At 30.9% G+C, this 72089-nt stretch overlaps 2 protein-coding genes and 1 long non-coding RNA gene across 4 annotated transcripts; 2 read left to right on the top strand and 1 right to left on the bottom strand.

The window, feature by feature from the left end:
• Positions 1 to 22960: 22960 nt before the first annotated feature.
• LOC7462562 (auxin-responsive protein SAUR71) lies at positions 22961 to 23906 on the top strand. Its single transcript, XM_002310058.3, has one exon. The coding sequence runs from the start codon at positions 23158 to 23160 to the stop codon at positions 23572 to 23574; it is 417 nt and encodes a 138-aa protein (XP_002310094.1). The 5' UTR covers positions 22961 to 23157; the 3' UTR covers positions 23575 to 23906.
• A 22669-nt stretch (positions 23907 to 46575) lies between these two features.
• LOC7456332 (uncharacterized) lies at positions 46576 to 54575 on the bottom strand. 2 transcript variants are annotated; one of them, XM_024605517.2, is made up of 16 exons: positions 54059 to 54575; positions 53683 to 53988; positions 53503 to 53592; positions 52423 to 52899; positions 52156 to 52263; positions 51722 to 51852; positions 51499 to 51628; positions 51051 to 51405; positions 50429 to 50952; positions 50132 to 50311; positions 49889 to 50047; positions 49557 to 49631; positions 49292 to 49475; positions 48557 to 48726; positions 47588 to 47803; positions 46576 to 47292 (listed from the first exon to the last, which is right to left on the bottom strand). In XM_024605517.2, exons 1-16 carry the CDS (start codon positions 54461 to 54463, stop codon positions 46642 to 46644), a joined length of 4161 nt encoding a protein of 1386 aa, XP_024461285.2. In that variant the 5' UTR covers positions 54464 to 54575; the 3' UTR covers positions 46576 to 46641. The 2 variants fall into 2 exon arrangements, with proteins under 2 accessions (XP_024461285.2, XP_052310490.1); XM_052454530.1 differs by having other exon boundaries at positions 48557 to 48708; positions 54059 to 54574.
• Positions 54576 to 70084: 15509 nt separating this feature from the next.
• LOC112328211 (uncharacterized) lies at positions 70085 to 71252 on the top strand. The gene is made up of 3 exons (XR_002982906.2): positions 70085 to 70320; positions 70522 to 70593; positions 70704 to 71252. It is a non-coding gene; the product is annotated as an uncharacterized LOC112328211 (long non-coding RNA).
• Positions 71253 to 72089: the final 837 nt, after the last annotated feature.

The raw sequence follows: 72089 nt of genomic DNA, 5'->3' as shown, positions 1-72089 counted from the left end.
ATATGTCTCCAGATTCTTTATATTTTACCTCTGTGTCCCCTTCGTCATCCATTCCTGTTATGAAAGTTGATGGCACCCTCATGCCTTTAGCAGGTGTTGGTTCTGTTGTCACACCTCACTTGTCTCTCCCTAATGTTTATCTTATTCTATAACTCAAATTAAATCTTACTTCTGTTGGTCAAATATGTGATTCTAGTGATTATCTAGTCATGTTTTCTGGCTTTTTTTTTAGTGTACAAGATCTGCAGTCTCAGAAGCTTATTGGGATAGGTCATAGGGAGAATAAACTATATATTTTGGATGAGTTAAAAGTGTCTCTTGTTGTCGCTGTTACTGCTACTACTATTGATTTGTCTTCCTTTCGTTTGAGTCCTTCATCTTCTAGTTTTTATTTATGGTATTCTCGTTTAGGTCATGTTTCATCTTCTTATTTAAGATTTTTGACATCCATAGGAGCTTTAGATAATTTAAAAACTTGTGATATTTCTGATTGTAGTGGATGTAAACTGGCAAAATTTTCCGTTTTACCTTTTAATCAAAGTATTTCTATTTGTTTTTCACCATTCGATTGATTCATTCTAATGTATGATGACCTTTTTCTATTGCCATAAAAGGAGGGTCTCGATATTATGTTTTATTTATTGATGATCATACTCGTTATTGTTTGGTTTATTTAATGAAACATCGTTCTAAATTCTATGAGATATATACAGTCTTTCGAGCTCTTGTGAAAACTTAACATTCTACTGTAATCAAATGCTTTAGGTGTGATTTGGGTAGAGAATACACTTCTAATAATTTTTTTCAGTTGCTTGCCTTAGATGGAACCATTCACCAAACTCCATGTACAGATACTCCTGAGCAAAATGGTGGTGCTGAAAGAAAACATAGGCACATTATCGAAATTGCTCGTTCTATCTTATTGTCTGCTTCTGTTCCTAGTGAGTTTTGGGGAGAAGTTGTCTTTACTGCTGTAAGTTTGATTAATACAATCTCATCTTCTCATAATTCAGGTTTGTATCCTTTTGAAAAGTTTTATGGGCATGTCCCTGATTATTCATCCTTTAGAGTTTTTGGTTATACTTGTTTTGTTCTTTGTTCTTATATGGAATGCAGTAATTTGTCCTCTCATTATGTTGTTTCTGTCTTTCTGGGTTATGTGAAGGTAAAAAGGGGTATCATTGTTTTCATCCAATAACTCAAAAACTTTATGTATATCATCATGTTTTCTTTCTCGAGCATATACCTTTCTTTTCTATTCCATCCACTACTCATAACTTGACTAAACCTGATATTATTCGTATAAATCTCTTTTTTGAGGATTCTAATAATATATCATCACATGTTCCTAGTACCTCGGATACCCTTTTCCCATGTTCGACCAATTTGTACTCATTATCCTGCAGGGACTGACACTTTACTCTCTAGCACACCTGAAGCTCCATTCTCATCTATAGCCCCCCAAGCTTCATCTGAGATTGTGGGTCCACCTTTACGTCGATCCATACGCATTCGTAAGTCCACAAAACTACCATATTTTGCTTATTCTTGTTATTCTACATCATTTACTTCCTTTTTAGCTTCTATTCATTGTTTCTCTAAGCCCTCTTCCTATAAAGAGGCAATTCTTGATTCTCTTTGGCAGTAAGCTATGGATGAGGAACTTTCTGCTTCACATAAGACAGATACTTGAGACTTGGTTCCTCTACCTCATGGTAAGAGTGTTGTTGGTTGTCGTTAAGTGTATAAGATCAATACTAATTCTAATGGGTCTATTGAGCGATACAAAACTAGGTTAGTTGCAAAAGGATACTCTCAATAGTATGGTATGAATTATGAGGGAGACATTTACCCCTATTGCAAAAATAACTACTATTACTCTTATTGCAGTAGCTTCGGTTCGTCAATGACATATCTCACAACTTGATGTTAAAAATGCCTTCTTGAATGGAGATCTTCAAGAAGAAGTTTATATTGCGCCTCCTCCTGGTGTTTCACATGACTCTGGTTATGTTTGTAAGCTCAAGAAAGCGTTATATGGTCTCAAACAAGCACCTCGTGCTTGGTTTGAGAAATTTTCTGTTGTAATCTCATCCCTTTGATTTGTTTCTAGTAATCATGATTCTGCTTTTTTTATTAAAAGCACTAGTGCAGGTCGTATCATTTTGTACTTATATGTTGATGACATGATTATTACTAGTGATGACATTGATGGTATCTCAGTTTTAAAGACAAAGCTGGCTAGATACTTTGAAATGAAAGATTTGGGTTCTCTTTGATATTTCTTGGGTATTGAGGTAGCTTACTCACCTAGAGGTTATCTTCTTTCTCAATCAAAATATGTTGCAGATATTCTTGAGCAGGCTAGACTTACTGATCACAAGATTGTAGACACTCCCATTGAAGTTAACGCAAGGTATTCTTCTTCTAATGGTTTGCCTTTGACAGATCCTACTTTATATTGTACTATTATTGGGAGCTTGATATATCTCACAATTACTCGTTCAGATATTGCATATGCTATTCATGTTGTTAGTCAGTTTGTTTCTTCTCCTACTACTGTTCACTAGGCAGCTGTTCTTTATATTTTACGATATTTCAGGGTACAATCTTTTAGAGTCTCTTACTTTCATCCACCTCTTTCTTGGAGCTGTGTGTATACTTTGATGCTGATCATGGCAGTTATCCCACAGATCATAAATCGGTTACTGATTTCTGTATCTTTTTATGTGATTCTTTTATTTCTTGGAAGAGCAAGAAATAATCTATTGTTTCTCAATCCTCAACCGAAGCACATTGAGAGTTTGGTTACGTTGGTTACTTGCGGATATGAGAGTTTCACTTTCTCATCCTACTCTTATGTATTGTGACAACTAAAATCTATTCATATTGCTCACAACTCAGTTTTTCATGAACGAACTAAGCACATTGAGATCGATTGTCATCTTACTCGTCATCATCTCAAGCATGACACTATTACTTTGCCTTTTGTTTCTTCTTCCTTGCAGATTCTCGTTTTCGTTTTCTAGTTGGCAAATTCTCGATGCTTGTAGCTGCCGCATCGTGAGTTTGAGGAGAGATGTTAAATAATATATTTATGTTGTTTTATCTATTAAGGGTAGAATAATATTTTTAACTTAACCTATATATAAGCTCTTTGTATTTAGGTTAAAGGAAGAACGGTTTTAGACAAATCAATTGAGGAGACTTCTAGCCTCCTTCTCTTTCATGGTCGTATTTATTTTTATGTTAATTGAATTGCTTTAACACAAATATCATCGAAGGATGGATTTACCGAGGAAAATGTTTCATTCACTAGTGTCTTATTAGGGGATTTTAGATTAGTATCGGTGATAAAATTAATCAATGATTTAAAATCCAACAACAGATAAAATATTAGTATCGATGATAAAAATAGGTCACAATTAATTTCTGTCGGTTTATCCGTCAGTAAATATTGCCAACAGACTACCATCAGATAAATTGTTAGTCATATATCATATATAAATGAAAGATTCATAGACAATCATGTTATGTCGGTAAACCCGTCGATTTATATCAAAATAATTAATAACTCTTTGTAATTCTTTTAGGAAAATTGGTCTGTTGTAACAACGGACACACCAACAAAATTTTTATGTTCGTCAATGATTCCATTGATGTTTTAATAGTTTGCTTTTTTATAAAATTCCATCAAACAATTTGACACTATACAACACTAAACAAAAAAAAATGAAGAACACATTTAATATTATTAATTTAACTGTAAAAATCAATTACAAATATTTATATATATTAAAAAGAAGCTGCAGATGGAGGTGGAGGGGAAGGGGAAGGAAAATCTCATGGAGGTTGGTAAGGGGAAGGATAATAATAGGACAAATATGTCATAATCTCCTCGCATGGCTTCCTACTTTATTCTTCATACTTTGCCTCCATTTTGGCCTTTAGAGCATTGATTTATTATTCAAGCAACTCCTCAATGACTAATGATGGTTGTCTGAGACCAGATTATAGGGTGCCTACAATCTAAACACTATAACCCGACCTCGTATCTCGAGTTGTAGTCATAAAGATACCATGAACCTGATTTTGATCGGGTTCACTGGTTGCTTTAACCACCAACCACAACTCTGGATCGTGTTCCAGGTGGGTTGAAGGGTCCTCTCCGTGTTTGACACACATGTTGATGTTATATTGTTCCTATACAAAACAAAAGTCAAAGATACGGATAAAAAAACATTAGTCCAAAGAATATACAAAAAGTTTCAAAGTTTACTTACAATAAATGTCTTAGTTCGGTTGTCTATAAACTATTGCACCCTTTTTAATCTATCCCTCCTTCGTATATGTGTTTCATTGTATAACTCCATCAAAGTTGGCTCGCGCCCAAACTGTGTAGTCTGCAAAATAAATTAGTTAAACGTTATCACAAATAATAACTACCAGTTTTAGAAAAATTCTTAAAAATAAAATAGGCTCTTACCAAGTGTTTTGCGTGGTTAGTAAAATGAAGCGACTCATCAGCATGCTTGCTAATGAAACTATGAGTCTTCTTATTTCTGTTCAAGGACCCACTCCATGACCGCCTCTTAAAACCCTCCAACGTCAAGAACTCTTGATATCTCTTCCAATTATTTTTAGTGATGTCGGGAGATCTAAAATTCATCCATACCTCAAAAGTCATCTGATTGGACTCTTCTCTTAGCATAGGTATACGCATCATACCAGAAATCACGCATTTTGTTTTAGAAATTCATTACACTAAAAAAAAATAACAATAAAAAAATAACAATTTTACCAAGAATTATAAACTTAACACATTAAAACTCACCTAATTGTATTATGATTATTCCATACTCGCTTGGCAACCCTAGAGTTTGCAACATCCCACCAAAATTTTTCCTTGCAATCATTTGAATAAAATAATTAGTTTATAAATTTGTTTTACAAATATATATTAACTAAAAGTATAGATTATATAAGTACTAACATTAAACTTCCCCCTGTTAAGCCTCAACTATAGGCATTTACAACTATGTCATCGTTTATCATTATTACCATCCTCATTGTCAATATTATTGCTATCACAATTATTAAACTCACAACTTTCTCCATTTTATTGTTATCATTTACAACCATTGATAAAAAAAAAAACTAATGATCTATATTTCTAAAAAAAAATAACTAGTTTTTCAACAATCTCTTTTTTTTCTCAAAAAAATTACTAGTGTTTTATTTAATCCATGGGAAAGGTGAGAGATAAATCCAATAACGATTACTTGGAAATAAAGGCAAATAACATTTCAAAGTCAATTAGTTTTCATTGTACAAAAAAAACACAATTAAGAACAATTCTCCCAACATAATTCTATCTTTTCTATTAGTAAAAGATATATCTCCTAACATCCATATCTAGCATATTACCTACAAGTTCTCGTAGCATAGATGAACTTTATAAGTTCCCTTAGCATAGGTGAACTTGCTTCTCTCTTCATGGTCTAATATTAAAAATTATATTCATAACCCACTAACAAAAAAATTTATTGATATAAATGTAACCCATCCGTTATTACATGGTATGTTTTTTACAAAAATATTTTGTCGCTATTATCATTATAAAGTACTAATGAAAAATATTTTATCAGTATTTCCGTTGCTATTTGACAATTTTTTAACGCCGAAATAGCCGGAAGCTATAATCTTTCCTCCCTTTCATTGATTTCATTATTTTTTTAACCCAAGGAAAGAAGATTTAATTACGTGATTAAATTAAGTTGGCTGAAATAAATTATGTGATAATTAATTAACTATCAAATATTGCAGCTAGCTCATAAGTAAAACTGAAGTTTGAGCCTACGAATCTTCTTGTTATTTTCCTTAGGGACTGTTTGGAAACGCGGTCCAACCCAAGTTTCTGGACCGTGTTTTCAAAAAATTCAATTTTATTTTTGCTAAAAATGATTTTTTTTTATGTTTTTAGATCATTTTGATGTGCTGATCTCAAAAATAATTTTTAAAAATAAAAAAATATATCATTTTGATGTATTTCTAAGTGAAAAACACTTTGGACCGCAACCACAACCACAATCCCAAATAAGCTAGCATGTTCTCTTAGCTATTTTCTTCTCTTGTCTTTAGAAACCAATTTATCATTACTTTTTTTTATTAGTAATAATAATAATAATAATAATAATAATAATAATAAAAGAACAATACTTCGAGAAGGAGTACGAAAGTCGGGTTGGCCAAGTCTAGAGAAGTAAGTCATGACATGCATATAAAGCCAAGCAAAAGCTTGATTAGAAGCAGACTTTTATCGAGTTAATTTGCTGGCAAAAACTCAATTGTCAAAGCCACCGCAACTTGGTAGTGATGTTCGACCAAAAAGACTAATTAAGGAATTCTTATATGAAATTCAAACAATATTACGTTCTCAGTAAATAATCTATAGACTATGGCAGAGAGGATACGAAACATTACATGCCCATGAATTACATGGTGTGCTGTCATTCTTAAACAAATTCAATGCTTGGATACCAGACAAATCATGTCACATTAATTAAACATTTGCTAAAAAAAAAAAAAAAACCTTCCAATTATATATATATATATTAGTAACATAAGAACCTAGAACCTGGTGTTTCACTAAAATCTACACTAGGTTCTTATGTTACTAATTTATTTTATTTTAAAAAACACTAAAGAGTATATTAATAAAATTTCCAACATAACCTTGCCCACATTAAAAATAAAATATGCCCTAAATTACTACTAGAAAATTTTCAAATATAAACAGAAATATTGACAGAAAAATACTTTCGGTAAATTACGGTGACATTTACCCGCGGAACATAACGTCGTTGTTTTCATCGACGAATATTGAGAGAATTACAAGTGGAAAATAAGGAATGAAAAAAATAGACAGGTATTCTCTCGTTATTTCCATCAAAAATATGATGTGTCAATATTACAGATAAAATTACTGAATAAAATATAATCATTGCTAATATTTATCGTTGTATCTGTTGATAATATTTAAGTTATAATATGTTAGATCCCCTCTTCCCCTCCTCCATTTCTTCTTCCTCTTTTTTATTTTTCTAGAGAAAACAACACCCCCCTTATTTTGTTACAAATCAAACTCTTATCATCACAAATTCAGCCACCTTTAACACTTAGTTTGTCAATATCCATATTCTGGTTCAATTTTGTTTTTGAAGATGTGCCACATCAAGTAAGCAAACCTATCCATTTTTTTATTGTAACCCATTCTTTATTTTAATTTCTTGGCATTTTTATGTTGTTTGTTTGTGTGTTTACCTGTTTTATAGCTTTTTCTTATAGAAATTTATTGTATGAATGTATGATTTGTACATGTTACAGTTTATTTGAGATTTTGAAAAATTATATTTGTTTGTTATTTAATGAAATTGAGTTTTATTTTGTAACTTATGTGTTTTATAATTAAATAAATAATAGGTTATTTAACGGGTACTTTTCATATTATATCAATTTTATTGTCAAGTTGAAAATTTAGATAAATTTGGAGGAATTTGAATTTTTTGAAGAAAATTGATAATCATTAGAAGGTACTATTAAAATAGATTAAATAAATTTGAGTTAAATCAGTGTTAACTAATTTATTTAGTTCACATAATTAATTAATAAATGTTATCATCAATATTCTATATAGGTTTGATATAAGTAATGGATGATTGTTCTTAGATGTATTAAGTTTCACCCGAAGGATTGTGCATGATGGATTATTTAATGGGGTTGAGGATTTTATTAGTTACACACTATCTAATCCGAAATATATTAGTGGAGATGGTATTAGATGTACATCTAAGAGGTGTAAAAATAAATGTTTTTCGATCCAGATATTGTTACGATACATCTTACATCTTCTATAAAAAAAGGTTCATGGAAAAATACTTGTGTTGGTTTGCACTTAGAGAACCTTATGTTCCTTACAAGACCTTGGTAGAAATGATGTTTGGGTCAACGTCTAGTTTTAGCAACGTGTATGGAGTTGTAGATTATAATAGTAATCGTTGTAGAAGTATGGTTATAGATGCAATGAGAATGAATCAGGGTTATACAGGTAAATGTTTAATTGTAGATGAAGAACCAAATGCAGACACAACTAGGTTCTTTTAACTTTTGAAATATTATGACAAAGCATTATATGATGGGTACACAAATCATAGTAAATTATCAGTCTTTGTATAAGTGTTCACCATCAAGTCAAATCATAGGCTAAGTGAGGTTAGTAATGATAAAATTATTGAATATACGAGAAGCATTTTATCTTAAGGGAATAGGTTGAAAGAGAACTTCTATGTTGCTAAATCCTTGATGAAACTCCTTAGCCTAGGATACCAAAAACTTAACATGTGTCCAAACTTTTACATGTTGTACTACCTAAAAATATAGATTTGACCAATTATAGAACTTTTAGGCATGTTTGGTATAAACCAAGAACTGGTAAAGAATGAACTCTTGTTGCATATAGAAAACTGAGATTCTTTCTAATCATTACTAGACTGCAAAACTTATTCATGTCTCTAAAGACTTTTGAGTATATGACATGATATCATTCACATGATGTGATGGATGGAGTCCTGATACACCCTTTCAATGGTGAAGCTTAGAAGCAATTTAATAAGGTGCATCCTTAGTTTTTAATAGAACCACAAAACATTCATGTTAGGTTATGTATATATGGATTCAATCCATTTGGGTCATTTGTTGCACCATATTCTTATTGGTTAGTGACACTCATGTTCTTATATACGGCCATACCTGGTCCTAATAGTCTAGGTAGAAATATAAATGTTTGTCTTTGACCATTTAATGATGAGTTGAATCAATTATGGTCATTCGGGATTTTGATGTATAATGTCTCAAGAAAACAGAATTATTAAATGAAGACAACTTTGATGTGGACTGCCAATGATTTTTTTACTTATGAGATAGTTTCTTATAGGAGAACGCATGAAAAAATTAACATGTTCATACTATATGGAGAATAATAAAGCCTTTACCTTAATAAATAGTGGTCAAACATCTTTTTTTTTATTGCCACAATAGGTTCTTACCAACCAATCACAAGTACAGAAAAAGCAAAAGGGACTTCTTTGTAGATAGAGTTGAAAGGGATGTTGTACCTCTAGTACTGTCAGGTGAAGAATTATATGATGTAGTATCACAGTACGAAGGCATTGTGTTTGATTTTCAATCCGTCATCAAATTTTTTCTAGTTTAGATGGGACCCATAATTAGGTAAAATGAAGTATTTTTTAGGAGTTTCCTTATTGGAAGACTAATCTCCTCCGTCATAATTTGGATGCCACGCATATCAAAACAAATATGTTTGAAAACATTTTTAACATGACGATGGATGTGAAAGGGAAGACAAAGGACAATATAAATTCTAGAATAAATATACCTTTGTTTTGTCACTTTAAGAATATGAAGTTGGTTTATGATGGGTCACGGGTGGTAAAGCCCAAAGCCAGTTTCGCCTTAGATAAGAATCCACAGTTACTTGTTTACCAATGGCTTAAGAGTATGTGTTTCCCTAATTGATATGATTAGAACATATCTAGATTGGTGAATTTGAAGAATGACAGATTGTATAGAATGAAGAGTCATGATTGCCATGTGTTTATACAAACACTCATCCCACTTGCTTACCGGGATTTATAACCAAAAGGGATATAGGCATTCACAAAGATCAGTCAATTGTTTTAGAGATAAATACTTCAACAAGTTTCATACCCAATATATGTAGAAGCTTGAAACGAATATCGTCAAGACAATCTACATACTTTAGATGATATTCCTTCCATCCTTCTTCGACTCAATTAAATATTTACCTTTATATTTATAGTTTGAGGGAAAGTTTAAAGGCCTTGTCCAATACAGATAAGTGTATCCATTTAAGATATTAGGGATTATACATGCATCCTAATTAAATTTCTATTATCTTAATTTTTTTTAATTTAAGGCATTCATTTAATTCCAAGTAAATATATACTTGTTCAACTTTAAGAAAAAAAAATTAAAAACACGACATATATTGAGGCTTTAATATGCGAGGTTTATATTATTAAAGAGATCTCAATATTTATCTCGTACTATTTTGAGCCTCACTTGAGAACAAGAATCAACCACGTTCCAAGACATGATAATGATGAGGAAGTGCTTTCGAGTAGGAATTTGTCAATATTTTCCCATCTTTGATGACTTTTATAAAAAAAAATACAGTGAGAGAAAGATACTTAACAAAAATCAAATTTATACATGCACATAATTATGTGTTATTTAACTATGATGAATTGAGGCATTTTATTTGGTATGTACAATATTAACATGCTATTTTTAAATAATTTTTCTCTTACACTAACATAAATTAATAGATTGAATAATTTCTCGTAGACAACATCGTTAACTTTTACTATCTTAAAATTAACATCTGACTTAATCTTAAATTTCCAAATACAAGATGAGCAATTTCCACGTGATTCAGAACATATGTAAGCAGTACTTAATAATTCTTAACTCTCATAATACTTAATTTCATCTATGAGCCGAGCCCAAAAACCAAAGAGACGTTGGTTTGGCGACCTATCAGACCCAACATCTTTGGGTTCAGCTACGTGCAAAACCTACACAGACGTGGGTAAGGCGAGTTGTCGACCCAACACCCTTGGGATCAGCTACGTGTAGAGGCTAGATAGATGTTGTTTTGCTCGAGCTTCCATACCCAATGCTCGTGGGTTTAGCTATGCGGTGAGCCCAAATACACGTGGATCTGGCAAGATGTTAGACCTAAAGTCTTAGGGTTCAACTACGCGATGAGCCCTAACATACATGAGTCTGGTGAGCTGTTAAACTCAATGTCTGTGGGTATAGCTATACGCTGAGCCCAAAAAGACACGGGTTTGACGAACTACCAAACCTAACCTTCCTTGGTTAAGTTATATGCTGAGCCCAAACAAACATGGGTCTAGCGAGCTACCATATCCAACATCTCTGGATTAGTTACGCATTGAGTCCAAATAAGCATGGGTCTGATAAATTGTCAAACCCATCACCCGTGAGCTTGACATCGTGCCAAATCAAAGTGGGTATGGGCCTGAGATCATTATGGCCCCCATGTTGGATCACAAGGCTTTGTTCGTTTATTCTTAACTTTTAACTTAAAATATTAATGTCAAGAATAATCATCTATCTACACCACCAAGTGTATAAAAGTCTTATAAAGGCCTACCATATTTCCATCAACATTAATATTGTGTAAGAGATCTTTATTCCTCATTAATACTATCATGAGAAAATGACACTTCAACCCTTCCATTCAAGCAACATGACAAGGTTCAAGGGTTATATATACCCCCTGAATCACCTAGGCAAAGGGTTTATAATTTTTATTCTCTAAGAATTTGTATTTTAATTCTCAAAGCATTTATCATACAAAAACAAGAACAAACACTCTTGTTTTTAGAATTTAAAACTTGTTCTTTCATTATTACAATCACTTACTAAAAGTCACTAACTTTATCATTGGAGGGTCCCTAAACCCCACCAAAAGGGATTGTTGTGCTGGTCTTAGACCTTCTACCACCAATCATCTAATTTATAAACTCTCGAGAAGGGAATGTTGACATGAATGTATAATTACCCACTGTCCAAACACTCAAAAACCTCATCTCTAAACATATTGGATTTTGGAACATTATCAATTAACATCATCTATGAAAACCTGATAAAAAAAAACCATCAATTGTTCTTCCAAAGTTGGTTTTTAACCTTTTAAATCACTATTAATGGTAGACAATCAAGATACCTTTAGGATGGGACGTGTTATAGACCTCCCTACAGTTACTGGCACATCTACTCCATTAGAGTTTCAACAACTCATCAACCAAGTGCAAGCCCTTGCTCGAGTCATGTTGGCAACCCAAGGGCAATATTAGACCTTACCACACCAGATAGTCTTGGCTTATTATGTAACACCCTTAGTCCTAGCTTGTCAATCATAAGTTATCCCCTCAGTCAATATATAATTGTATTATCCAGAGTAGGCTAGGAAAAATGCTTGAAGAGCTTTCCACCCTAGTGATCTCCTAGTCCCTCTAGAGGTTGTTCTCATCAACATGAAGCTCTTCCCATAAGTGGTCACTCTATACATGATCCTTCTAACCATCATAGGATAGAAGTTAGTTATCAATCATGTCGTTCCACGCTAGAATTCTCTAGCCTTTCAAAGCCTATTAGACAACAATCTAAGAGAAGTTTGGCTGGTAAATACATATAAGATGAGGTCTACAAACCTCATTAGATGAAGTGATCACCTTTATCTTGACAAGCCTTGAACACCTTTATCCTTAAGTAGTATATATCCCTGAAGATGACTTTGGACAACAACAATGGTCTGGTAGATCCACGAGAACATGTCCAAAATATACATATCAACTTGGAGTGTTAGTCATCCAAAACAGTGATACTATGTGTAAGATGTTTCCTACAACTTTCACGGGTCAGCATGAGCCTAATATAACAACCTGGAGCTAGGCTTTATCATGAGTTTTAATGGCATTTGTTCTCCTTTAGAAACCTCATCTCCTTTTGAAGGCTTTATCATAAACTTTAAGTGGATACTAGAATGGTAGAAAGCTTTTAAAGAGCTCAAAGCTTATCTCTTATCTCCTAAAATCTTGTCACAACTAAGGGAAAATAAGAGTTTGTTTCTCTATCTTAGGATTTCTAATCAAGTAGTTAGTGTAGCATTAGTTAGGAAAGAAAACGGTGTACAATGCTCAGTCTACTATTATAATTGAAGTCTCCATGATGTTGAGATAATATATTTAAAAGTGGAAAAGATGGCCTTAATTAGCTCTAGTGAGCACCTAGAGCTAGTGAAATGGGCATTTGAGTTAAGAGAATATGGACACCTATACCAACCAGTACCAACTATTAAAAGGTAAGCTTTAGTAGACTTCATAGCAAAAAGTTCTTTTGAGAATGGCATCTAGGACAAACCTATGCTAATGGCTGAGTAGTTGATCCTTTCGAGTGGAGTTGAAATCTCATCAAAATCCATACAATTGATCTCTCCTCGATAATTATATATCAGTAGATCTTCCAATTTAGAAGGAAATGGTGTTGAGGTAGTGCTTGTAAGTCCTCATGGGCAGGTCTTTGAGTATGGGATTTTATTTGAATTTTTAGCCACCAATAATATGTCAGGGTATGAAACTCTCCTAGCAAGTTTGGGCCTGACAGAAGCTTTGGAGGTTTTCCCTCTGTATATCCACAGTGACTTCTAGTTGATAGTAGGATAGTGTCAAGGGACATATAAAATGAGAAACCCCACTTTGATGAAGTACTTGTAGAAAGTCCAAGTACAACTTTCTTGGATAGATACAGGCAGAGAAATTTCAAATGATCATATTCCAAAGGAAGAGAATGGCATGGTAGATCTCTTGTTGAAATTGGCAAGCTCCAATTTAGTCGAACTTCCTATGAAGGTATGAATTGAAATCTTAGAGAAATCAAGTATAAAATGGGGGTAAGTGGCTGCCCCAGTTAATACAGAGAATGATTAGAGAACTCCCATCCAAGATTATTTGCTTACTAGGGAGTAGCCCTTGGATAGAAATGGGGCTATTCATCTAATTAGACGAGTAGTAGGGTGTTTTCTAGTTGACATGGTCAATTCAGTCGAACTTCTTACCTCCCTTGTTAAAGTGTTTGTCTCTTGAAGAAAGCATTTATGTTTTGAGGGAAACCCATAGAGAAATCAGTGGTTTATACACCGGTTCTAGAGCTTTGGCAGATATCACCACCAACAAGATCATTTTTTTCTTGTGAAAGAACATCATTTACAGATTTCAAATTCCCAAAAACTAGATCACTAACAATAGGATTCAGTTTGATAGCCACAAGATGAAGAAGCAATGTCAAAGGCTTGAAAAGAAGATAGCAGGGTTCAAAATTTATCCTTAATGTATAAGGGATATTTATACTTCATTAATGCTATCAAGAGAAAAATGACACTCTAACATTTACATTCAAGCAACATGACAAGGTTTAGGTGTTATATATACCCCTTGAATCATCCAGGTAAAGGATTTTCAATTTCTATTCTCTAAACATTCGTACTTTAATTATCAGAGTATTTATCATATAAAAACAAAAATAAACACTCTTGTTCTTAGAATTTAAAGCTCGTTCTTTCATTTATTACAACCCTTTACTAAAAATTATTGACTTTATTATCAGAGGGTCTCAAAATCCTACCAAAATGGATTATTTTGCAGGTATTAGGGTTTCCGCCACCAACCATCTACTTTGTGAGCTTTCGAGAAGGGAATATTAACGTGAACGCATGATTACCCACTATCCAAACATTAATAAACATCATCCCTAAACATATTGGATTTTGAAACATCATCAACTAACAACCATGTTTTTTTCCCTTCAAAATTCCCTCTCATCTCATATTCTATTGCAAATCATAATGAGAGATCATAAATTAATTTTCATTTCCATTAACGAACCAAATTCTCCACCCCTTACAAGTTTATTGAGCAGCTAATGCTATAATTCATTCATATCTCTACCTATGAGATACGATTACAATCTAATTGATTCATACAAAAATTACTAATTTTGCTCAAATTCACTCCTTTTAATAGAAAATTGAACTTTTAGAACCCAAATCCGTATCCAATGCACCAAAATACTTGGGGCATCAATTCGATTGAGTGAATTTTGATATATTTATCTTTTTCCATCAAGCTAAAACTCGTGAAACCAAACCTCAAATGCCACACGATGTTCCGAACTAACTTCCTTTTACAAAAACGAGAGGAAAAAGGAAGAAGAGAGAGACCAAAACCGTTGGCCAAGCATGTGGTTCCGTGCACAAATATGAAAGACATCATTCATTCATGTGGGATGTATCCACCCCCAAGTTGCTTAAGATTCCATGGCCACCACCCCAGCTTTAAACCCAAAAGAAAGAAACATGAAAATCACTTCTTTTTATCCAAACGCAGCTCTCAAGTCTAAAACGTGAAGAAAACAACACACATTGGAAATTGATCGAACTGGGAGGTGCGTGTGTGGAAGAGAAGGAAGTGGCAAATTCAATTTCTGGGCTTATGTGACACGTAAGGAAAGAAGAGTAAAAAGGTGAAGGCGTTCTCGAAAAAGGAGAGAAGGATTAGAGTCACGGAACTGTACTAGCAACGAACTACGGACAGGACACCCATCCGGCGATTGCGTAATTGCCATCGTTTTTCTCGCTTTCCTTTCGTACTTCCTCTCTCCTCTTTTGTGTTCCTACTTGCTTTTTAAAAGTGAGTACTCGGTTAATTTGGGTAAGAAAAAAACACTTATTTTAGAGAATTCTTTAAATTTAAATTGTCCAAATTTATTTTTTTTTTGAAATTCTCTGATTTAAAATAATCTTAAGTTATTAAGTTTATATTTTATCCAAATTTTAGATATATTACCCCCATTTCTTTTTATTTTTAAATTTCAATTAATTAGATAAAATTAGATCCTAGAATAATTGAGTATACAAAATCAGGTTTAAATAAAGTAAATTACAAGCACATTAATTTTAAAAATTTATAAAAAAATAAGTATTTAAATTAATAAAAAATTTTAATTAAGGTATTTAGGGTAACTTAATTTATTTATTTTTACACAAATTGCCTTAAATAAATTTTAAAAACTTTATTACTCGTTCGGAAAATTAAGGTTTTTATTTAATAGTTCTCGCCCATGCTTACCTTTCTTCATCTCTTAATTATCCAAGTTAATCAGTGGAGTAAAGTTTAATATTTCTTTTATTTTTTTATAGTGCTTAGTCCCTTCAAATTTTAATTAATTCTCAGAGGAGTGTGAGTAATTCAGAAAATGCCTTACAAACTAAATATTTATATAAATAATGCATCAGATAATTACTAATAAAGTTAAGGTTTCGTGAATGATAAGAATTGGTCTGCTACGAAAAACAATTGCCACATGTATTTAAATAAAAGTGAAAAATTGATCTGTAATATTATGATTGGTAGAACTATAAAAATAAAATAAAAAGTTGATGTTTAAAAGGAATATTTTGGGGTCTAATCAATCGGAGAAGATGCACGTTGATCCTTGCTAATTAAAATTAATATTTTGATGTCTCCACCCCCAAGTTGCTTAAGTTTTTGGTCAAGATGTGGGGTTGTAACGTCAATATTCATACTTGATGATCGATCTTCCCCAAAGTTCTTAGAATGGAAATTTGATTTAATTAATTTATTTCATAACATATTAATTTATCATCAAGAATGCCTTGGGTCGTACATTTTGTAGGAGTAAAATCTTTAATTGTTTCTTGAGCTTCATAAACAATATATGAAGCTGGTAGGATGTCTCTTGTTAATATTAGTCAATTGCAAAATCACGAAAAACATTTAATTTAATAAAAAAATATCAATATCTATTTCTTGCTTTATCTTGCAAATTCTTAGAATTATCCACGTCTTGATAAATTTACAAGTTCATTTAATTCGTAAGAGAGTAATTAACCAAATTATTGATGATAAGATTGAAAACTTGTATCATTTCATAAACTTCATTTGAAAAATTGACAAATATCTTAGGAGATCTTTAAATAAAAACATTGACAAACTTCATTTTTAGATGATGAAATATATAGTTTCATAGAAAGTTTTACCAATCACCATTTGTACGCTCAATTTCTATTGACTTTTTTTTTATATATAAAAAAAAGCAATAAGAAGAATCCCAAACCATGAAGTTCTATTTATATATAATTATGGGCGTATATCTGACTTCCTAATTTTCATCAATTTTTGCTCATAGATTTTGCAATACTATAATAGGATCATTGACAGTTATTGTTTGTTGGAAAACTTATTATCAGTGATTTCGATTTTATCGATCGTTCAATCGGTAATATAATCAGCAATGAATATTGACAGAAAAAACACGCAAAGAAAAAAAATTACTAGCATCATTCTATCGGTATTTCCATCGGTGAAGATGACATATCACCGACAAAAAGACCATGTGTAATTTCATTCATGATTTGTTTTCATATTACCGACGGAATTAATCTGTCAGTGATTAAATAGTGTTAGTGGCATCTCCTATAATTCTTTTCCAACTCTCTAGAATCTTTTAAAGGACTTATTATGTCGGTAAGTCCGTCAATAAGTTTTTTAAATATTTTTTTTAAGAGAATAAATATAATAAATAGAGTAGAAAAAAATTAAAAGCAATTAAAATAAAAAAATCAAATATTTATTATAGATTTAAAAATTTATCAGTTTAAATATAATTCATCTAGAAGAGAGGTTCCCAAGGAAGAGGAGGAGAGGGCGGGTCTTCGTCGGGATCGAGGGGGTGATAAGATGGACCATATGTACCACCCATGTGTGATTTCAGCTCCATGTATAATTGTCGGATTTCAGCCATCTCAGCACCAAGTCGTTTTATCTAAGCAGCAAGATTGGTCATCCAAGCTTCAACTTTTTTGATTTAAAATCACCTGGAACTCCAAAGATTGATTACTCGAAATCGATTGTGAGCTTCTTACAACTGAAACATTTTGGACTGTCCACAACTCCTTGGCCGTAGTGTTTGAGATACCATAAACCCAATTTATATCTAGTCCTCCGGATGATCCTACCTCTAACCATAAATTCAAATCGAGTTTTGGATGGGTCGAAGGATCATCCTTGTATCTCTCTTATAACCGGGTGTTATATGTTTCCTAAAAAAAGAGTCAACTAATTCAAAAAAATAATAACTTAACAAAAGAAATTGTTGAAATCCAACATTCCATGAAATTCTAAGCTCAGCTATCCACGAGCTACTGCACCCCTTTCTAATGGTCATCATTTTGCATATGAGTTTCTATAAAAAGCTTCATCGGTCTGGTTTTATAACGAGCATGCCCACAGATTTTGCACTCGATCAAATCTTTATTTTTAAGGTAATACAACATATATAAGTTTGGACATATGTCAATTTTCTGATATACTAAGCCAAGGGGTTTCATCATGGAATTAGCAGCATAGAAGTTCTCTTTTAGTCTATTCTTTTCAGGTAAAATGTTTCTCGTTCATTTGACAATTCTATCGTAATCAGACTTACTCAGCCTATGATCTGACTTTATGGTGAACATTTGTGTAACAACCGATAATTTACTGTGATTTTTGCACCCATCCCATAATAGTTTGTTGGAGTCTTTTAAAAGATCAAAAAGCTTGGTCGCGTCTGCATTTGCTTCTTCATCTATGATTGAACATTCATTTGCATAACCCTGCTTCATTCTCATCGCTTCCATAATCATATTCCTATAAGGATTACTATTTTATCTGCAACTCCATGCACATTGCTAAAACTAGAAGTTGACCTAACCATCCTTTCTACTATGGTCTTGTAATGAACATATGGTTCTCCATGTGCAAACCAACATAAGTATTTTTCCATGAACCTGTTTTGTAGAAGATGCATTGTTACGACATCTGGATCAAGAAACTTTTTATTTTTACACCTCTTAAATGGACATCTAATACTACCTCTACTAATATTTCTTGGATTAGATGATGTGTAATTAATAAAACTTTCAACCTCATTACAATAATTCATCATATGCAACCCTCCATGTTAAACTCGATACATCAAAAAACAATCATCCATTACTTATATCAAACCTATATATATTGATGACAACATGTATTAATTAATTATGTGACTAAATGAATTAGCTAACATTGGTTTAACTCAAACTTATTCAATCTATTTTAATTACTCTCTTAAATCATTATAAATTATCTAAATAAATTCAAATTCATCCACATATATCGAAATTTTCAGCTTAACAATAAAATTAACAAAATATAAAACGTACCCATTAAATAAACGATTATTTCTTTCATTACAAGACACCTAAGTCACAAACTAGAAATCAATTTCATCAAATTATAAACAAATACAATTTTTTAAAATTTCAAACAAACCCTAACATGTACAAATCATACATTTATACAACAAATTTATATGGGAAAATGATATAAAACAAGTAAACACACAAACAAATTAATAGTCTTATGGCTACGATAATAATTTAATTATATGTTTTGATGATAACATAAACATTGGACAATAGAACATTGATTTGATATAGTTTTAATATATGCATATCATATTGATTACTCTTGATGTATTCCATAAAGCTTTTAAATACTATGTTATAATGCTTAAATGATTTAATAAAGAATATGTCAATATGCTACATGTAACATGATTGTGTGTCACATGCATTAATCTTGTTATAATTGTTAAGTAAAACACAATGCATGCCATATATATAAGAAATAATTAAACAAGCAAGGAAAGGATTTTCAAAGGTTAAGAACGAAAAACTTGTAAACATAATAGTTATCGACTTCGCTTATCAAGACTTTGTAATAGGGTTTTGTCAAACAACATTAAACTTGTTTATGACATCTTATAATACCAACACAACCTAAACAAATCTAAAAGAGTCAAAGAAAATCAAGAAAAGATCAAAACACAAAAATAGGACAAAATCTAGATAATAGCCAAAACAGTCTCTTCATTTTAGAAATGGCGAAGCAGTAGACAAAATGGTCCAACCTTTTTGAGAAATGGTATGACCGTTTCTGAAACTAGTCTAGCTTTTTCTCAAAACGGCTAGTTTGTTCTAAAAAATTTCAGAAACTCTTGGGGTTCTTTAAAAACAGTCTGACAGATTATAAAATTGTTTAACTGATTCTGCCAACAGGCAGAAAAATTATGTATAATAGCTCGTTTCTTTTCTAAGCCTATAAATAGCCTTTTACTTGTCTAAAATAAGTGTGGAACTTCTAAGGCAAAAATCTACGTATAATCCCTCTAAAAAACAACCTATAACACCCTTGTTTCATTTATAATCTTTCAAAAACAAGGTTAGATGTGAATTGACAAAATCCTTCTAAAGAGCTTAATTGTTATTCCAATCAACTATATTAAGAGAGTATGTTGTGGAAAGTGTAAGTAACACTCTAAACACTTGGAAAAATCTCTTAGAGATAAAATTGTGAGTAATTTAATACTTGTTCTTTAACAAGTATTGGTGAAAGGTATTCTAGTCTTTAGCCTATAAAAAGATTAGGGATAACGATTTGATCCTAAACCCGCAAATAAATTGGGTTTGATCTTGCACCCGCAAAAAGATCGTGTAAAGATTAGTCTCCCCGCTAAGAAGATCGATGTGTGATAGTGAAACTCTTGAACAAATCTTGGTACAATCTCTCTAAACTCTCACTATTTAATTATCACATTTCTATTGTTTATTGCTTCCGCATTTGGTTGAATGTTTATAATTGCATGTTATTAGGTAAATTATTTTTTAATTTATAGTTTTACCTTGCATACCTAATTCACCCCTCTTAGGTGTTTATGTTACCTTAATCCTAGAACAACACAAACTACGTATACTACAAAAATATTTTAAAAATTAACATTTTAAAATTGAGTTCGAACAAAAAATAGATAGTTTTGCTGACTTGATGTATATATTCCTTAAAAAAAACTAAACTAGAACATGAATGCTAACAGACTGAGTGTTCAATGTGTTGAGTCCTTAAAAAAAATGAACCAGAACATGGATGCTAACAGACTAAGTGTTTGATTTGTGGAGTCCTTAAAACAAGGGGGTTTGATGTTTTTTGCAGAGAAAGATGGAGGAAAAAGAAGAAAATTGGAGGGGAACATGGGGGGGATCGCTTGTCAGGTCATAATTTAAATATTATCAATAGATTTACAAACAGATATTACTGATGAATTTATTTTGTCGGTAATACGGTATGTAAAAATAACACGTCATTATAGCTTCTTTTTTTTAATTCCTTCTTTTCCCATTGTAATTCCTTCGGTATACACCGATAAAAAGTTATCATCGGTGTATACCGAGAAACATAGCGAGAAACTATTTTGTCGGTAAATTTCACTGCAATTTATCGATGGAAATTTGGCCATCGGTATATCCGTTTGTATTTGTTAATTTTCTGGTAGTGTTATAAGTAAAATCAATAGTTAAAAAAATTTGAATTTGAATCCTCATATTATTATTTTTAAATTAAATATGAATATTTTTTCAAAATTGAATTATGATGTTTTTTATTTGTTGAGATCGAATTTTTATGTTAAATTGTACTATACTAGTCTATTATGTAGTTGAATATATCCTCCAAATAAAAGTTTTTTTTTTAATAATTTCTATATAGAAGAAACATCGTGGCCTCTTTCAAAAACTATTACGGATGTCAACAATAGTTGTTTTTCATGATAAGTGTGGGAATCGAAGGGGAGAGAGAAAAAAGAAAAGAAAAGGAAAAAAAAAAAAAAGTTGTTAGAATCATGTCGTGGTTGCTTTTCCAACACACGTTGCTATAAGAGAGAGTCACTACCCATCCGATTTTAGTGAAACCATGGAAGGCCGACATCGAAGCTCGAGGAGGTCACATGCTAACGTGTGTGTTGCACGGATCATCCATATTTTTTAAATTTGGTCTCTTATTAGATTTTTTTTATTTGATCCCTAATTCTTTTATATCTCTTTAATTTTTTGATTTGGTCTCTTAGTCAGCCATTTCCTTTTTAAAAAAAATTAGTCTCTTACTAGATTTTTTTTATTTGGTTCCTGATTCTCTTATAACTCTTCAATTTTTTTTTTTGATATGGTCCTTAATTCAGCCATTTTCTTAAAAAATTTGATCCTTCATCGAATTTTTTTATCTAATCCCTCATTCTTTTATAACTCTTCAAATGTTTTTATTTGGTCACTAATTCTTTTATAGCTTTTCAGTTTGGTCCCAAATTTCAGCCAACTTAAGCTTAATGAAAGCCCAAACATGAAGAAAATAAAGGAAGGGAAATGAAAGAGATAAATGGATAGACCGAGTTAGTTAAAAAACACTTTAGAGCTAAATCGAGTTTTGAACATGGTGATCGGGTTGTGTTTGGGCTCGTTTGATCAAACAGAACGTGCCAAACCAGCTCTTATATAATTCGATTCGAAACTTGAGCCATTCAATGGACCATAACATATATGACGACGCTAGATAGATTTAAAAAAACAAAGGAATTATACCAGCAAGGTATTATATTTAGATTCAATTTTTATTTTTAGTTTACAAAAAACATATAAATACATAATAAAACAAAGATTAGCAAGTCAAGCTGAAAAATAAGGTTTTTTTTTTATCTTTTATTCATCACCTAATATCTCCATCTAGTTTTTGTTTATTATTATCAACTCTTTTAGTTTTGACATATCTAATGATTGATTAATTTTATTTAACATATGGATCAAATACATTTTATGTTTTTTAGGTTTAATTTAAAATTTGATTATATATATATATATATATAGTGCCGGAGCAGTGTTTATCTAGAAATCTTTCAAGTTTCGCACTTCTCGAACTGCCAACTGAGAGCAGCCACTGAGACAAGTCAGCTTCCATAATTTTATATCATATCACACAAAAAGCCTCTTGTCTCACTCACCCCACTAACTAATTCCTCTATAAAAAAACTATCTCGTTCCCAGAAAAAAATTATCATTACAGAAACTAAAAAAAAAAAAAAAAAACATTATTATAACATCTTTCTCCGTTATTCGCTAATTGTACCTGGCAAGTACCCTACCTGTACCCTCTCTTCTTTCATCACCTTTTCATGTCTACCCTTGTTTTTTTTTATTTGATATCTGTCTTTACAGTACTTTTTAATTTTTTAATTTTCAATTTTTTTTATTTTTAAATATATGAATACTAATTTTTTAAAATTAAAAAAATATATTATTTTTATACGTTATAAACAACCTCTGTTACCTCTCTATATATACACATCCCACTCTCCTCCCATTCCGCCTCTCCCTCTCCCTTCTCTCTCTCTCTCTCTCAAGAACTCTTCATTCTTCAAGCCTTCAATATTACATCTTACCGTCAGCAAGAACAACCCACTTGCTCTTTACTATCTAACTCTCAAATTAATCTTCTCGTAGTCTTTACGTTCTCTACGCTAATCTGTTGAATCCATCCTTTTAGAATGAAGCAGCTAATTCGCCGCCTCTCCAGGGTTGCGGACTCCTCTCAATATAGCCTTCTACGCCCGAATTCTCAATCCACCCCCTCCACAACCAACGCTCGCCGGAGATCAGGCGGCTCGAGGTCGGCCCACCGGCGAGGAGCCGACAAGCCGGTGCCTGAGGGGCACGTACCGGTGTATGTTGGCGATGAGATGGAGCGGTTTACGGTGAGTGCTGAGCTATTGAACCGCCCGGTCTTCATATGGCTTCTGAACAAGTCGGCTCAAGAATACGGGTACGAGCAGAGAGGAGTGCTGAGAATTCCATGTCACGTGCTGGTTTTTGAACGAGTTATAGAGTCGCTGAGACTCGGGCTTGAGTCAAGTGACCTTGAGGATCTACTTGGTTCTTTGTTCACCTCCGAGGACTATTTGTGAGATTACTTATATGTGGGGAGGTTTTTATAGATCCTTGAAATATATTGGCAATATCAAGAGATCGTTTTCTGGGATTTTCTTTTTGGTAAATATACCTCTTTCGATCTTGATGACGGGCGATGAAGAGAGATTTGAAAGGGTTTTTTTTTTTTTTTTTTTCCCGGTTGTAAAAACAGGGGCTGGGGAGAAAATAGAAAATTAGTTGTTCTTTTTGTTTGCCCAAATTTTGTAAGGATTGCATTTTATGGTTGGTTCTTGAGAAATTATGGGAAATTAATACAAAGGTTAATACCAATGAAAGAATCCATCTTGAGATTTGGTAAAATCAAGAAGCCACACTTTGGATCTTGGAGAGATCATCAGTTATTGCTTACATTTTATTTTTATTATTTTTTTTTTTATAAATAGTCTTTCTTCCCCTGAAATTCCTCATGCACATTTTATGCCTTACTGTTACTACTCTCCCTTTGGTTGCCTTCTTCCCCTTTTCTGTTAAAGATAACGGGGAATTTGAGATTTTAGGGGTTCTATATCAATTAAGGTGACTTTCATTAATTAGTCATGATTTAATTATGAGAGGAGTTTTCTTGATTTGGAGCGGCTAAATCAATATTAAATTGAAATATATATATATAGGGGTAGAGGTGTTGATTAATAATTTATATGAGGCTATTTCTGTAAGTTTAAGGCGTGAGAGTATATTCCTGGCATGTGCTGCTGTCTTCAGTCCAAATTAATCTATCTAGTTTCAAGACTGTTCAGCTCAAAATCTCTGTTATTTGCTGTGATTTGTCTGTTTAAAACTAAAACCGGAAGTTTATAAATGTAAGTATTTTATAAGTGTAGGCTATTTCCGGTCAACAATAATACATGTACAAATAAATTATGGAACAGAGGTAAGAGTAGACGATGAAATCATTTTCAAAGCCATTTTTTTTTATTTAATACAACTTATATTAAAATAAATATTTGAAAGAGTTTAAAGGAATACAATTTTGGAGAAAACAATTATTTATTTTGTCAAAATCATAATTTTTTATTTATGTATTTTTTTTATTTTGACGAAACATGTATTTTTTATTAACAACGTGACTTTCGAATCAAAAACACCTAAATTTCAACTTTTTATATCCAAAAACCATGTAAACAAATCTTAGAAACCATAATAACCTCATTCTCAACCTTATTTAATCAGTCTAAAAATTAAAAAAAAATAAAACGAAATAGTCTCCAATTAAAAAAGAAAAATCATCTTTATTGAACTCATATATCAAAAATCAATTCATTAATACAAAAATCAATCCTTTTTTTCCCTAGTATGTGGCTAGCCAAAATTCTTTTCTCTCATCTCCCTTCATCAGTGACTTATTTATTCTCTCTTATGTCAACACTCAGAGACTAAAATGTGAGAAAAAAAAATTATGATCAAAACATAAAAATTTAAAACTATAGGTACTAAAAATGCAAAAAATAGAAAAGTTTAAGGAAGAAATTCAACCTTTACAAAAACTTGATGGAATAATTAAATTTCTTTTTATTTAGTTCATAATTAAAATAGATATTTGAAAGAAAGATAACTAATTAAAATTTGGATAAAAAAATGCATTTTGTTATAGGAATTATTGTTTTCTTATTAATATTTTATTTTAATTAAGTAAAAAAAGTATTTTTTCTATTAGCAACGCATTTCTTGAATAAAAGACAACGATAATTAAAATAAGAATTTGTTAAAGATTTCAATAATTTTAAACAAATAGAAAAAATATATCGCTACCATCTAAACTTTGTTTTCTTATTAATGCATTTCTTTATTATTTTAATGAAAGTGTGTTTTTTTCATCAAAAGAACTATATTTAATTTTTTTAAAATAAAAACTTATCATAAACTCCAAAGAAAGTTCTAATAAAAATATTAAAACAATATCTCAATATTTTGTATTTTGTATGTGATTGGAGAAAACAATTAATTAATGTGATAAAATCATGTCAAAAATCTATTAAAAATAACAAAAAAATTATTTTCATTGAGTTTTTAATGAGTATATTTTTATTTTTTTCATATTAGATATATAATTATCAAAAAATAAATTGTTAACATTCTCAAAAAAATACATATAATATTATATAAGAACTATGGAAAAATTAATTATCAATTTATAGTGCATTTCAATCAATATATAAAAAATAAATTAAAAAAAAAACTATAAAAAAAGCTAGGCACTTGTGAGTTTTTAATGAGTATATTTTTATTTTTTTCATATTAGATATATAATTATCAAAAAATAAATTGTTAACATTCTCAAAAAAATACATATAATATTATATAAGAACTATGGAAAAATTAATTATCAATTTATAGTGCATTTCAATCAATATATAAAAAATAAATTAAAAAAAAACTATAAAAAAAGCTAGGCACTTGTGCCTAAGAGATTGGACCTACGCACCTGACCGGATACTTAAAAAACACACTTTCATTAAAATAAAATTAACAAAAAATAAATACAACATGTGATCTACTAGTTTAGATTCTAGCTATTAAATAGATGGTAAAAAAAGTCGAGTTTCAAGTTTTCTTTTAATCTAAAAACTTATTTTAATCTATTTTCACATGAAAATACCTAATAAACACTTTAATAATCTTAATATACCCATTTTCAATCTTAAAAGAACCCTAAATTGATAAAAAAAAAAATAATAAAACTAAACCCAATAAAAAAAATTATTTCTAAACTTTGATCTATTTTTTTTAACGAGATGGAAACTCAAAACACCTCAATGACATTCATCTTATTAAAAGAAACTCAGTAACACATGGTTCAAGTTTTTCTCTCTTATCTCAAAACTCAAGGAGTGAAACATAAAAATAAAGTTTAGGACCCAAGTATGAAAGTCTAAAACTAAATAGACAAAATATATTTAAATGAAAAATATTGCTATGAAAATGATTTTTTTTTGTATAAAAGAAAAAAGCCATGCTATTTTTTTGTTTTTCTTTTTGTTTTGGTCTTGCTTTTATTTAAATATTTTTAAGACAAACAATTTAAATTCTATTCCATCAAATTGGACTCAAATTCAATATTGAGATTTTGTCATATACCTTGAATTGTCAAAAATATGAAAAGAGAAGAAAATATTAATACAAAATATCACAAACATTAAATGAAATGATGAAATGAAAAAAAATAGTTTAGTGACAAAAAAACAACACCTTTATTGAATATTACCGTCCATCGTGAATCACCATATAACTATAATAATAACTATAATAGCGAATAGTGAAAGTTGATTTTCTTTTATATATATATAGTTGCCGATAATAGTCATGGTCCAAATCCAAATCTCTTTTATGATTGGTTTTTGTAAAGAGATAACCGTTCCCTTTAATTTAAAATCATAACCTTGATATATTTGATAAATTACTTGCATTTGAAATCACTACTTAATAAAAATTGTTTGAAATATCAACATATAATGCACAAGGCAATTCTCATGTCCACATCATGATGAGTTCCATACATGATAAGCAAATACAATCATTCATTTATGATTTGGATGATTAAGAAAAATAATTATTTGATAAATATCAAAAGTTTATAAAAGTTTGAAATTGTTTAGTAAAAACCAAATATATTTTTTTAGGATAATTTGAAAATATAAATAAGATATAAATAAAATATCACTACAAATATATAAAGTATTTACTTTTTAGAATTATAAAATCTCATATGAAAAACAAGATAAAAAAGAAAGTTATTACTGAGAATTGTACCATCTATCATGAAACCTAAATTGCTCATCACTAATCAATAAATGTAAATGAATCAAGGCCTACAAACTACAAAACTTACTCAAATTGTTTTCCTCTACTATAATAAAATCTAAAGCTAGAGGAAGGAGAGCACCCAAACAAAGAAGGCAAAGAGAGCATAAGCTTTCTATTTGGTTTCTTCTTTTATACTTCTTTTGAGATTGTAGCTACTTCACTCCTATGTATTTAGTAGACTAGGAATGCATAATTAAGTTAAAATTTATTAAGCATTTAGTAAATAGATTGACAGTATTTTTCTTTGACTTTATATAATGAATGAAAATATTTTCATTCAAGAACAAATGTTTTAATGGTATTGTGTATATGTCTTGACTTATCATTAAATATACTACTTTGTACCCTTTCAATTATTAGCTGGTTTTCATAATGGACACAAGTTATTGGGATTGGCTTTGGCCAACATGAAATATCTCTAAAAAATTCTAAAGTCACATAGATATTTTTCTAGCTTTATCAAGAACAATAAACTCTAATTCTATCTTGGATCTTGTGATACAAGTTTTCTTATAGAATTTTGCAAGACATAGTTCCTCTTCCAAGCATGAAAATGTATCCAATAGTGAATTTTGAATACTTAATGTTGAATATCATACTCGCAATACTATAATGCTCAAATACCATTAGGTACTCATCATAGTGTAGTTCAAGTCCAAGATACATCTAAAACATTTGAGTAACTTATTTATTTCTTTCCAATGATCCACACCTGGATTATTGGTAAACCTACCTAGCTTGCTAATTAAGTATGTAATATATGTTCTTGTATATTTCATAACATACATCTAGCCTCTAAATATTTCAAAAATATTACAATTGTTGTATTCTCTTATCTTTATTTTTAGATATATGTATATTTATATCTATTGATGTTTGACAATACTATTATAACCTTTATAAAATTTATCAAAACTCTGCTCAATATAATGAGATTGTGACAATATAAGTTCATTGAATGTCTTAGAAATTTTATTTTCTAGTATGACATCCACAACAAACAAGTCTTTCATGTAAAATTTATTTAATAACATTTTTTTTTTTTTGTAAACTTGATCATCTATTTCTTTTTGCTCAAAATTAGCATGTTGTCCATATAAAGACGTACAATGATATAACCATTATTCATATTTTTTTATATATATAAACACATTTATCAATCTCTTTAATTTTGAACTTATTTAATAACATAACTTGTCAAACCTTTCATATCATTATTTAAGAACTTATTTCAAACCATATAATGAATTCACAAGATTATAAATTTATTTTCCTTTCTTTAATGACAAACCCTCAAGTCATTCCACATAAAACTATTTGTCAAGATCACCATTTAAAAAGATTGTTTTTAAGTCCATTTAATATTTTCAAGCTTATTAATAGTTGTGATGACTATTAATGTCTATATAAAAATTATTATTAACACATGTGAGTATATGTTAAAATAGTTCATAACATTTTGTATTTTGAGTCCTTTTACAACTAGTTTTACTTTTTATTTTCCAATGGTTTCTATACCGAGATCTGTTTTCTACAATTTTTGGCTTAATGTTCAATCATGTTGCAAATAACGCATTTATCATTTAATTACTTAACAATGTCTTTGCCCTTCATAACAAGCTTGTTCTTTTAATTTTTATAATAGAACTTCATCACTTGTTCAATTATATTTTCCCTACCATTAAGAAAATGTTAGCTCTCATTTCTAATAATATATTATCTTCTGTCTTCAACCTCATAATAAGATCTTCAACTTCCATATCTTTTTGCTTATGCTTAATATAGTTCTTAAAGTCTTTTCAAGATGATGATAATTTTTTAACTCTTAAACTTGACTCATTACAATACTTAAACAAATCATCTTGAAGTCTATAAATTGGTCGACTATGAATTTTTTTATACTATCATCTTCAACCTTGTACTTCTAATCCAAAACTTTTCATAGTGTCTTTTCACTATTGATAAATCTATATACATGATAGAGTATATTGTCTAATTCTTTCAAGATGTACTTTTTACATACAAAACCAGTATGCATTTATGCATCTATAATTGTCGCAACAATGGGAATAGATTCTTTGTTTTACAAGTTTGACATATCTTCGCTTAAGAAATTTGACAAGTTTAAGGTGGTTAGATAAAACAACATCTTTTGTTGTCACTTTTTAAAGTTCAACGGTTTGAATTTTTAAGGTTTCTCACCATGCACAATAGAAGGTGATGGTGAAATCCTTCTTATTAAAGCACTACTTGCCATAGCATCATTTTTTTAAAAATAATAGCAACATTCTCCCGAGTAGACTTCATATTTTTATATCATGTTAATAAAAATTGATTATTTTAAGCAATCAAATTATTGAATTATATATATATATATATATATATATATAAACTAAGCAATAATTAATATAAAAAGATATAGTCTTAAGATTATTGAGAGTTGTTTAGTAATAATAAATTATATATTTTCAGGATAATATAAAACATATAAATAAAATATTAAATAAAAGAAGTACAAATATACACGTACTTGTAGAATTGTGGAATTTTCATATAAAAAACAAGAGAAAAGAATGTTATTATTGAGAATTTTTCTCTATGTCCCTGTAAATAAGTATAAATGATTTAAGTGCAACTTACTTGTTAAGGTATCAATAACAATACCTTGAAACATATGCACAACCATTTAAGGTTTATAAACTAGAAAACTTACTCAATCTCTCTCTCTCTCTCTACAACAACAAAACTAAAAGCTAGAGGAAGGAGAGCATAAGAACAAAGAAGATATAGAGAACATAATTTTTTTTATTTAATTTCTTCTTTTCTATTTCTTCTGAGAATGAAATCTCTTCACCCATATTTAAATAAGAGAATAAGGATGCATAATTAATTCAATGAATCTAAGAAGACTCAACGAAACTAATTAATTAATTCAAGATCAATTAATAGAATTAATTTATTATTCATTGAATTTGCAAAATTAGTAAACTGAGAAAATTCATCAAAAATAAATTAATTTATAATAATTTATAGAATCAATGAATATGACATTAATATACAAAGAAGCTGATTGATTAATTTTAAATTCACCTTTTATAATTTTGGATAATATATAAATACTATGTAAAAACCTTTTTTTTTTCTCAACAACGTACGTAGTCTCAATGGTTGAAATGGCATTATCAAGCTAACTAATTACTCATTATTAATTAAGTGCTTAATTTGATCAATCTCCTCCCATCAAAGATGGATGATTTGTTTCTTGATTTTTCCTTTCGAATAAAACATACAATGCCTAATCATGTATAATTAAAATATATATATTGGCAATAGTGAATCGTGATTAAAAAAAAAAAAACTTCTCAACTTCTTGGGTTTTCACATATTTAAGTTGAACTTGAATACAGAACTTGCTATTTTAATTTAATTTACGTGTTTATTATTTTTAATTACTCCACTTTTTTGAGGAATATAAAATTACTCCATGACATAGCGTGTGAAGATAATGCGTATTGAAAGTGAAGAGAAATGAATTCTGTTAAAAATAATATTTAAATTAAGAGTAAGAAGGTTCGAGAGTCACAAACAAAAGAATTTTGGCTATTCATTGGTATTGTGAATTTACACAATGATATTGTTTTTTCATGTTTTTTTTATCCATGTTTTTTTTTTAATTTTATCTTTTCATATTGATTTTATTCAAGATTAGTCTTAATGGTTTATTTTAATAAGCTTGATATAAGGTTTTTATTGATAAAAAAAACCTCATAGTTAGGTTGTCGCTTAATTTTGTAAGAAATTGTTCCAGTTTTTTGTATTCCATCCAATTAGAACTATAAAGATCACAATTGAAAATTAGAAAATAAATAAACCCTTTTCATCCATGAGGGAAAGGGGAAGAAATTTCAAGCACGAGAAATGATCACCATAACCACACTGGAATTTCTTCTCAAACACATGTTACCTTAGAGAAATGGCAAAGATGAGACAATTCCAATAGTGTCTTTGTAGGCCGAAGGAGGTCACACACACGACCCCAAATATGGTGACACCTCTCACACGATGGAGCGTGTTCTACACTTGCTAGCCTTTTTTCCATTTTTTCAATTCATTCTCTAATGTAATAACAACTCTTTAATTGAGTCCTAAAATGTATCTCACACGATTCAAGCTCTTTTTTGTAATTTAGTCACTAATTGGATAACATTTCAATTTAGTCTTCAATATCATCACTCCCAGGTTCAAAATAAAGCCCAAACAGGGAGAGAAGCATGGAAAAAAAAAAAGAAAGAGATAGCTCACCAACCTAGTTAGCGCATTGTTGTCATCTCCATGAATGACCTGACTTGCAAACTATTCGGTTAGTCTGAGGTGGTCGGGATCGATGTAATATGTCATCGTCGCAATCACAACATTAAAATAAAATATCGTCCATAATTCTTTTTAAAGTCAAACTATATTTTTACCGGTCATCCATATTGTTTTTATACCTGTCAAATCAACTAGGTCACGTTATCGAAACTTCTATGTGATTTAATTTGATGCTTGGCCTAGGTAAAGAATCAGGGCATGAGTTTCAACTTTAACCTGTTTGGCCAAGTGTAATAATATTGTCAAAGAATTTTACATGACATGTTTGCTTTTTTACAGTTAATAAAATAACACTAAATTTTCTTTTTTAAAAAAAATATGTCCAGCATTGCCTTATAATGAGGCACCGAAAATTGACACCAAAGTGAAGAATTCAGACCATGAACTCTTTGCCTCCAAGCTAGTGCAATGCGGGTCACATGACATATCATTTAAGCCGCAAAGTCAACACATTAATCTTAATTAAAAGCTTAATTATTGATGTAATTAGATAATGATCATGAATAATTAGTCTATAAAAAAATTCAACGAGTCAACGCTAGGAATCTCGACTGAAATGTAAGACTAATTAATCCTTATTACTTATGGTTAGGCTAATTTTATATTTTATGTTGATTGTAGTGATGTTAGTAATTCTTAAGAAGTAGGTTTTTTTGTCCACTTTTCTTAGTTAGGATGTAGGCTAGGCCTTTATTAATTCTTCTTCAATTTCTCTTATTTGAGATGGATCATATATAATTTATCTTGACTCTCATTTTCCGATTAATTATAATATTCTTTTTGCTAAAATCTATGATTTTGTGACGACTAAAGAAACACATCCACGGCTTGTTCATGGGATACGCAACTTGAATGAAAAGAGCAAACAGCTACACTTGGAAAGACGAAGAGCATACGGGACAGTAAGAGTCTTGATACGACGAATGACAGATATTTAATTGTTCATTTAATCGATCATGAAGGCTGGAAACAGCTACACTTGGAAAGACGAAGAGCATACGGGAAATTTCTTGTTCAATAAAATCTCTTTGAAGGCTGGAAATTTGTGAGAATGATAATATATAGAGCAGTCCCTCAACCACAGTTTTTAATCGATCATGAATATCTTCCACATCAAGAGCTTTGGAGCTATCTATACAGACAAATATTTATCATGAACTTTTGCAAATAGTAGAGTGGTCTAACCTTAATTGTTCATGTATCAGCGTAAGAACAAGCAAATAAATCTCACACATATATGCCAAAAGTATCTTATGATACCGAAAACATTGATTTTTTTTTTAAAAAAATCTCACATTGTAGCCTTAAGGGCTAAGGCAGTTTTAGTTTGGATGTAGGTCTTCGAGAAATTGGTCAAGCTATTAGCAGTATTTTGTGCTTGAAGTTGGAGAAATCTCTTAAAATATTATGTTCATTGCACATATCCCAGAGACAAGATGTCAAGATTTAGGCTCGTTATATGGTTAAAACATGCTTAGTTATAGCAGATAGCTTACTTCAAAAACGCAATATCCTAGATTTTGCTCTTTAAAAGGTCTTTATTTAAACAGCTTCTACATTAAACGTGATTAATTTTTTGAGATGCTCAACCACCACGTCAAATGGGTTTGGATCAAATTAACAATTTATTAAAGATTCAACAACTTCATTTTTAGTCAATAGACTAAATGCAAAGAAACTTGACTAACTACCAGCTGCTAGCGTATTGATGTTATTAATTTATTCCAGAAACCCAATTCGAGCTTGGCTAGTATGTGAACTCGGTTTGGCTCAATCCAGGGGGGAGGGGGACGGCTCGTCATATGCCAGGCAAAAAGAAGCCTAAAAAAACAAGATCTTGTGATCTGTAGTAGGGATGCAAGGATGAATATAAGCTGTGTACAGTTTTGTCAGAAATTCCAACATGGTATTCGCCAACTAAGACGCACCCTATATGACTGGCTCTTAACAATGAATAATATAATATATAGAGAGAGATCACTCCATATATTATTAACTTGTATAACTGATCATCAATAGAAAATAACTTGAAGTTAGCAAAGTCGTTGTTCTTAACCTCTCTCCTCAATGATTCCAAGAAATCCACACTCATTCGGAAAATGCATGCGCTTGTGCTGAAAGTAATCGAGTTCTTCTAGTTTTAAGATATAATATATATGAATGGATATATATTTGAATTTATTAATGGCCATTGCCACTCCTACGTTCTTGATCTTAGAATTTTTATGGTTAGAATAAGGTGAAGCAGGTGAAGTCGGGTTGATCTTGGCTCCTACGTCCGATGCTCATCAAAGATAAGTTTAACAGTCGAAATACTTTAAGACCTTCACCCTTTGCATCAATATTTCTCAACTAGATCTTGAATAATCTGTTGCATTCGTCATAAATTTCTCTCTTAGTACGACAACTTTATAATAATCTTAAAGAAGAAGAGAATATACAGTTGGAATTATTGACTTAAATGTGATGTAAATTAATTATTCCAAGAACAATGTTGGGCTAGTTTTATTTATACGCGTGACAGTAGAGTACCATGAAAATGCTAATGGCCTTGATTTGCGGTAATGGCACATGGCTTCGCATGTAGAGTCACGTTAAAACCTTCCCATGATCATCTTCTTCGAGAAAAGAGGGAATTTTTGCTCTGGATTTTGCACTTCTCCCTTAACGGGCACCCAAGAGAGAGTGTATAATAAGATATCCAAGAGAATTATTGGCCTGTATACGGTACGAAGATTAATTAGCATTTGAAGTGAAGGTGTGATCTGAGTCACATGGGGGAGAGTGAGTAGAAATTTCATGATTAATTGAGATCTTCATTGGTTTATTATCATGATTAGGAGATCTTTCTACAGCGAGGATTGACAGAGTTTCTAAGATTAACAATGGCAACAGGGTTTCGGCTTCACGAATCAGGCGTACCTTTGTTCCCCATGTTTCTAACACATGCTACAGTTCCTCGGAACTCACTTGGGACCTGTGAGAGAGTTCTTCACATGTTGTAGGAACTCATTTCTGCCTTCAACCCCCTCCCTCTCTACGTCCTTTCAACTGTATAATTATATTCATGTTTACTGTTTGTTAACCGTTATTTATCAACGAGATGCTTGTGTGGTTGTTTTTTTAAATCTACTTTTATTTATTTTTTTATAATTAAAATAAATATTTATATGAAAAAGAAACTATTTAAATTCTAAAAAATATATTTGTTGTTAGACGATTTTTTTTTTGTAATTTAAAATAACTAGGTAAGGATGTATCTCTTCAATCTAAACTCAATTTTCTTTTTTTTATGTATTTTTTTATTAGAAGCATTGTTTATTAAATAAATAAATAAAACTTATCATGTTAAAAATATTAAAAATCATATCTTAATATTTTGCGTGTAATTGAAGAAAAAGCGATAATTAATTTGAGAAAATTATGTAAAAAATATATAATAAAAATAACAAAATAAAAAATTTATTTGAAAACTATTACCAAATTGAATGATATTTATTTAAATATAATTTTAATTATTTTAATTATAGTAAATTTTAATAAAAATTTAAGCACAACCTATTATTCTTATTTTTTAAAAAGAAAATAAAGATCAGTGACAACAGAAAATGGCACTATTCATTTGGATAGGTGTTTATGGTGATTTTAGGCAAATGCACAGTAACTAACGGTAAAAAAATAAATATTTTTTTTAGTTTATTTTATAATGTATAGTAATATTATTTGTTTTCCTTTTAAAAAATGAAAATAAAATTTCAAACTAACACAATAAGAATATTTTAGACTATGCATAGAAACTGAAGATCATACATGACTCAATAGATCGATCCTCCAGCCCTTCATAACCAAACCCCTCCCCTTAGGGCATAAAATAAAGGACTTTCCCTCTATAATATATTCCTGCTTCGGTGAGTGAATTACGGATCAGGACCTGTAGTTTATCAAAATTAACTAATTAAACCTTGTAGTATTTTATTGGTTTTTTAATTCTAAAAATTCAGACTATTAACTATAATTAATACTAGCCCTTTTCTGACATTTCCCTCGTGTTGCTAAGTGTCTTTTTTTTTCTTTTTCCAGAGAAATTATTCATATCACGAAATAATAATTAATTTTGTAACCTGTAGCAGCACTCTGCAAGCCACCAGGAAGATTAATCAATTGGGGCCCTCTCTGACATTAATTAATTGTAGCTCGTGAATTTCATAAAAATAAAAAATAAAAATCAATGGAGCCCGATGCGCGAGAAATGGGTTGATAGATCCAGCTTCATAGTGTTAGGCCTTCCACTAGGGCTCCAAAACAATGGGTTTTCTTCTTCAAAGTCCTGGGCCCTGTATTTAAGAGAAGATTTGTAAATCCAACGCTTATCGGGCGCTTGAGCGAAAAAGAAAAAAAAACACACAATTATTATATTTAATTATTTATATTATATTATAACGAAAGTTAAAAGAACTCATGATTTCACTTTCACTGTGCAAAATTACTTTTTTATTTTATTTTTAAACGGTAAACTCACTTCGTTTAGTTATAGGGATAGGAAGGTATTTTTTTGCGATACATTAGTTATTAAAAGAAAAGAGTGGGTTAGACGGTATTTTTACCTCTTTGATACATACTATAATTACTAACTTTAACTTAAAAAAAAAATGTTTCCCTTAGGTAAAGAGGCTTTTCGGGCTTTTCAATTTTTTATGCAGTATAATTACTTAAATACCCCTAAAATAATATCTTTTAGCTTCGGATGCAAGGGTGCTTTAGTGTTTTGCTATGGTTTTTTTGTTATTCTTATATGAGATGAAGGGTAATTGCGTTCTTTATATATATAAAATATTATTTAAATAAAAAAGTGGTTAATGTGTACCTAACACACTCCAACAAGTGGACGTCGCCCGTCCTTTTAGGATGGCGCGGACGGTGCCTAAACAGATCCGATTTCTACTTTTTCGGGTGGCGTTTGATGCGTCTTACCGTCCTAATCACGGTGGTGAGGTGTGTGCGGTCAAAAGATCATTGGTTGAGATCCGGCCACACGTTTTATCTTCCGTCTCTTTTTCCTCTCTCCCCTCCTAAAAAAACATGTTGGTCTTTGCAAAAAAACAAAGAAATATGGATATTTTATTTGTTTGTTGAGTCAAATTAGATCTCATTCTTTTTATTGCAATGTATTTGATTTTAAATTATTTATTGAGTTAGTTTTATTTTTCAATTTCATAAATTGACATTTTATTTTTATATCATATTTGGTTCTTATTCTTTTAATTGTAATGTATTTAGTCTTGAATCCTTTATTATTATTATTTTCAATTTCATCCATCGACATATGATTTTTAGATTAAATTTAGTATTTATTCTTTGATTGTTATTTTTTGTTTTTCAAATTAATCCTTATGATTTCATTTTTTATGTCAAATTTGATTCTTATTCTTTTAAAATCTATATTTTTTTATCTTTCTTATCAATTTTTTTAATTTTTTTTTCAAGTTTATTTCTAATTATTTTGGTTGGTTGAGAAATTTACATTGTTATTTTTTTGGATTTGCCTTTTATGCAACAATACAACCTCATGATTTGTGTTACAAGTTCTAAAGGTTGGACTGTATTAGATTCAACCATCTTTTATTTTTTTTTATTTTATTCATCATCATTAAATCCATTGAAAATTGATAGACTTAAAAAATTAATTTTAGCCATTAATTAATTAATTAATAATTTAATGAATACAATAATCGATAATAATTAGATTTAGAAACAAGAAATAAAAATGTATTGAGATTTCTACGGAAAAGGGGAAAAAAAGCATTAAACTTCCAATTTAATTCATTGTTAAAAAAAATAGGTACCAAAATGTTAAAACTAATCCTAAGACAATGGAATTTTTTAAAAAGTTTAAAACCCAATTGAATGTCATTAACAATAAAATTACATGTATTTTAATACATTTTGAGAAAAATACAAAAAAAGTAAATTAAAGCTGAACATATTGTTATATAACTTTTTTTTAAGTCAAACATATTGATTTTTTCTTCTTGCCATGTGCTTCACTCGTGTAATATTAAATTTTTTATTTATTATTTTTTATATGGATTGTTTCAGTTGTTATAAATTTCATATATATTTGTCATTATAATATTTTTAAAAAAACAATCCTTAAAAATTCATATATTTTTTTAACAGTACTTCAAAATTCATTATAATACTTAAAATTTTAAATTAAAATGATTCTTTAATATTATATTATAACTTTAATATTCAAACGATTATAAATTCAAATCTCATTATCTATATAGAAATTAAACACTAGAAGTAAATTTTAAACCAAAAAAAGCTTTCACACGTGTATTACGTAGTTTTTAGTTCCTAATTAACAAGTCAAAGCAAATCACGAATACACGACCTATATTAAGCCTCCTCGGGATCCAATTACTTGGGCTGATTAACGGATATGTGTAGATTAAGAAAATTCCACACTGATTCTGGAAATAAACTCAACCAAGGTTGTTAAAAACACATTTTTAATACGACACGAAAAATACAAAATAAACTCGGATCGTAAAATCATAAGGAAATTTTTTTTTCATTGAAAGTTCAAGCACTTTAAAATACATGGTTCAAATAAAAATTCATACATAGTTCAAGCACCTTAAAATACATGGTTCAAATCAAAATTCATACATAATTTAAATAACTTTTCATTAACTAACAATTAACAAACTTAAAATAAGCAATCTGCTGATGTGTCATGTAAACTAAAACTTGCATCAATGCCTTCATCTTCCTCATTGTTTCTTAGACATTCATCAATATTGTATCATCAAGAAGATTATTAGTGTTGCTACTAGTACCAACACTAATATTATAAACATTAGTGTTACTATTAATACCAAGACCAATATTGTCTGATCCTAGGAATTCATCTATATGGTGCTATATTAATTCTGACAGGGTATTTTGTGTTGGTGTTGCAGAAAAAAAAAAAAGCAGGCAATATTGAAACAACAATATTGAGTCAACTCACAAGTTAGACACCCATGGACCTGTCATCAAACCAGCAAAGCAAACAAAGCTTTCGCTTAATCCACACATATATTAAGATTTGTACATGTTGTTCGCTGCATTTCCATGTTAAAAATGTTGTCTTTCTTTGTTTCTTCAAGCAAATTGTTTGCTTCTTTCCCTTTCAATCTCTACTTGGAAAAACGACCCCCTTTTATTTTTGTAGATAGACCAATAACCCACGCTCTAAGTAAACTCCTCAACTACTCCTCAATATGACATACCAATTACAGGCTTTTCATAAATATTGTCTTTTACTTCTCATTTTAGACTCACCCTGAAGCCCCACTTCGGTTTTTAGTCGAAATCTTGGGTTGGGGGCTGGAAATATAAGGACATGCTTGTGGGTTTTTGCTGTGGTTCTTATTTTTGGTTTTGTTGATGGAAATTTTTTTGAAAGGTTGTGCACGGAGAGGATTTCAGGTGGCATTCTTTAATCTCCTTAATGTTTTACTTATTATTGGATTTTAAGTTGTTGCTTTCTTACAATGCTACTGTTTTAGTTTCACTTTACAGCTTGAAGTTTTGCAGATACAAATTACAGCACAATTTGATGTGGAAGGCGTTGCTACTTGCTAGTGTTATTCTGCTTCTGTTAGGGTTGAGATTTAAGAATCAAATAATGTAAGATTTGGGGAAAGGAGAAAGGGGAATTTTATTGAGACAAACATGGAGAGGAGAGGATTAAGAAGAGCCAATATTTTTTGTTAATTTTGTCAAACTCGATAAACTCAATCCGAGTTTACCGAGTTCACCGAGTTTGACTGATTTTAACCGAGTTTGACCGAGTTTGCTGGTTTTCGAGTTTTCTACCCAATTTCACATGGTATATCTGTGTTGACTCATAAAATCGTACGATTTTACGAGTCAACTCATGAGTTTGACAATCATGAGCCTAACCAATTGAATTTGAATACCTATCCTACGTATGAAGGGAAAAAAAACAATGTTAATAAGGTGATTTAACAAAGTTTTTTAATTAAAAAATATTCTCCAATAAGGGGTTGATAAAATGGGTTGTGATTGTAGTTGTTATGCCCATAATGTTAGCAAACAAGATAGGATAGGATATGAACTATGGTTCAATAAAGATACTGAATGCATTTGACGTTGGTTAGTGTGCGGTCCAAGAAAAGAGATTTATTTATTTGTTTCAATTTTTCTTAAAATAAAGGTAGGCCTTTTGTTTTTAAGAAAAATATATTGTCAATTCAAGTCCTTATTTTCTCTTTGTATTTTGCCTTCCATTATTAATTTTTTTTTAATTTGATCCTTCAATGTTGTGTTGATTGTGATTTAGACTTGATAGTTTATTTTGATCTACTTGTTATGTAATTATCTCGATCTTAAAAAATAATCTTGTCATTGGGTTGTTGCTCGATTTAATGAAAAATAGTTCAATTTATTGTTCAAGAAAAATAAAGAAAGGATTCAAATTGAAACAGTGAAAAAAATAGGAAGCTTTTTTTAAAAAAAACAACTGTGTCAATGCCTTTTTACCTCATTTTGCCAATTGGATTTTGTCAAATTTCTTCTTTTGGTCCTTTTAATTTGTAAATTAAATAGTTTGGTCCAACACTTTATTTTACTCACATTTTAATCCATGAGTTTGAAAAAGAAGAGAGTCATTATATTACTACGGATGAGAGAGAAAATTGACAAATAATTATTTTTTAGCTTTGAGACTCATCGTTTTTAGTGTCAATGAGTTTTATTCGTTAAGAAAAGTTCCATTTAGGTCTTTTTTTACTTTATCCTGCTCAAAAACGATATATCGTGCATCGAGAATGTTTTTGGATTCATAATGTTTTTTATTTTTTTAACCAATTAATTGCTAATTCAGTACCAAAAATACTATGAGGTCCTTAGGGTGTTTTTGATAATCTTTAGAAATTTAGAACTTTTGAGAAGGACTCGTCATATGTCTAATTGGTAATTATACAACCACAAAGGCATGCCACACCTTATTAATGAAGGGGTAGACCTATATATAATCTCTATATACCTTTATTTTTCACTTCTGAATATATTCAACTCCTTTTAACAAAGACACATCCACTCATAAATTGAAGACTTCTAATCGAGCTTGTATTCAGGAAAGAGGGACACAACTCTTCTTATTGTAAGGTTTTCGGACTTTGTAATGGCAAACACAAATCACAAACCAAATAAGTTTTCATGTAATCAAGGGCAAGGTTTTGTTTGTAATCATGCATAGATCAAGAATCAAGCATCTATTTTCTTCGTTATTGCTAGATTAACCATTTAACCAGTAAATCTAGATTAATCATTTAACAAGTAAGGTGTTAAAAATGAATAAGATAACAAGTATAAAATATGTTAATAGTAAACTTTCTTGAATATAAACATTAAAGTCCATGTTGAGTTTATACTATACTTATTCTAACACTATTAGTGTAACCTTTTCACCTTGAAAAAATAAACTTAGCTACACATAATGAAGAAGAGAAACATATATAAACAAGATAAAAATATAATTATGATATAAGTTAACTAAGTATAGTAAAGAAAATGAAAAGTATAAACAAGATACTAATGAAAATATAACATGAAATAAACTTGAACATTACAAAAATACAAAGAAAGAAAACAAGAGCAAGATATTGATCTGAAAATTAAGATGTCTAAATGTATGGCAAATGTCTCCTTTTAAAAGCTAAAATTTAGAACTATTGATTTGATGCTAACTATTGAGTTGGTGGCCAACCATTGAATTGGTAGCTAACTATTGACTTATTTGTTGGACAAACTGTTATTGCTAACATCAGAATTTGAATAGATAAGTTTCATAAAATTTGTGGGAATTTATTTCATCTTTCCAACAAAAAAAAATGAGCTTATTTGGACTTCTAGAACTCGAGATATGAGTTAAACACCAAATAGTATCTGGGCTGCAGGACAGATTCAGACTTCTCTTTGGTTGCTAAGATTTGAACTTGAAAAAGACAGTTTTGAATCTTAGACTCTTCATGAATGTTTTATGCATATGTCTGAGCTTTCCATCCAAATAAATCAAACCTAAATCCAAGATCTACAGCTCTAATTATGACCCAATAACCGAATGGTGTTCCAGAATTGAACCAGCATCTCTTCTCTAAGCTTAGCCCTCTCTTTGTCTTTTCAATTTCAATAGTTAAACAAATCAATCAATCCTTTGAATTGTGAGATATGCTTACATTTAAAATGTGCATTTACCATAAATTAAAAATATCTTATATTATCAGACTTGTTATTATAAAACATGTTTAAGTAAGGGAATTTAATGATACTTTAAGTGCAATATGATCATATAAAACCTTAATGAAAATGCACTTTTAAGTATTAATCACCTACCATTCAAATAATCTCATAGTTATGCTTATATGTACTTCCTAGCAAAATCCTAATCCTCTACAAGGTACCTTATTTAGAAAGGTGTTATGGGAATATATATTATAATAAAAATGATAATAAATGATAGTAATAAAAGCTTTGCAAGCATTTTATATATTCATGTTCATGTTCAGTATGTATGTATGTATGTATGTGTGTCATGTAGTCTAAATATTAGGGTAAAATACATGTGCATGGCAAAGTCAAATGAGGAAAAAAATGAAAAAGGATTATCTTCTCTCCTCTACTAAAAGGTCATAAATTGTCACTAACTAGATCCAACTTGAGTTGGCCTTGTTTGAGCATTTTGATGGCAGTTTAGAAAATCAATAATTTTACCAAATCTAGGAGTGCCATGGTTATCAGTTATGATATGAACAAAAATTATGTAAAAAAAAGGAAACAAAATGACTTTTTTTTTTATTACCACAAACAACATCGCTGACAAAGACAAGGTGTTTTAGGCCTCTTAAGGAGTTGTTGGGCTAATTAGTTTCTTCCTAGTAACTTTAAGCCTAATATGTATGAGAGCCTAATAAGATATCAGAATTGGGTTGAACCACATAAAAAGGTGATATGATTGACCTTATGATCTAGACTCATAAGGAGGGGTTTGGATCTTTTGATAAACCTATAAAATAAGTCCTCTATTATAGATAAAAGGCACTTAATGGCTATGTTACTCTAATGTTGATCATGATTGCCTTCATCTCATCTCAAGTGTCAATAAGCCTCTTATGATTTCTTTTCATACTCAAAATAAGTTGATCACACCATATTATAGCATAATCAATAAATTTAATAACAAGAAGTTTTAACCCTTTTTTTTTTTTAGTAGTGGTGACAATCAAATATCAACTCAACCTTTTTTCTCACACTCTAAATATTCCTATAGATCATTCCTTCCCTGAAATGCTGGAATTTTCATCTTAATACTTCCTAAGTTTCTATCCAAACCATCATGATACCCAAAATCACTTCCTACACCACTATGGTTGAAGTTTTCATCTTGTCAAAAACCCCCATCTCTTCGGTTTCTAAGTTGTCAAAATCTATCACCTTGGTTGATTGATGCATGATCAAGATCTTCAACTTCTTCATCTTCATTCTCGTTAATAAAGTCATCTAAAGGTAGACTAACATGTCTTTCTGGCCTTCTGACATTAAAACCCCTCCAAACTGACTCCTTTTGCAAACTAGTAATCACAACATCTTGTTTATCCATCCTATTAAAAACCTTACCAAATCTCACTTAATCCTCTCAAATTGTTGATGTATAACACGTAGCATAAAAAACAAGTTTCCCCTCTTTTTCGTAGGTGATGATCCGTCTTTGGAAGACATTGTTGAAATTTAAAATTTCAAGTTAATAACAATATATATATACACACACTTCCTCACATGTTGACACTCAATATGATGTCACTCCACTCTTATTTCATTTAATTCTAGTTTTTCACGATAATATGCTCATCTTTTTGCCTTTAACCTTTTGTGATCTTCTTTTCAGTTCTTTAAGTAATTAATCTCAAACAATCAAAATCACAACCTTGTAAGATTAACCATGGATTTTAGGACTCAAAACAATCAAGAAAAAAAAAATGACTACGATATAAATCAACAACAATAAAAAATTTAGCAAAAATAAAAACAACAAGGAATATGTTAATAAACATAAAAACAAATGAAAGAGAAAACAGAAGCAAAAAAAACTCTCTAATAACCCAAAACCATAATAGATTATATTGACCTGAAAATAACAACAACAAATAAACAAAATTGATATACAACGCGAATTGATTTTGGTAAACACTGATTCATAATTTTCTCAAATAACCCGAAATCAATATCAAACTAACAATAACCACAATCTAATATGAATTAAAGTGTTTTTATTAAGTCCCAAATTCATTTTTTTATATATATACCCAATTTGTGGCAGAATAAACAACTTGTAATTTCAACCTTTTATTTCCTCTACTATACTAATTCAATAGCAGACCTTTTGAATAACAAACAAACAACATGGAAATTTAAAGATAGATAGATAGATCGATAAAACATTATTTTAAAGCCTTGCTCTAATACCAACCGATGTGAACCTAAAGGGTAAGAACTTTTGAACCCACATGCAAGAAAGAACAATTTAAAAAAGCTAAAATCAAATTACAATAAAGAACCTGACACAATGATTACTTGAAAAGAGACACCGAAGTTATTGGATAAAAAAAGACCCCGACCTTATAATTATAAGGAATCACGAACTGGAAGTATAGAAAGAACAACACAAAGACAATTGATATTTAATAAGTTAAAGATAAGTTCAATGAAGAACCTAAAGTATAAGCAACCTTGCACACACATAATATTATTCTAAAATAAACAAAGTCTCTAAAAAAACCTAAATACAAGATAAATAAACCTATTTATACTAAGTAAAAAACATCTTAAAAAATTCTTAAAAAATAATAAAAGAGTATTAAGTAAAATAGAAAAAGAATCATAAACCAACTAGCAAATTAAATGTAATTCTCGCATAGTAGCTTATAGACTTTATCGTAAAGCCTTATCGAACTCTGATTAATATGAAATTTTAACCCTATATAAAAGAAGACCTTTAGAAGCTTTTGGAAAAAATTTAACCCGATCAAATAGTTGGATTGAACATTATGCTTGTTAGAGTCAAACTATGTATTAGAAAAAATAAAGCCCAAAACCTGTCAAACTCTTGAATCAATCCACAAATCATGAGAAAACCAAGTCCAAACTGCCTCTCCTTCTCTTGTGTAAATTTAAAAAAATCAGAGCCTAATAATTCCTTCCTTGTCGTAATCTTAAAACTTGACTTGGTCTAAATATTCTTAATAAGCTCAATCTTAAAGTAAGGACACGATCTAATGAAGATATTTAAACACCAAGTGACGAATCCCCATGCCAAATAGAAAACTAATTCATAAGATGTGAGTATTGAAAAATATCAGATGAGGGCTTCACCATTGCTGGGAAAAAAATATTTTCTAAAGATGTAACTGTAGAGCATGTTGAACCAATGGATACAGCTGCTTGGAACAATAGTCAATGCAGAGAGCAAGGTGCAGGGTTGTCTTCAGAGTGTCAGGGAAGCAAAAACAGTTGTGAGACATTCAGCTTAATTACTAACTTTAGGAGCATATGGGATTTATAAGTTAATTCCTAGACCATGCAGAGCAAGTATTGGAAGCTTTAAAACCACTTACTGCATGGTATAAAAAGAAACAAAGGTTACTGGCAACTTTGTCTTCCATTGCATCAGTGCATAGGCGGAGAAGCTTAACAGTAACTTTTGACTGACTTTTCACTTTTTGAAGCCCATAATTATTTACATTCATTTTCTGAAGGAAAACAAACAAGATCTTGAGATCCCAAACAAAACAAAACATGGAATTGCAGTGTTTTTTCCTGAAACAAACAAAACACGAAATACAAAAGAAAATAAAATAATAATATTAACAAAATACAGCAAATTAACAAGAACACAAGATCAATGCCCACAATCACAACTAAAAATCTAAACGAAGAAGAGGAAAGCTGAAAGCAAATAATAGAGAGAGATTTGAGGAAGAGGGTTACCTGAAATAAGAGGATTCAAGGAGCTTCAATAGAGATTGTTGCAGATAGCAAACAAAAAGAAAAGGAAATGATGATGTTTTTGTTCCAGTACAGAGATTTGAGAGGGAGAGATTTGCAACAGCTAGAAAGTTTTTTATGAGGTATTTTATTTGCTAAGAAAAGAAAGGGTTTTCCAAAGATAATTTTCCCTTGTAAAGGCTTAACTTCTTCTTTGACTGAAAGTCATTTTCCATTAACTTTCCTTAAGCTCATCAACAGAGGAAAGGAAAGTTGTTCCTAGAAAAGTATTTTCTTCGGAAACAAACAAGGCATGAGGTAACATTGAGCGAAAATCTACTGTTGGTTTTCCCGAATTGCAGCCATATAATTAATTATTATGTTTAAACATGGGATTGAATGGTGCAATTGATTGCCATCCACACCCAAACATTGCGTTTGCATCATACAAAGATCTCCCTCATAAATTCTGGAAAAAAAACAAACAGAACGAAAAGGAAATATCACGTGCATTGAATGAGTAATATCTAAACATTGAACCCCATAAATCCAGTACTTGGAATTTTCCAGAAAGTAATTTTGGCAGCAATCTCTGTAAGATTAGCATTATTCCTAAATAATTATACTCGCTAGCCACAACATAACCAGTTTTAGAGAACACGGAAAACTTTGATAAATAGCACAGTAGACCATTGATCATGCAGCCACAATTCTGATACCAGCCCAATTTAAAGACTAGTGGAATTGGATACAGTAATCACTCACGATGAAATGATATATAATGCAGAATGGTTAAAAAAAAAGTGTGAGCACATCTATATGTACAATTGGTTAGTAAAAATCTGGGAAAGTAGTTTTTTGAACACAGTTTCTACAGAAGGGTAGTCAATATCAAATCCAAAGCTTTGTCCGCCATACTGTACATAAAGATACCCTTTAGGGGATAAAGGTGGAGGCAAAATCTTAGAGATCTGGGGTAAACCTGAGATGGGTGGAGAAGGCAAGTCTTTCTTCTTCAAAGCATAGTACACATCGGCTAGTAGAAGCCATATAAGGTCAGAGTCGATGGATGCAAGTCCGCGTAGTGCATTAATGGACGCATCATGAAGCCCTTTAACACCACTAAAAGCTATTCCCACGACAAGGCCACTAACCTTCTTGAGGACTATTTGCAATGCTGATGTGCTCCTTTTATTCTGGGACAAATGAGCAATCATGTTGAGCACTGCAACCTGGACCTTCAAGTTTGAAATTTCAGACATCGAGTCCCCTGAGGAAGTAGGAGCGCTTCTGTAAGGAAGTTGAAGTGGAGTTGTGTCTTCTTTTGAAAATGGTTTCTTCTGTAATGGAGACGTTGTAAGAAGTTTCCAGAAATGTGGTCCATCAGTGTGGAAGCGGCGCGAAAAGAAATCTCCTCCACAGATTAATACTACACTGGATATCACACTTAAACATCTCCTGACAGCCTGTCCAATTAAAGGAGTTAGAATCCAAGATAATAGTACCAAATGATCTTTATTATGAAATTATTTTGTTTCTTTACTCTTTTCAACTTCAGCAATTCAGGATGTGAAAACAGTTGGGCTAAGAATGAAGCTTGCTGTGAGTTAAGAATTTAAAACCATAAACAAGAGATGACCAATGTTTTTTGTAGAAAAAAAAATGTCCCAGGACTAGATTAACAAAGCAACAATGTTTCAATACCATCACTAAAGGTATGCCACATAAGGCAGCTTCCAACAGGAAAAGATGAATACGCACCACTGGGTTTTTATTACGAACACAAGCAACCAAGAATGGCCATATTTTATTCATTGCTGGGAGCAACCTGTTCTCATCAGTCCCTTCCTCAGCCGCATCCAAAGTATCTTGAAGCTGATATAATGAATATGATCGAATCACTTCCTCAATTGCTTCTTTAGTTTCTTTCTCATGCCTATATGCTTCTTCCACTTTGCCCAGTGTCACAATGCCATCCTAAGAATGCAATTTGTAGCGAGAATATATTAAGAAAAATCTCTCGAGAATTTGTTTGATGCATAGCATTAGCATAAAGAAAACAGTCCATTCACAGATTTAAAGTAATCTGAAAGGTTCTAGTTTGTTCAATTAACTTTTTAAGATAAAATAGAAAAATAATTATAAGAACGGAGAGATAGGGCATCACCACTATATTAATAGCACCTTGCCGACCTTCTATCCAAGGAATTTGCAATTAGAATATTTAGGTTTCAGAAGCACCAGCACTGGAGAGATTACCATAATTTCTTGCAGCAACAACACTAAAGCACAATTTGGAATTGCGTTCCAAACGGTATTTCATGAAAAATTGAATTTTGTTTTTTGCTTAAAATAAATTTTTTAATATTTTTAGATCGTTTTAATATGCTGATGTAAAAAATAATTTTTAAAAAATAAAAAAATATATATTATTTTTGTGCATTTCCAAGCGAAAAGCACTTTTAAAAACAACTACTGTCACACTCTCAAACACCCCTTGGCATGACTACTACAATTAAAAACCCCAGTACTCCCAACAACATCCAAAAAAATTAGGTATCACATCTACCACCAATAGACCCAAGTTTGAGCTTCATAAATGTAAGATGTAAAAGAAAAACAAATGTTAAGTTGCGCAAAGCATCTTAAGTCTCACATCTATATTTCAACAAGCTTATTTGATATCACACACCTGATGAAATTTCAAAAATTAATATGCACAATAGGTACCTCAACTATATTCAGGGCCACCAAGCATTCCTCTTGCTTCATTGAAGCTAGTAGTGGGATCGCAGCTGTTAAGCATGAACCAGCAATTGATCCAACAGTTCGTCTGTATCTTTTGGAATCATTCAACTTGAAAAGCAAATTCTCCCATTGCTCTGCAATCAATATCATTACTAAAAGCTTTCTCAACAAACACACACACATACTTTAAATGAAAGAACTAAATTCTTCTGTCTTCAGGACAGGTATCAAAATCAGATCAACTAAGATACATAAACAGACATAAATCTAGTAGGAGGGATACAGTTCAATGGTTCACAAGAAGTGGATGATTCAATAAGGAGTCATAAAGTGTCCCTTGGTTATTCAATCTGTTACATAGTTTAGGTGAATATTCTGCATCGCACTGCAACTAAAAGACACAGGGTATGAATGTGCAAACTGCCAAAAGCAACATTATTTCCATATCAAGCACAAAGGAAAAAATTCCCATCTCCTTGATATCTAGAAATAACAAGAAAAACAATGGGAGCAAGCACAAGTACACAACCATGGGCATCATCATTTTGAAATGGTGCACAATTAATTCATGGCATCCTTTTTATCCAAAAGTTTGTAAATGATAACATGGAAACAACAAAACTGTACACCTAAATCAAAAGGACCAGATCATGAAACCATAGATCCAATTCCAAACTGAATAAGCAGAATGCAAGACATAATTGCTGAAGTAATCACCTGATTCCATGTCAGACATATCAATATCATTGTCATAATATGATGTTGACTTTTCATGGGATTCCAGTTTTTTTCCTTTTCCCATATCAGATACTTTGGACTTGACATGCATAAGATAAGATTCTGCATTAGTGGGCAGTGAAGAAGCCTCATGTTTTGACGCCTTACCAATTTCTGCTACAGCCTACAGGAAACAAAATTGTTGACAATAAGAAAAATATCATATACAATAAATTACTGGGTAGACACTGACATAAAATACAACCTTCAAAAAGGGAATAGTTAAAACTGGGTGTTGATGTCTACCAAGAATCTCAAGTTCCTGAGAAACGGAGCGCATCTGCACAATTTTGCAACATTTGTCTTAAGCATCATATATCAGCGGCAAATCAATTTAAATGCAATTTATTGACTAATAAAATGCCAAGTGGGTTAAAGCAAAATTAACAACACGAGAAAAAGAATGTGTATGCACATGAGAAAGAGCAAGGAGCACAAATTTCATAATTAGTGAAACGAAAGAAAAATAACAATTTATCAGAAAATCGACCAAGCCAACTCAAAACTGTTCTCAAAATTCAGGGTAAATTGCCGCACCGGTTCCTCTAGCAGAGGCAGTATCTTATGAGCTACTCCAATGTAAGAAAGCAATGAAGCCAGCACATTTGGCACACGCGGGTTAAGATCCAAATGACGCAGTTGTCGACATATTGAATCTATTATGTAGTCTGCATTTGCCAAGACTAATTGCCCAACCTACAAGAAAAAATAACAATATAAAAAGAGTCACAGAAGCACGGATCCGGTGGCAGATAAAAAACGTTGGCTATGCAAGCTCACCGTTGGATGGCCCGATGCACAGGAAAGGACATGTAAAACAGCATCAGAAGCTTGTCTAACTTGGATGTTTGAACATATTAGACTCTCAAGCAACAAATAAAGGGATGAATGAAGAAACCAACTGGAAGCGAAATCTTTCCCAAGGCACATGGAAAAGATGCCTATCCCATCAATAATAACCTGATTGAGAAAACAAAAGGTTAGAATAGAAGCTCAGTAATATGCCATCCAGGAAATTGATGAACTAATGCAGGATTCATAAAATTATATGCACTTTCTGATAGAAAGACAAAGTACCTGTTGCAGCATGGCAGTATCGTGGAAGAAGTGCAAGGTAATTTCTTCAACTTCACCATCAGACTGTACGAGAGAAGATTTTTGATCTATTGGAAGGTTCCACACTTCAGAAGATAGATATTCGTGTGCAATTCTACCAACACAATCATTCAAATGACTCCTAGCAACTCTTTCCTGTGAAACCTTCCAAATAGATCGAGTACGCTCAGGATGTTCAACTGTATTGGGCTGAGCATCAGCACCTTTTGCATCAGGTGCTTGAACTCCTTCCCTGTTTAACTCAGACGTATGAAACAATCTTATAAGATTATCAACTGCTTGGTCAGAGAGGCCAAAAATCATCTCATTCAGAATACACACTGCAGTGCTTGCCTGGCGCAGCAATTGGCCTGAACCTGTCCTGTTATACCAAGATTGCCAGCTTTCTTTAGTAAACTCCTTATCACGGATCTCAGAAACCAGTTTACGAAGGTGACCCAGTGGTATATCACTGACAACTGACATATGCCCTTCACTTTTAGAGTCTAGCAACACACAAAAAGAAAAATATGCGTGGTGTTAAGTATAGAGAACATGAGACCAAGTCTAATAAAGAAACTGAAATTACAAGAGTTGAGATGACCTGTCATTAAAGATAAACCTACAAGTCTAAGAATTCCTGCTAGAGTCTGATATAATTTCTGACTACCAAACCAAGGGGGCATGCGTGGAAGCTCAGAATTGTCCTGCAGAGAGAGCGAAGGGTTTTGTATTGCTTTTCCATGGATATCTCTGGAGTTTGGGTTATCAGATGGAACAACATCCACAATGGATTGGTAATCAGAGGAAAATCGAGAACTAGATTTCAACTCAGCAATAGAGTGAAGATATCCAATTGAAGATGGCCTTGCTAACATAAGCTTGTCAAGAGCACCTGTAAATACTGAATTCTGACTCAAACTGAGGGCAAAAATATCCAAAAATCTTGCAGCTGTTACCTATGCATATAAGAAGGGATAGCTGGAAATTATAACCTTCCTTGTACAAAGAATGAAAAATAAAAAAGGGGAACTCATATGTCAGGCACCTACCGGAGACTGAAGGTGATCCATCAAAAACTTGGGACCAGAATAGTAGATAACTACAAGTAATTGCTGGGCATGTGAGAGCGCATGTGATTCATCATTGCCGAAAACCACTTTTGGAAGCTTCTCGACGAGCCTTAAGAGGAAAAGAAATTCATATAAGAAATTATTTTGAAGAAGAAATCCTGTATGCCCCCACATCCAGTCTACTCTCACATAAAGGACTAACCTGCTAAAAAGCTCAGCAACATCAGATTGTACATTAAGTTTGCTGCTTGATGAGAGTAAATATTCAAGAAACTCCTGAGCAGGTGCAGAAATGTCTCCACATTCATCAACGACCAAGACAAATAGACACTCCTGCATGATTACTCATCAGAATATGCATGAAGCCAAAATTTACAGGAAGTTAAAAGTTATTAGATGCCTTATCCAGTCTAATTAAAAACAACGTCCTAAACAAACACAATGCTTGTTCTAACAGCTTCCATTCTTACAGGATAACAATGACAAGGAATACAAATGATTCTAAAACTTTACAACAGACAACAAAATGCAACACCATTTGCACCCATATATATTGAATGTCTGTTACTGCCAGCAAGTCAACTTCAAGGAAAAAATGACAGGTTACATGGAAATAGATTTCAATTCTTAGCTTACCAAAAACATTGATTTGCTTTGCTTCAGAGTGCAACTGCACTTTGATAACAGCCCTCGTATGACAGCCAGCAGTCCTTGTCTCACCTTTCTTGCTGGATGAAGACAAATCTAGAAACATATAAACTATTAAGGCAATGAAAAGAATCAACTGACAACATCAAAGGAGAGAGAGTGGGTAAATGCACTAACTCAAAAAAGCCCTGATTCCTCTACCAAAATCTTAACAGGAACTAAAAGCTGAACAAAAAGGGAATTTCAAAAACATACATGTGGAAAGGTTGCACTCAAAAGTCTATCCACATGCGCTGAAGTTTCCTCAACCCAGTCTCTTGTGCGATCCACATGCAAAGCTCCTTTTTCATTGCCAGGCTTAGCACTTTGAAATTCAGATGCAGGAGTAACTGATTTTACTGCTTCAGCAACTGAATTTTCAGCTGCAACTTTACTCTGATTTTGAGTGCTAACGGGTAACTGGCGAAGTTCATCAAGAACTGAGTGGATAGAAGATCCTTTCTTATTTGAATTAAAGCCAGAACCAGCACATAAAGATCTATCAAGACTGGATACATTAGCATCATCCTCAAGGACTATCATCAGATACTCAGCCAAGGCTCTAATTGCCTGGTCAATAGCCTCCACACTTCCAGCTGCCCCACTTATCATCGTTTTTGACATATGCAAAACTTTTGCAAATTGACTAACAACACCAGGTAAGAAGAAAGCCAATGCATCTGCAGTACCAATCTACAAAAGATAATTTACCACTAAAATTAGCTAATTGTTGTTGTGAGAAGTTGTTTGCAGGATAAAGCTGAAGGTAGGATTCAGTTAACCCAAAAGCTAATCTAAATTACTATAATCCTTCCTGCTAGAAGAAACTTCTGGTCTTATCATTTCCAACAAAAAATCAAAGTGAGTAACTAATAAGAAAGATACACTAATGGATAGGAACGCTGCCACACAGCAAAGCATCTTCTATTAAGACTCAACACCTTAAGAAACATCTCCCAAGCTAACAGTCAATAATTACAAAATACAAGAAATTAATGCAACATAGTTGCATCACAAACAAAAATCCAACAAGTTGCCCCAAAAATAACTAAATTCAATCACCCCAAGCACTCCCTGCAAAAGAACTAAACAGAGCACTTACATAACAAAAATATATGAAAATGCACTACTGCAGGTTATGAGCTTTAACATTACAATTTTACATACTACCACGATGAGATGGAATTACCTTAGCAACAAGAGCACGCACAGTCAAAAATATATGCAAATGCACTACTGCAGGTTATGAGCTTTAACATTACAATTTTACATACTACCACGATGAGATGAAATTACCTTAGCAACAAGACCACGCACAGTCAAAAATGCTTCAACCCGAATCTTCGCACTCCCTCTATGTCCTCTAGCAACCTCATTATCTGCAGCCTTTTATAATAATAATAAAATAAAAAGACCATTTTTCAGCACAAACTCAAATATGAACAACAAGGACAATTCCCAAAAATCACAACTTACTTTGAGAAGAAGTGAAAACCAATGCCCAACAGCAGCAGAAGCACTCTGCGACCTCAAAAACGAAACCAAACACTCTCCTTCCCCTCCTAAATAATCCCGGGCTGAATTCACATTCCGATTGTCTCCGGCCTCTACAAGCGCAGGCAAACCATTAATTTCTTCACATGAACAGCCTTCAACTCCACACGAACTTAATCCCTCAATTAATGCCCTAAAACACTTAATCACTCCTTCTCTAAACTCCTCCGAAGCCTCATTTTCCGTTAACATGGCCGCATACGTCAACTTCTTCATCAACACTACCATCTAAAAACAAATATCTTTAATTAATTTAAACAAATTCAAGCAGGAAATTTCGAATTTTTGTTTGAAATACCTGATCAATGGAAACTAAATAGCACTTGTTCAACAACTCTTCTAAGCACTGAACAACTCCTTCGGCTACTCTGTCGCTTATTTTATGAGGCTTAGGATTTTGTTTTCGAGAATCAACGGCGGCGTCGAGGAGGAGGAGGAGAGGGAATAGAACGTAGTCGAAGAAAGGTTGGAGAGAAGGAGGAGGAGAGTCGTGGAGGAATTGGACAAGTGAGGGAATTGAAGATGAAAAAGAAGTAGGATTAGGGTTTTGGAGGAGTTGAAGAAGGTCTAAACAGTAAGGTTTTAGCTGCGAAAACACAACACCGCTGCTGATAATATCTTGTTGTTCTTCTTCTTCTTCTTCGTTGACGTCATCGTTTTGATGGTTCAAATTGGTGGTGATCAGGTGATTAAAAGCGTCCATTTTCAGAGAGAGAGGGAGAGAAGTAGGCGCTTGTTCGAGAGAGTGAGAGCAGAAGAAGAAGAAGAAGAAAAGGAGGAAGAGGTGGTGGAGGAGTGGGTTGTAATTTAGGGAGATGTGAGGGCGAAGTTGTCGTATAACATATTAAGTTAATATTATTAGCTAAGAATATGATTAGAAATGCAGTGGTTATTTTTTAAAATGTTTATTTTTAAAAAATTATATTAAAATAATATTTTTTTATTTTTAAAAAATTATTTTTAATATTAACTCATTAAAATAATTTAAAAACACCAAAAAACAATATTAATTTAAAGCAAAAAAAATAAAAAATTTTCAAATTTTTTCAAAAATATTTTTAAAATAAAAAAACAAACCAGCCTTGTTAAAAACATGAGAAAAAAAAAAGGATAAAATTTTGGCTTTTATCTTCTTCTTTTTCAACATCTTAAAGGTAAACCCTGTATTGAAAAACTAAAATAGTATTTTCATATTATTTTTATATATTGATCAAAAATGTTAAAATATATTTTTATGTAAAACAAAGTTTTGATTGTAGCTGAATTAATTATTTATAATTAATAAATATAATAAGTTTTTTTTAATAATTTTATTATTATTATTATTAGAGTGCGCAAAAGCAAAATAAAGGGTCATATTTATACTATTTAAAAAGCTATGTTACTAATGTTACTTTTCTAAATAGGTTTTTTATTATTAGAGTTTATATAAGTAAATATGGTTTTTTTTATTTTTATGAGCGTGATAAAAAAAATTATTTAGGAGAGTCAATTATATTTTAATATATTTAATTTATTATAAAATTAAAAAAAAAATCATTGTTTTAATACGTTCTTCTCTTGGTTTTTGTGTCAGCTTTTTTTCAACATACGTAGAAATAAATTTGTTTTTTAAAAAATAAGATTTTCACATTTTTTTTATATGATTATCCCGTTAGAATGCATAAAACAATGATGAGCTAAAAATGATATATTTTGAATTTAGTTTCTTGTTTACCATCAGCGATGGAGATGCCATTAATAATGATTTTGGACCTATTGTGTTTTAGATTGATGATCTTGGGCTGATGAATTTGGTAGAAGCCCTAACTATGATTTATGAGCTAAATATTATATCATTGGTTGTTGTTGCTAAAGTAGAAATATTACATTATATTATATTATATTACAAATTACAAATTAAAATTAAAAAAAAATTTAAAAGGCCCGGGTAATCCATTGGTTTTTTTATTGTGAATCTAGATACAAATTACTATTAACATAATGCATTCCAGCTAGGGGTGATCATTTTCGGTTCGGTTCGGTTTTTATCAAAAAAAACCAAACCGAAATTTAAAAAAAAAACTGAAACCGGTTCAAACTGACCGGTTTCGGTTCGGTTCGGTTTGGTTTTTTAGAACAAAAACCGATTCAAACCGGTTTGGCTCAATTTTTTCCGATTTGGCTCGGTTTTTTTAGTTTGGCTCGGTTTTTTCCGGTTTGGCTCGGTTTTTTCAGTTTTGGCTTGGTTTGGCTCGGTTTTTTTCCATTTGAGTTCGGTTCGGTTTTTTCGGTTTCAGGCTTGTAAAACCGAAACTGAACCGGTCGGTTTTATTAAAATTCTAATCGGTTTAATCGGTTTTTTTCACCGTTCGGTTTTTTCAGTTATTTTTTTCCGGTTTAATCTGTTTTTCGGTTCTTTTGCTCACTCTTAATTCCAGCTTTTCTCTTCTTTTTTTTCTTTTCTCCTTGTGCCTTGGAAACGTGATTAAATGCCCACCAAGTTTTTCCTCTTTTTTCTTTTCTTTCTCTTTTTCCAACGACAACTAGAACATTCCCCCCTTTTTTTATGTCCTCTCTTTCTTTCTTTCCTCTCTAAACAGCAATGCAACCTCTATCTTGAACAAGAGTGTTTGTTTTTGTGGCTGCTTTTGCTTTTGGAGCAGACCACAAAAATAAATTGTTTGGTTACGTTTTAAACACAAGTTTTTGTTTGTAGGACCCATTACCATTTACGTTTAAACCGCAAGATAACAAAAGGCAACTTCAAGCTGCTTTTTTCTGAGTTGCAAACACTGTGTTTTCCAAACCTCCCAAGCTTTGTCATCTTTCCTTCCTCTCTACCTTTTACTAGTTGGTCATCCCACTTGTCATCATTTTGCTTCAGTAAAAAGAGAACTCAAACCTTCCCAGAACCTCAACGATTCCTCTAGAAAGTAGAAGAGAAAGAGAGAAGGAAGAAGAGTAGAAACAGAGAAAAAATAAGAAGGGTCGCCATCCATCGGCCAAGCAGCTCCCTTAGTTCATCACCGGCCTCCATCGTTTCGACCGCCAGCCAAACATCGCCACCGTGCAGGGTAGCCTGCTCTTCCCTTCTCCTTCTCCTTCTTCTTCTTCTGCTGCATTTCCTCGTCTCTACTGTTCTGCAAAGTGAACAGTGGAGAGTGTCTCCACTGTTCGTGGCCGGACCGAATCCAACCTAAACCTAAATGCATTAGATCGGATCCGACCCAGTAAAATAAAAAAATCCAAAAAAATTCTCAGAGATTGTGTTTTATTTGAAAAACTAGTGCTTAACATTATTCAATGGCACTACATACATTAGAAGGAGATCGCATGATGATATAGAATTTGCAGAATTTGATCGCAATCCCAATTTTGTTCCCGATGATATTTTACCTGATGTTGTTGCACGCTCAGGAAGCCATGGAAACTATAGTCCTTGTCGGATGGATTTCGTACATGATGAAATTGCAGATAGTTTAATGGAACAATAAAAAATACTTTATATAAAATATTTTTTTTATTTCATGATATAATAGCAGCAGTTAAATCTACAATATTTCAATTAAAAACCATCAATATTAATATATGTCTTTTTTAGTTATTTTATAACCTCAATTTGAAAAGCATTCTTAACCAAACACATTAAACTGTTTTTTGTTCAACCTCAATTTCAACCACAGTTTTAATCAAATATATATTTTACCAAACCAGCCTCAACTAAAAGTGTTTTTTATAAAACAACTTTTTTCAAACTACAACCACAAAAGCTACCACAATACCAAACACATAATGATCTCCACCATCAACCACAAACCTAATCACCCCCTATATTTTAGACTTTCACTCTTTATCTCTCTCTTCCCCAAACAAGCATTGATGCTAGAGTTTAGTTTTTTAGCTTAGGTTTTAGATTTAGTTTTGAGTTATAAACTTCTTCTTTTTAATTGCCTTTATTTTTTAGCTTAGATTTATTAGTTTAGTTTATTGTTATGGAATTAAAATTGATGTTGTTGTTTTTATTTTTCTTTTGTTTTATGTTGGTGTTTGCGTGTTATTTCAATGATAGTTTTTATCGGCTCTCAACAAGATATGTGAGATGATACTATTTCCTTTTTGTTTAAACTACTTTTGTTGTATTGGCAATTATCAAGCTAATGTAAATGACTTTTTTTAATTTCAATTTTTTATCGTTTATTTTTGCTACCTTTCTTTGAACATAATATTCATTACAATTGTTTCATCAATCAAGTTTGTCTTCAATGTCTTCCTTTGTTAGGTTTCTTGTTTTGGGTGATTTTTCACTTCCACTTACTCATTATCTCCCCCCCCCCCCACTTTTTTTTTGTATTTGTTGTTTGATGTTGTCTTTTTGCTTTCAAAATTTGAGTTTATTGACATTCTAGGATATTATTATGTATTTTTAGTTTAAAATAGTTTTTTATCCAAATCATTCAATCTGATTTTTTAACTACCTCTCCCGTGGTCGAATTTTAAGCAAGAAAATGGTGCATCATTTGCCACAATAGATGGCACTTTATTTGTTTTCTTTTTCCCAAAAAAAAAATATGGACGGACAACACATCATCCGTCTATTCTAACAAAAAAAGAAATTAAATGAGGGCCATATGTTAGGTCTGGTTTTACAAGCCAATATATGTATGACCTTCTTTTAATGGCTAGGTACAATGACCCATCCTAGCCCAAATACTTGATCTCTTTTTTACCTTTATTTTTTCCTTCAATTTTATTTAAATTTTATAAAAATAAATCAATTAAAATATTTTTGAGATATTGTTTTATTAAATATTGTTCAATTTTAACTTTGTTTTTTTGAATAATAATATAACAATCTCTTATAATATTAGTAAGCATTGTTTTTTTTATAACCCTTAATGATATTTTTTATTTTCTTAAGAATTTTTTTGGTCATTTTCTTATGCATGCCTTTTTTTATCATATAATTAAATAAGAGATAAATTAAAAAAAAAACAAAGTTATTAAACCTACCCGAGTTCATCATCTAAACCACATGTTTGACAAGTTAATCTGTTTTACCTGGGTTGATCCAATTGACATTGTCTTAATATCTAAGAAACAAAAAGTTAAAACGACATCGACTTGAATTTCTTTTTTAAGTCAAACCAAATTTTACCTAGATTGTCTTTTGGTCTACAAGTTTGAATAGTTTATTCAAGTCAACTCTAACCCAATTTATTTTAAAATTGGGCTTAACAAGAGCTCGACACGACAAGTCTTCAGTTTTAATTGAAACTCATTAAAATAGATTAGCTTAAAATATATTTTCAATATTATTTTATTTAATATTCCTCAATTTTAACTTTATTTTCGAATAAGATTATAATATATATTTTTTATAATATTAGCAAGTGCTTTTATTAAAACCCTTCATGATTTTTTATGTAAATTTTATTTAGTCGTTTTCCTACACATGTCTATTTGTATTGTTATATAATTAAGTAAAAAAATAGATTTCAAAAAATCAATTTATTAAACCCAACTGGATCCATGACCCGACTAACGAGTTTACCAGGTTGACTTGGGTCAATTCAGCCGGATTTTGACCATGTCAATCGGGTTGCATTTACACTCATAATGTCGATTGAGTCACATCATATCAACTCAAATCCATTTTAATTTGAAACCTAAGCCATATCTAGCTTGATAACACAACCAAAATATTCACCACATCAACACACAAGTTGTGTATTATTCTTATATTTCTAATGCATTTACATCAAAAATATCAAAATAATATTTTTATTTTTATTTTAAACTTTCTATACGATTATGATGAGGTGTTATCTAATAAAATATTTTGATAAAAAATGCTGGGAAAAAAGGGAACACGTTAATAAAATAAAGGAATTTTAATTAGAGAGATGCCTTTTATTCTTATTTCAAATCGTCCAATTTTTTTAAAATATTTTTTTCTATTTTTTATTTTTATTAAATAAAAAATATTGATGCATACTGAAAAATTAAAATCATTTAAAAAATAATGGTATATAATTAAATAAAAAATGAATGGCTCATCACGACACGAGATCGGATCTCTTAGCTTTCTAATTTACTTTTTGGTTATTGTTTAACAACTCTTTTTAATATTTATTGATGTTTTTAATATTTATTGATGTATATAATTATCAATTTATTTTATTAAACACACCTGTCAAATTTTAAAGTTCACAATTAAATTGTTTTGTTGAAAAAAAAAAACATTAACAATACCTATATAGTTTTTCCATTAAAAATTAACATTTGATCCGACTCGTAGTGTGATGAGAGTAAGTTGGCTAGTTACAAAAAAAAATTTAATTTTAAAGGTATTTTACTGTAGCTTATTGTATTGTGGCATCTCTCATAGTTCATTGTAGATTTCAATAACATTTGTTATTTTTGTCATCAAATAATTTTTATTGTTCAATTGCATCCTTTCATGTGCTATTTTTTTTTGTTTTATTAGTTGATGATTACTTATCTTTTCATTATAGAGAGAGCTAAAGGTTTTTATTAGATTTTTTAACTTCATTAGAGGTTGATTTAATTATATATAATTTTATTTTATAGTTGAAAGACACAATTAAAAGAAAAGGGACAAAACTAAAATTAGAAGAAAACATTGTGACCAATCTGTAATTCATATGAAAAATTGCTTTTTAGTCCACCTATTTTTCTTTGACTTCTTTTTAAACCCCTTTACTTTATGTGATTTTTTAGTCCAGAACTTCATTTTATATATATCTTTTAGTTCTTAATTTGAGAAATGAGAGAAAAAGTCATCAAATAATGCGTAAAAAGATAAAACATAATTGGTTGGTCACATTCTAACAATAAAAACAATTGATCTTAGAGTACACGGGTTTTATAAAAAAGAGTTTTATTGATGTGTTTTTAACATTTATCTTGCTAGAAAAAAATAGATCTAGCCTCATGATATTTTAAATTTAGGTTAATTTCTCATTTTTTACACAATTAAATCCTTAACTAAATGAGTTTATTAAGGTCTAAATGGTGTTTTTTTTATTTATTTTCAGGTGAAAGAAGGGCTAAAATATGACTTTAGGGGTCCTAGAGGGTTGACCCCTAACTCGTCACATGACGTAGTAGACGACGTGTTGTTGATATGTTTTTTCAAAAAAAAAAAATTGGATGGAAAGCATGTCGTTCACTTAATTTTTTAAAAAAATAAAAAAAGGACCAAACATGTGAGCCTACCCTTGCAAGCCCTGAATGTCTGCCTTGTTTTGATGGGCCAAGCCTTTATATTTTTTTTCTTTAATTTCAATTGAAGTTCATAAAAATAAATAAATTAAAAATATATAAAAGGGTGTTATTTTACTTTGTTATTAAATACCACTCATTTTTTTTACTTGGTTTGCATTTCATTTTAGAATATTAGCAAACACACTTTTTTCACAACTCTTTTATATATATATATATATATATATATATATATATATATATATATATCCCAAATTCTGACCTATTTGCTCTTAATTTAATTTTTGGGGGGGTTAAAAATTAGATATTAAAGGATTAGGGATTGATTTCGGTTAAAGGTGTGATTTGTCCTAGGAACTATAATGTGTTTTTGCCCTTCTCTCCTAATCTTTAGTTTAAAATGAAAAGGGCAATTAAAGCATTGATAAGAGTATGATAGAAAACAATGTGAAATTTCATATTTGGTGAGGTAAGAGAGGGCCCCACAAGAAACAAAAACTGAAGACTTCTTCCCAAAAAAGAGATAAGTAAGAAAGACAGCATAAGAAATAGATCATAGCTCAAACATACAAAATTAACAAATGAACGAGCTCTCACCAAAAAAGAAATTCACAGGAAACCAAAGAAAAGTTGGGACCTATGTTTCCAAACTAGGTAAAGATGCATGCATTTAACCCTAAAGCATTGCACTAGGTTTTATTTTACAAGAACAATTCTTGAAATCAAACTCACACAAGTCAAAAGATTGATAAATAAGGAGTCTTTGGAAAACTCTAGTTGAAAGGGATCGTTGAGATTCAGGGTTTTTAGAACATCTGAGCTGAAAAAGAAGACAAAAATTTTGGTTCTAGTTAAAAGGAATCACCGAATTGGGATTTCAGGTTAACTGAACTATCAACAAAAATTTCAGTTATGGTAAAAGAAATCGCCAGATTGGGATTTCAGGTTGACCAAGCTAAAGGTTGAAATTTTAGTTCTAGGTAAAGGGAATCGCCAAATTGGGATTTCAGGTTAACTGAGCTATAGATAAATATTTTGGTTTTGGTTAAAGGGAATCGCTAGAGTGGAATTTCAGGGTAACTAAGTTGCAGATAGAGATTTTGGTTCTAATTAAAAGGGAATCGCCAGATTGAGATTTCAGGTTAACCGAGCTATAACATGAAATTTTAGATCTAAGGGAACAATTGAGATATAAAATTTCAGATCAAACTTGCAATCAGGAAACACCAAGTAATTTAACCCTGCAATCAGGAAACACTAAGTTTTCAAACCTTATAATTAGAAAGTATCAAAGATCACGGTTTTAGTTAAAAGAAATCGCTAGATTGGGATTTCAGGTTAACCAAACTGTAAATAGTTTAATCATAGTTCTGGTTGAAGAGAATTACTGTAAAAATAGATTTTCAGGTTAATTGAAATTAAAGCTTTGAGAAGAATAGTTTTGAAGGACTGTTCATTTATCTTTACAAACTTACTATGCGAAGCGATTAACAAGTCTTTGCTCTATAAGTATTGTAAAGAAGGGGCATATGTTATTACTCATTTTGGGGTCCCATATAAACAAAAATAAGAAAAAGGAAAAGAGAAAATACAAAAAAATATTGGAAGAAGTATATATATATATATATATATATATATATATATATATATATATATATATATAGGAAAAAGTATAACAGAACGCCCAAAAAATTGCCGAAAACTAGTTGAGGAGGATCAAATATACAAGATTAAAAAATTCAACAGTGTATTTTTGACTAATAAAAGTCCTATTAGCAAAGAAAATTCAATTTGAGTAGGAAAATTTAAAATTGAATATGTAAGGACTCAATTTTGAATTTTTTAAAGTTTTATTTGAATGTATTGAGGGGTTAATTATAAGAAAAATTGATTTTTAAAGTCAATTTAGACTTTCAATATAAAACATTAAAGTTTGAGGGCCGAATTGTGATTTTTAGGAGGTAATTTGATCAAATTAGAGGCTTAATTGCATAAATATTAAAGTTTGATGGGCAATTAAAGACTTGATTGAAGAAATTAAAATCAATGATCAAACTGAAAAGCCGAGTGAATATAAGGACTAAAATTGACCATATTATGGGCTATATTGAAGAAATTTAAAGTTTGTTGGTTAGTTGAGGGTCAAAATGCATAAATTCAAAACTAAAGACCCAAATGAAAACGTCGGCCAACTAAAGGCTGATATTTGAGTTTGGCGGGAATTAATTTGCATGCAATTAAAAAGTTTTTTTTGGTCAATTAGGGGTTCATGTACCACAATTGGAATAACATGTACTAAATTGAAACTTTGCCAAATCTCAAATTAAAAGCTTTAACTTCTAGGTTTTAACCCAGACGACATGTCGTTCAGTCTTTGGTCATTTTCTTTCTTGGAAGTTCACGATGATCAGGTTGACACCTTTCAAGAGCTCGTTTTGAAGTTCTAGACCTCCAAATGGCATGAGGTTTTTGCAAATGGAAGAGGAACATCCCCACTACAACCCTATTTTTATGAAATTAAACGTTTACTTCGAATGTTTCCATGGAAGTCTCCAACATCTTGTTCCTAATCAGCCATAATTTAATTTTCAAATTTAGGGCTGATTAGGTTAGCACGTTTGAAAGAATAAATATGGAGCTATAGACCTCCAAATTGAGTAAAAGTGGATCCAAATGAAGAGTGTGCACCCTTTCTATCAATCTCAGCCGACAATGACGTCAAAATTACTCCGACAAAACCTTAAAAGTCGGCAACTCAATCAGCCTCGACACTAGAACTATCTCGCCAAAAAATAATTTGGTTTTCGTGTGTTCACACATAAAGGCTCCTCAACAGGTCCTTATCGAGAGTTCACAACACTTCTCTTAAGATCAAGAGGTCGGAAATGAATTCAAGACCTCCAAAAACCCTATAAATACCCTCATCTAGCATGGTTAGAGGTTGGACAGAAAAGATGGAAAGAAAAGAAGAAAAGGAAAGACAAGAAAAAAGAGAGTAATAACAATAAGAAATATAAGGTTAAAGGTCCAAGAGAAAAAAAAACAAAGTTTTCTTAAGCTTTGTAAGCTTGTGAGAGACAAAACTTTTTAAAGAAAATTCAATAGAGAGTAGTTGTTCTAGGTATACATTGTAGACCTAAAAGTAGATCTTTTATAGCTTGCTTTTGTTGTTTTTCTTGTTTGTTTTGTCTTATGTTTATAGTTACAAACATAAAAAGTTCTGAATGTTTAATAAGCAATATTGCATTCAAATCTTTGTTGCTTTGATTTCTATTTAATGAAGTTATTTTAAAGTTTTATTTATTTTTTTAATGTATTCAAGTTATTGTTTAAGTTCACCTTTCAATATATAAATGTTGTTTTAGTTTTTGGTTTAGTTTAAGTTATGTATGTTAAATAAATGGTGTTTATCTTTAACTTGTTGAGCTTGTTCATGCATAAAAATGGGTTCCAAAAACCAATTTTGAATCCATGTTGCATTAATATGTAGGATATTTTAAGTTGTTAGTTTTTTAGATTCAAACATGTTTGTGTATGATATTGTGATTTGTTAGGATAAAAAGAACATTCTTTAAAATCCAAAAATACCATTTTCTGTACTTGACAGAGGTTGTCTTTGTTGGAAATGTTTTGGGCTTTCTGGGCATGCTATTTGTGTTCTTGGAAAGAACATTGTTTTAGCCCCTAGATCTGTACCATGTTTGGTCCATTTCTTTGCACATCACCCTTTCTTATGCATGACTAACCAATAATCCAGTGTTTATTTGCACCGATAACATGTTTATATGTTTATAATGATTTTTAATCTTAGGTTTCGGTTTTGAACCGAAACCCATTTTGAACAAATCGTGATGATTTAATGAAAATCAAAGTGAATAAAACTTTAATTCTTGATCCTTGAATGATTTACAACCTTTATGTCCTTTTGTTCTCATGAAATCTGGTTTAGATTTGAGTTCACGTTCTTGGGTTCATTTCGGGTGTTCTTAGTGTTCTTTATTTTTTTTATCTGTTTTGTTCAAGAATTTTTTGAGTTTTTATGTTTTTTAGGTGTTTAATCTATTTTTTTTTGCTTTAGTTTTTTTTTGGGTTGTTTTTTGGGTGAAGCCAGAATTTGTGGTTCCATTTATAGTCGAGTCAAAGATTTCATGTTAACCCAATCAGGTCGACCCTGTCAAGTTGGGTAAAAGAAATTAAAACAATATTTTTTTTCTTGGATATGGCTAAACATCTTAAAGTTATTGAAGTATATTTTTTAAAAAAATTAAAATACTTTGACATATTTAAAAAAAAATATTGCATGGATTTTACAACAAGTTTGTAAATTCCCAAAGGATTTTGGCCTACATTTCAAAAATACTAAATTTTTTTATTTATTTTAATACGCAGGATTATGAACTTATACATAAGACATATTTCTAATATTAAATGAAAAGAAAATTTATTGTTGTTGGCATTAGAACGGTTATGTTTTTAATTTGATAAGATAAAGATCTTTTTACTGAGGAGAACTTTTCTTAAACCTTAGACAAACTAACAGTTAGAAAACACAACTTTTTCTTAGTTTATATCAAAAAAATAAACAATGCAATTTACCTCAGGTAAGGCATATTAAGTGTGTTAATACCTTCATTTTACGCAATCAATTCCCTTTTCCCAAACTCTAAAAGTTGTTAGGGTTTCTAGTAATCAAAATATTAAGTAGTGACTCTTATTCCCTATTTTTACTAATAAAAGACAAGAATGCTTTGTCCTTTCCACCCACATCATTCTTGACCATCCCGATCCAAGAGGACGATCACCGCGATGTTGCATACATGTGATAAGAGACATCTACCAATTACCTCTAAATTTTCTTGTAATTTTCATATTTTTTTTGGTGTCATGATTTCAAAGAAATAAATATGACACTCCCACTATGGTTGCTAATTATTTCAGGTTTTTTTGTACCCGTCTTAATTAAGAGGAATTTGAATTTCAAAGTTAGATGTTAAATTTGATATTAACAATTTGAACTCCAGATACTATTCCTACAATTCTAGAATTGTAGTTCCAGAATTGTAACAACATCTCTTAAATACAAATTTTAAAATTCTATGATTTTTTTATGTTCATAATTGTAATCAAATAAATTGAATGTTTTGAATGCAAAAGATAACTTGACAACTTAGGATCAAAGAACTTATATTCATTGAATGATTCTTTAATTGATTACAATCATGCATAATAATTCATTGATAGAAGAACACGAAGTGATATATTTTATGATATTTTTCCAGGGTTTTTTTTTAATGAAAGTTGCAAGCCTACTGGATTAGATTGGAAATTGCAAGCCTAATATTACAAGTCAACTAATTATCGCTTATGAAATTATAAGCCTACTAATAAACATGTTTTGAAGACCCTAAAAACTTAGTTCAATTGCACATCAATAATTGTTGATTTTTATTGAGTTGTTGTTTTGTTTTCCTCTAGCCTTGATTTATATAGGAAATGTTATGGATAATCGTCTGTTAACTATCTACTCTCTCCATTACTCTTTATTTTAAAGATGCACAACTAGAATTGCCTAACTTCATTTGTTTTAATCTGTTTCTTTTACAAGTTTACTTCACTTGTTTTAGTCTGTTTCTTTTACAAGTTTAGATTGCATCTTTTCTTTCTTTTTTTAATCCAAACTTCATGATCCACTTGATTAAGTCTATAACCATGTATGTCCTTATTTTATCTAGCCTAGACTTATATGGAAACACTTACTTAAGTCCAACTCATTATTTCATCTTTTTTTTTTGACCCAAATTACTTCTTTGACTAATTTATTGTATAACAATATATTAGGGAGACCATATGGTAAAAAAACAAAAAGCATGTTATGGTCCCCCAAGTATGGTTGTCCATGGAAATATGACAATATGACAATGTTGAATTTTATCTTTTTTTGAATTTATCATAAACATGACATTTTAGGGCTCTTGTAATCTAGGGGTTTTATAATCTAAATAGGAATACTTGTCTTGGAAAGTTAAATTTTAATTCTTTAGAGTTTCTTTGTGCTCTAATTTTAATATTACATGATTCATTTGCTTAAGTTGTTATAGTTTATACTAAGTATCTATGATTATAATTTGAAAATTAAGGGTTATAGACATGTTCTTGATTTCTTGACTAAGGAATGAATGAATTATATGAGGCTTGAAATCTTTTATCTTAAGGTTTATTTTTTTTTTATCTAGGTTTGTTGATTAAAAAATTAACTTAAGTAAGCTTTTATGTTTTAGGTTGATCTTAACAAATAACAATAAAAAAAATGAGAATCAAATTTGATATAAAAATTAAATAAAACAAAAGGTTGAGGGACAAAATTGAAAAACAAATTAATTTTTTTTTTAAAACAAAACAAATAGTAATCAAAAGAATAAGGACTAGATTTGATATCAAAACAAAATAACTGAAAACCTTTTAACTTTTGCAGGCTAGTATGATTTTCAAGGAGATGAGAGAGAAAAGAGAGAGAATGAGAAAGAAAAAGTTGTGTGGAGCCTCACCGTTGCACTATCATGGATACGTTCCACCACCATAAAGGTCTCTTTAAGGTGGTTCAAACACATCTGTGGATGGTGGTGGTTTGCCATAAAAAAAGGTCATACGAGCCATCAAAGTGTTGGAAGCCTCTTTCCACACACTAGCGCATGCAACGCACATACCAACCAAGTTGCCTTGCCTGATTTTTTCATTCCTTGTTATTTTTTTTTCAAATTGGATCTTCCAAGCCTTACTAATTTAGATCAATAAAATTGTGTTTTATCTTACAAAGTCGAGCATTAAACACATCATATTGTTTCCTTAACATTGCGGGATCCCTGTATATAGGCAACAAAAAAATTATCAAGAATATAAAAACAATTAATGTGAAAGGATCAAATTGAAGAAAAACAATCAGGGATAAAAAAAGAAGGTTGAATCCCTCCTTCAACAATGCAATTAAGTCTCTGATGTTTGCAAACATAAAAAGGCTCAAAATTTATCCATTGTTCAAATTAAGTCCACATTGTTTTAATTATTATAGTAAAATCTAATTTTTTTTCTAAATCGAGCATTAATTGAGAGTCGGTTTTCTTTTATGGCACTATAGGTACCCAAAAAAAGAAATACAAAACAAATAATTAAGTCCAATTCTAAATTAATCAAATGAAAAAGGACCAAATCAGAAAAAAAAACTAAGTGAAAAAACAAAAAAAAAGGATAATTACAAACAAAAACATCCTATAATTTGATTATGTTTTCACTTTCTAACAAATCACTTGCCCCACTTCATCTCTCCAACAAATAACACCCTCTCTCTTGATGGGTGATAAAAATCAACTAAGCTTGTGCCCACGCCATGTTGTGGGTCCATAATATTTTTCCATTAAAGTATTTAGACGTCGTAAGCGTGTTTTGTAAAAAAGAAGAGAAATCCAATAACTTGGGTTCTAGACTCAACCAACTATATAAGTTGGCTTTATAAAAACAATACACTATCAACTTGGATTGAAGAGTGAAATTACAAACAATAAAACTTTTATAAAAGGGTTAAGGAAACAAACTAAGAAATCTTAAAAACAAGAATCAAATTGAAAACATCAATACATGATAAAATTTGAATATGTAGAATTTTTCAATGTGTTTTTTTACATGAAAAAATAATAAATATAAATTGAAAAACTTATGTATGCATCAAATGAAATAAATCACGAATCATTTTGTAAATAATTTTTTTAAAAAGTCATGAACAATAAATAAAAATGTAATTGAAAAAATTTAAGAGACTAATGTAAATCAAAATATTTAATATTGCAACATAGGTCATTTACCTAGTTATATTTAATGAATTTGTTTATTAACATAAATTTATAATAGAAATCAACATACACAAAATTTATTGAATAAAATAAAAGGAAAAATAAATACTATGCAAGGCTGCATATATTAAACATATTATAAAAAGCATACATATTGAATCTATATAAAATACAAAAAAAAAAACATACAGATGAATTATACTAACATTTTTAAAAATTAAACACACTCAATATAATTAAACAATAATAGCTATTTAAAAAAGGCTAAATAAGAAAAAAAAAAGCATAGAGAATGAATATTAATTAAAACATAAATTTAGAAATTATTTTATAAAAAAACATAAAAAAGGTATTAATAAAAAAATTAGTTTTTTTAAAAAAGAATTGAATGAAGCCAGATGTTGTTGGGCCTAGTAAGTGAGGCTTAATGCCTAACCCACCTATAAAAGGCCTGCACGCGGGCTTTTCATTTTTTTTTTGTTAATGGGGTCGTTTGCCCCAATGCTTTGACTAAAAATAGACGATGCATAATCTGTAATTCACCAGATTCTAGCCATTGGTGTGATTGAAAAAAATATGGTTTTTGTTTTACCCAAAAACACATTTTTAACCTATTTTTTTTAATCCAAAATACCTAGGAAACATACTAGAAACTTTGTCAAACCAATCAATGGTCTCTAAAAACATAAAAGATATTTCCAAAACCCAAAATCAACCCGAAACTAAAATTCTTAAAGAGCTCAGATGTCTTTTTTTGGTGTTTTCAAGGTAAAAAAAAACACATAATCTTAATCTCCTTCATCATATGGAACCATTTAACACAACAATTGACCATTTTAATAGCCAAAATCATCATCAATGACAACTTCCTCTCTCTAAGCTGGAATTTGACGACTCCATCTTTTTTCTCCATCAAAAAAGAACTAAAAAAGAGAAAAATAAAGTTTGGTAACAAAATATAATTTTTAAAATTTATAGGGACCGATTACCAATTAGCTTAAAAATACGAGAGACTAAAATGAACTTTGCAAATAAATTGCAAAGCTAACACTTATTTTAGTTGTGTTTTTCATTTCAGTTTTTTATCTTTTAATTCAATCCCTTAAAAAAAAAAAAAAAGAAGCAATTAATCTCTATTTTGGATTTAAAAGAGTTGTGAAAAAAATTGAATATCAAATTGAGAATTTTCAAAAAATTCATTATTGAAACTCATAATGAAATATGAGAAGCTTAACGGTGAATTCGATAATGGCAATAAAACCGCTTGCTATTTTAGTTTATACTGTAGTAATAGGCACGCAGGTAAAGATGAGGTCTCACATTCTCGAACGGGAAGCCCATACTGAAATTGGGCTTTGGGTTAGATAGAGGAGGGAGAAGGGCTATTTGGGTTTTTCTGGGCAGTGGTTTCTTTTCTTCTGGTCGACATTGATTGAGTTGAGTAGTGTGGCTACGCTTCAGAAGGCATACAAGAGTGGCAATTATGATCCAGGTAAGATATTCTTGAAAAATCATGAAAATTACAAAAATCCCAATTGAAGCCCTATTTGAGGAACTTGCAATCCATGTATGCTGCTTCTCTTTTTATCAGTTTTGTTCACAATACTAGTTCACTGGGACCTTTTTGTATTGTTTGGAGTATTTTGATGGTGCTTTTTTATGTGTTTTTTTTTTTTAAAAAAAACAATTACAGAGACTTTGAAGGGAACACGTTGATTGGTCAAATCCTAGGAGAGATTGGCAATTGGGCTTCTTTATACCATCTGTAATATTCTTTCGTCTTCTGTTTGTTTGATAAAATTTGATTTTTTACTGGTTTTTGAGTTTTTACTATACTGTTGCTGATATGTGGTTTGCAATGTGGAATCTAGCTAGGGATCTTTCTGATAACTTGCTTTGTGGAGACATTCCCTTCTCTCTATCTAAGTTGAAGCAACTTGATGCCTTGTGAGTGACTGTTTTTTTAGTTTCATTCACTGTGCTTCAATGGGATTTTTGTGATTTTTATGGCTGCTCGGGATGAGTTACGAATGTTTTTCTTGTTTTTCCATTGGATTGTGGCATGGTTTGGGCAACATCTGAGGATGGAAACCGTATGTTCTCTTTTGTTCCATCAGATCTTGAGCTATTATGAAAAGACCATTGCATGGTTTTCCATCAGATCTTGGGCTATTATGAAAATTCCAGAAAGAGATTTGTGTTCATGGAATGTTTGATAAAATGTATGAGAGAGACAACATTTCTTGGACTTCAATGATTTCTTAGAGAGACAACTCCTAATGAGGCTTTGGAGTTTTTTAGAAGGATGACGAGACGTGAGAATTCCGATCATTCCACTGTTGGTGTATTTGTTTACGTGGCTGCGCTGCTATTTTAAAAAAAAATTATTTATTTTTTTTATTTTAAATTATTATTTTTAAGGTATTTTTAGATTGTTTTGTTTAATTTTTAATTTTTTTTAAAATATTATTTTATTATATTTTAAAATAAAAAATATTTTAAAAAATACATAATTCAATAGATAATATAAAGGAATGGATAAGTTTCAGGGTATTATAGATGGAATTGATTATAATTATGAATTATGAATGATAATTTTTATATTTGAAGGCTTTTCAGTTATTAAAATAAATATAATTGTTTTTTTGCGTGGTTACTTAACATATAAATCATAGAATATAAAGTATAATTTTTCAGAAAAAAAAGAAAGAAATACTTGGGTGAAATTCCATGGGTTATCTCATCAAATATTATTCATGTAATCTCCACGCATCAATATTGGACCACCAAATGATTTGAATGTTGCTACAATGTCAGTGGGAACCAACCCTAAGACATCTTTGTATGAAAGTGATTGATTTAGACCCACAAACTTTCTCTTTCCATCCGATATGATAGTATATTCCTTTGCAGAAATTCCAAGGCTTGCGTTGCATTGCGTTGCGTTGCGTTGCGTTGCGTTGGATTCTCAAACAAGGCAGGCAGATTCCTGCTTAGAAAACAAGAGTTGGTTCAAACTTGATTTCCCATCCCTGGCCGATTCAGCGGTGATGCTATTCTGTCATTTGCTGCTCCTCTTTTGCTTTTAATTAACCTGAAACTCTGCAGCTCTCTCCCTCTCCGCACAAATCGACAAGCTCAAATGAGACCACAGGCTCTCTCTAGGTTGGTGGTTTGGTGCACCAATACATGTGGGCTGATCTACTTGTTTTGACTTATTGTTTTGCTAGAAAAGTCCATGAAGAGTTCAAAGCTCTGCAT

This window comes from Populus trichocarpa, chromosome 7, assembly GCF_000002775.5.
Source record: "Populus trichocarpa isolate Nisqually-1 chromosome 7, P.trichocarpa_v4.1, whole genome shotgun sequence".
Taxonomy (NCBI): Eukaryota; Viridiplantae; Streptophyta; class Magnoliopsida; order Malpighiales; family Salicaceae; genus Populus; species Populus trichocarpa.
The sequence above is the reverse complement of the archived record's forward strand: the minus strand, read 5'-3'. Positions and strand labels throughout refer to the sequence as shown.

Excerpts from the sequence above, each read along its gene's own strand:
- LOC7462562 (XM_002310058.3), top strand. The coding sequence starts at position 23,158 with ATGAAGCAGCTAATTCGCCGCCTCTCCAGGGTTGCGGACTCCTCTCAA.
- LOC7456332 (XM_024605517.2), bottom strand. The coding sequence starts at position 54,463 with ATGGACGCTTTTAATCACCTGATCACCACCAATTTGAACCATCAAAAC. Across the intron at positions 53,593-53,682 it reads GGTTTTCACTTCTTCTCAAA|GCTGCAGATAATGAGGTTGC; the intron begins GTAAGTTGTGAT and ends TTATTATAAAAG. Across the intron at positions 50,312-50,428 it reads ATACTGCCATGCTGCAACAG|GTTATTATTGATGGGATAGG; the intron begins GTACTTTGTCTT and ends TTTCTCAATCAG.